We start from the raw sequence: 69,076 nt of genomic DNA, 5'->3' as shown, positions 1-69,076 counted from the left end.
ACGAGTGACAACTATAAAAAATAAAAAGATATTAAATAAATCATGAATGTCGTAATTTAGATTTAATCAGAAGTATACTATAACTGTTTCCATATCATATGTAAGATAAATCAATTTTTTGAAAAAGTAACTAAAACTAACTGAAGGAATTATATTTAAATGCTTAATTCTGGAACCTAAAATACTTCTAGCCAACGTGTAATTATAATTTATGCAAAAAAAAAGGAAAAAAGATATTGTGTTAAAGTAGCTGGCTTGTTATTCATAAAACGAATCCAGAATTTTTTTTCGAACTCAACAACGTTTTCTGCAAATATTTGCAATCGGTAGATATAGATAGATTTTAACCATCTATAATCCTAGAATAGATATTTTATTTTTTTTTCTCTAATATTATAAAATATAAATTAACATTGCTTATTTTAATTAGATATGTAATTTACCAGGAAAATAATATTAGTGGAAGAATTATGAAAAATACCATTTAACACCATAATTTATTCACTTATCTTTATATTTTATTTGTTAATTGTTATAAAGGGAAATAATGCAAATAAATTATAAACAACATTAGAACAAATTTATTCCGTATCAACATCGATTTTGATTTAAGAAATATACCATTATATGTCGGGGGATTTATGTACGTTCAATAATTATCTATAATTTTGTTATCACATGGAGGAGCTGTATTATTTTTGTCATTTAAAATATAAATTGAATCTAATAAATATACCAATATTCTTGATTTTACATTTTCTAACCTGTTTCCAGTTTTTAAATACACCTTTTCCAAACCTTATGTCTTTGATGCCAGGATTGGTTGGGTGAAAATGTCAAAAGTAATTGGTTTCAAATAAGATCTTTTCCACCATGTCAACGGATCTATAAAATAAATCACTATCTTTCCCAAATACTTATTTTCTTTTGGCATAATTAATTCATTTTTGGGCTCGAGCCCATCCTGCAATTCATTATTATTTTGAACCCAAGTCCGGCAAGTTTTTTTAAAATTAACTTATTAAACCCAATCCCCTTTCTTTTAAGATAAATTTAGAAAAGATCATTAATTGTTTTGTCCTTATCACAAATAAATTTAATTAGCATTTTATTTTGATAAAACATCATTTTATATATATTTTTTATAGACTCCTTAACTTGGCCTAACACAATTTAAAAAAATTGTAGGTCCGAGCCAGGAGGGCTATTTTGCAGTAGTGTTGTTAAACGGCTCTATTTGAGCCAATATTTTAGCCAGAAAAATATTGTCTAAGCCTCGAGATTTCGTTATTAGATGTCCAAACCTTTGTGCCCCCTATGAGAAAAATTTTAAGGCTTGCATAATAATTTTCCTAATAAAATATTGAGTTAGCCGTTTTAAAAATCGACTCAAAATGAGCCGTTTAACAACACTAGTTTGCGGGGCTCTTTGGGGGGTGGGGTAGGTACTAGTGTTGTTAAAATGCCCAATTTGGGCTGATTTTTAAAAACGACCGGATTAATATTCTAGCCCAAAATGATATTATGTAAGCCTAAAGATTTTGCTTTTAGATGACAGAAAGGTTTGGACCTCTAATTGTCAAATCTCGTGGCTTACATAATGTTATTTTGGCTAAAATCTTAATCGGGCCATGTTTAAAATCGACTCAAATTGGGCCGTTTAGCAACACTAGTAGGGGTAAAAGGGTCCTTGGGATGTTCATAGTTATTAGGAAAACGTTTCAAATAATATTTTCTACTTGTTATAAAAAATTTGCCGATATTAGAGTATCTGATATTGTCATAATGAAATAAATAGATTATTTATTTCTTTTTAATTAGGTATATGATTTCCTTAATGATTTGATATAAATATCAGATAAACATTATTATATTTACAGTATAATATTATTCGCCAATTTATAAATCTCAAAACCAAAATAAAGATAAATAGATTTCAGGTTTAGTTTATGAACTCAATCACTGAACATCAAATGCGCTTAGCTTCCAAACTTTGGTGAGTTTTTAAATAAAATGGAGGTCAGTTTTTGAGTGATCTTATCAGTATATAGATATACAAAGTTAAATTATGTTTTATGTCAGAAACTGTAATGATTTTCACAAAAATAACTGTGTACACATATATATTGTAGTTATAAAACAGATTTTAATTTTAATATTTTAAATCCATTTATTTATACACTTGCTCGAATTTTTTTTTATCTTATAGAGTTATAAATCCAACTTATATAACCTTAATTAAATTCTATTAATATAGAAACTTCGACATAGTCTTAAAATTTTATTTAGGATATATACCACAGATCGGTTTCGACACATAAAAATGTTTAAAGAGTTCCAATTCTTTGATCGGATTTGGTTGCGAAAATATTAGACTTTGATTAAGAAACATTTCGAATAATAAAACATAAAAAATTTATCTTGATTTGTTAGAACAAGTTTGAATTCGAGCTCCTGAAAATTTTAAAAGGGGTTCTAGTTTCTATAAAGAATAGGAGGGAGAAATTCTGGTTCCTAGATTTGTCTCGGGTTTTCCAGCTGGTTCTAAACTTCGATAGTCTTTAGTGCATGAAACAAAAGAACATTAAGAAATGTTGTTATTACCAACATGTTTTTGATTATATTGTATTTCACATAATAGCAGATTTTTTTCCATTGTGTAACTAAATCTATTTAGATGATAAAAAACCTTATTGAAAAGAAAGTTTTTTTTATAAAAAAAATATAACTTAGCTAATTATTTATATTTTGTACCACTTTTAATCGTTCAAAATATGTATGCTAGATATGAAATACTAATTAATTATTTATCAAGGATATACAGGAGTGTTGTTAAACGGTTCGATTTTTAAACACGGCTAACCCAATTTTTTAGCCAAAAAATATTATGCAAGCCTGGATATTTTGCTCATAGAAGACAGAAAGATATGAGCATCTATAAACGAAATCTCGAGGCTTGTGTAATTTTTTTTGGCTAAAATATCGGGGTAACTGGTTTTAAAAATCGCGCCGTTTGAATACTAATATACAGTCTCCCATAGGAGTGGCCTACTATATTTATGTAAATTCACTTTTTTGGATAAGCTTAAAAATTATAAACCTCATTATATTAAATAAACATATGTTCCATTTTATTTTGAGAATCGTAATTTCATATTTTATGCCGCAGTGTATAGTATAAAATTTTCAAACAGATACACGCTTAATGCGTGTAACCAATATATAAAGATAAAATCTCTCATTTAATCAGAATGGTGCCGTGTTTATCGATGGGTACAATCTAGGACATCTTTTCGAGCATACAACCACGTATCTCTCTTCTGTCCATGTTGGTTTCTTGATCTGATACTTGCATTTCCTGGGCTTAGGACAAGTGTTATAATCCATACGATACTTTATATTGTCGCATTTGAAGGGTTCAAAGTCGCTAAGCTTTGTTAGGGGAACACCACCTGACTTCATCCATTCCAGTGTATTTGATATAGGCACTACCCAAACATCTTTTTCCTTGTGATTGAGGGCAAAATCTAAAAACTTTATAAATCCTGTGACAGCATGTTTGGCTTGGAAGTAAGTAGAATGAAAAAATAAAGGCAGCGGGGCTTTATTCGAATAGTAATGCCTCTCGAAGTTGAATTTCATGTCATCAAAAACACCCCTGGCTGTTTTGGGCTGTGGACAAGCATCTACCATGGCGCAAGATCTAAAATTCTTTGAGGTATTTAACTCATTAATATATTTATTTTGATAGGACGAGAAATGGAAATTATCCAGCTCAGTATTTCTTTCCTCCATATTTATCAAGCTACCTTGGTTTCCTTTATTACTTTTATCTGAATTCTCATTTATGTAATGAAAATCGTAATCATTTAACAAGTAAGGTTCACTATTTTTATCCTTGCTTAAAGTTTTCTCAGATCCTTCATAATCTATAGTAGATTGGGATTCATCGTCGTTTGATAATATATCAAATATTGAATAGTCGACAGAAGATCTTTTTTTCTTTTTAAGAATCTTCTTACCGCTTTTAATCATTTTCAATACCCCATTATTTTTTTCCTCGCCTCCAAGTTCGTCTCTATTTAAGGCTTGAAAATAAAGTAAAGGAACTTCCCAGACACCTGGGAAAGATTTATTGGGGCATTTTTCTATGAGGCAATTTAGATCTTTGGGAAAGTCTAACGTGAAAGGGAACAAAGGAGGGTTGATATCTTGAACTACCCATGAAGAATCATATATAAAGTTTTCCTTCACTAGCATGCTAAACATTGTGTTACCACCTATATAAATAAATATTTATAATCATATTTTAAAAAAGATATAATAATTAACTTTTTGGGATTTAAATTCAAAAATAAAATACTATCGATATATTATACCCATTCGAAGATAAGGTGCTCTCATTCCTTTCATGTCATTTTTGGGGATATTTGCCAATCTGTGAATAAATTCCTTTTGCCCAGCTATTTCGCTCCTCCATTCATCATATGAGGCTGTATTCCAATAAGACTCCGGTAATTTATGGCTTTACCGAATAATTTAAATGTTTTTTTTTGTAGATGCAGAGATCAAAATCTTAAGCCAGGCTCGGATTAATAAAATTATTCCATTTTCAAATATACCCAGTCCGGTTTTTTATAACTATTTTTCCCTGTCTGGCTTTTATTTTTAAGCATATCATTTTTTTAAAATTTAGATTCTTTTACGGCCCCGGTTCGCTTTATAACTATCTATATTTAAGTATGAATAGGTATATTAAATTGTATTATTTTAATGCAAGGGCTGGGTTTACTGATCGGACCTGCAGGTCTTTGATATTAGACACGAAGAAAATTAAAACGTTAACACTACCTATTAGCAGCAATAGATATGTTTGTCCCAACTTTAAAGATTTTATCACTACCAAATTAGATTTATAGCTCAGTTGATTTCACACTAAGTAGTAATTTCACAATTCTACACCGGTTTAGAAAAATTATATAGGTTCAGTTCCTAAAGATTTGGTATAAAGGCCCGGTTATAGTTTAGAAAACCATAAAATATTCCTGTATATCGGTTCCTGTTGGTTCACTTCGGATCCCTGACTAATCTTTTTGAATCTTTATAATAGGAAAAGTACGTATATATTGTAAAAAATTACACAATAAATATTAAATTATTTATTATATTGTATTGTATATTATGTTAATCACATTTTCCGTTGGTTTTCTAAACTATAACCGGGCCTTTATACCAAATCTTTAGGAACTGAACCTATATAATTTATATTCTAAATTTTATAGAACAGTTATCACACTTTTGAAACGTGAAACCTAGCTCTTATAAATTTGGTATTAAGGTTTTATTGTATATTTATAAATGTTATTACGATTACCTAATAGAGTGGGAGGCTATTTCATGACCCATTCTGTAAAGTTGATTCAATCTAGAATAATCCGTATAGTCGTTAGACACAAAAAAAGTAGCTCTGATTGGACATCCATTTGGATTTTTCCGGGCATTATTAAATATTTTGTTGTAAATGCTTTTTGTATGAAATAAATAATGATTGACGTTTTTTATTTATCTATTCATTCATTTATTTATTTCTTTCTTTCTTAGAGAGAAGAGAAGAGAAGAGAAGAGAAGAGAAGAGAAGAGAAGAGAAGAGAAGAGAAGAGAAGAGAAGAGAAGAGAAGAGAAGAGAAGAGAAGAGAAGAGAAGAGAATAATTTCCATAAAAAATATTGTTTGGTTTGATAGTTTAAGAGTAAAATATTGTAAAAATTAACTTCTTAAAATCGTGAGCCCTAACTCCGTCATCAAAGGTTATCATTATAATTTGAGGCATATTCTCTATCTTAACATTCGGAGGTAAATCAGAAGAAGCACAGCGGCAATGTGGATATCGACATTCTTCTGATTCGCAAGAATCTCCTATATTTATTTAGCATAAGATATCATATTATATTATTCTAAAAATAAGAAAAAGTAAATTTATCATGATACTTTATTAGTCAAATTTAAAAAAAAAATTTAAATCATAAAAAAGTTTATTAATGTCAATATTACGGGTATTTCCATCGCAGTGGATTTCGTCTGAACCATCCTTGCAATTGGCTATACCATTACAGAGAGAATGAATTGGAATACATTCGGAAAATGAATCACAACTCCAGTATTTATCGTTACAATTATTATCCTTCCTTGTGTTATTTATATTAAAATTTCTGATATAAGACTCCTGTGTATTGAGCTCTCTCGATATAATTGTGGTGGTGGACTTTGTTAGAGAAGAAGATGAACTTGTTACATTTGGGAGTACAAATTCTTGCCCTATAGCAACTAATGAAAAATATATTAATAACTTTCTACAAATGTATGTTTATTATTTTTATCTAGAATAACTTAGCGGGTCAATGGTATAAATTAAAATATAGTGATTTTTTTTATAATTGATCATATTATATCAATAGATGAACCGAGTTTAATATCGCAATCAAATTCGTCCGACCAATCAGAACAATCGACTAATCCATTACATCTACCGCTTATTGGTATACATCCTTCAGTGGCACATTTATATTCATCCCCCTGGCAATCCTCGTTAGCTATGAGTTGACTAAATTTCCCTTGATCATATTCGTTTTATAAATAAGTATTATATGTAAAATCACTTTTCATGTAATTTAAGTAAATAGTTAGCCTCTGTATTAAGATTAAATATATAATTAAATCTCATAAGTTATAAGCTTCGACCAGGGAACATTCTGATATAAAAATAAGGTTCTGATAAAATTCATTCAAGAAAATGACTTTTTTTAATATTAAGGTTTCAGTTAAATTTTGAAATTTCAAGGTTAAAAAACCTTCATTAAAATCCGTGTAACTGCACATGCCGTTAAAAAATTTTTAAATCTCTACCAATCACTACTACGTGCCACATTTTGACTTTTATTATTTTCTTTTATATAAATTCATATTCATAAACTTTGATTTGTTCAATTAATATTTTGCTTTAAATCTTTATATGTAAACATTTTCTGGCTTAATCTTGAAGAATTATATTATAAAAAGTATTAGGGCATAGAATTTAAAATGACATTTTTGAAGAGGGGGTGGGGGGGGGAATAGGAAACTACTATTTTAGGTTGACAGCTTTGTTTTGCGAGGACAAAGATTGTACTCCCATTGCAAATATTTTTCCCTTTTATATCTTTTAGAACCCGAAAATATCATATTCTGGTTAAGCTAATTATGACAGTAATACGCAATTAATATCACTATCACTCTTTAGAATATAACAGCTGGATTTTAAATGGAAAGAAAATACATGTATATTTATAATAACTCTGTTTTATATTTGTTTTATTTATTTATATAATTTGTTTAAAATATATATACCAAACCTAAACACTAAACAATAATAAAATAGGGAATGATTAAAATATAAAATAATATATTATAAAGTAATGAGTAATGAAATGAGTAATGTAAAAGGTAACCCTGTTCATCAAAAAAAGAAAATTAAATTATTTAGGCTCAGTCCGGTTTTCAAGGTTTTGGTTTAACATTCATTTGAATATTCAAAAAAATTTAAATTGCTCCAATTAATTTTTTTAACCTTCTAAGGATTTACAGTCCAATTTTTCATCGGAACCATCGTAACAATCCAAGACTCCATTGCAAATGTCCTCAGGTGCTACACAAGATAGTTTGTCATGGCATAATACAGAGTCTTCGTAACAAATATCTTGATCAATATAAGTTTTTTTTAAACCAATTTATTATAAATCTTTATAATTTAATTCTTATTAGTATATATATGTAACATTACAGTTACATAACTAAAGGGTATGGTTTCGGGACAAAATACCCCTTAATTCAAATGCATATTTAATGTACGGGATTCTTAAAATGTATGTTTATTATCAAATTGGTAAAAAAATATTTTATAATGATGTTCATTTTATTTTCCTTGGAAATAGTTATTTGTAAACTTTCCTCCTTATGATAATCCAACTCTAACCCCTAACTAACTTCCAATTTAACCCTAACCTTAATCCTCATTTAATTCTCAACCGAAATTCCGCCTTAACTCTACTCTGACCCAATAATAAATCTAATAATCTTTATCCTACAAAAAAAATTTTACCTTAATTTGTCAGTTTAAAAAAGAATTAATTTTGGTAAAATATTGTTTATGATTTATAAACCATATTTTAGTTTTATTAATAGATAAAGTATCATTATTAACCTTAGAAGTGTAAAAGAAAATATTTTATATAGGGTAAATATAATAATTATGATAGTTAATATATACTTTGACCCTTCGGAACACAAGCATCGGGCGCATTATCTGAAGGTTGCATGCATGTTTGTGTTTCCTTGTTAAATATACGATTTTGGGGACAGTTCAGAAGTAAAATGGTATCGTTTAAACAATAACCGTATTTGTGACAATTTTGCAAAACGGTGTATCTTTTATCCTGGAGGCATTTAAAGTAAGTTGTTGCTTTTAATGTGCGGAGCGCTTTATGTGCTTAGTATATTTTTAAAAAATGATTATTTTAGTTCTTTACAGGGATAATGAACCGTTTTTTAAATTAATCCCATAAATATATTTATCGTAAGTTTTACGAAAATATTGTTGAATTAATGCTCAAATGATCTTAATTTGCATTCAGGTGTGTATATTCATCAAATATGTTTGCGATTTACTATCTTATGATAAATATCCCTTAGGTTAAATATAAAAGATTAACAATGATTATCAATAAGCTAAGACTAAGCTCTATAAATTCATCTTAAGCTATGAAATTCAAAACTCAGGAGAGGTCTCAGAAATTATTTAGCCTGTATAAGGTTTTAAATTCCGATCAGTATAAAATTTATATAAAAAAACATTTTTGAGCATAGGTATATTGAGAAATATGCAAACAAATATTATAATATAGGGTTAACTGAAATATATGCATACTCCTTAATTGGATAATAAAATAAGAAAATTGTGTGATAAAATATAAGAATGATATTACTTGGTACCAATAAAAACCAGGTGTTTAAGAGAATAGCGAAATAAATATGAATCATTTTTTTTATAATAGTATAATTATTTTTTTTATTGATGTATAAATGAAATAATTTAATTATACATAATATTTATATATAATTTCGTCAAATATTTTTTTGGCATACTGTAAACAATTGTAATAATTTTGGTTTGGGATCAATAAAGCCTTCCGGTCAATTTTAATCTAATATTTTGTGTTGTATTTATTACTATTAATATTCTAATTGACAAAACTCTTTTTGAAATATTTTAAACCTGCCGAAAGATACAATAATTCTTTACAATCTCGATTCAACATTCGAAATGAAATGTAAAAATTAAGAGAACATAAGCTTTATTCCCCTTAGGAGAATGAAAATAAAATAGAAATTTTCCAAATCTCTTCGTTCAAAAAACAATTATTCTTGCTACAAAATGGAATATATTATTTTTGTTAAGTTCATCGTTTAATAACAAGCTATGATTTTAATTATTTTTAATTTTTGACTATTATCGAATGGAACCAGACCCGTATCAGGTCAATTCAGCGAAACTTTTATCGCGAAACACTTTTTCGCGAATCTTTTATCGCGAATGTCGTTTATCGCGAAAAGTTTTTATAGCGAAGGTAAAATCGCGAAACCAATTCTGCGAATTTATCTCCGCGAAACATTTATAGCGAAGACAATTTCGCGAAGCCATTGTCGCGAATTAATTTCCGCGAAACCTTAACCACGAATTTATTAGAGCAAATACATTTTAGCGAAACATTTTACGCGAACACTTTACAGCGAATTTTTTATCACGAATTGTTTGCGCGAAGTCATTATCGCGAGCGCATTACCGCGAAACAATAAATATATTGCGAATGCATTTATTTAAAAGATTACAACATATTATTTATTATTTGATGTTTTTTAATAAAAAATGATATGCTACTTACTATTGTAATATTATTTTTTGTTACAATTTATTAGTGATTTTCACGCCCAAGATTTTAAGTAAAAAATATTTCTTGAAGTTCAAAAAAATTTTTGAACATATTATGATAAAAATTTTAAATCTTCTTTGTAAATATATCTTTTTTAAGGAATTCTTTTGTGAAATTTATTATACAATTTTTAGGTGAAATCTTTTATAGTTTTTTTTAAAATATTTATATTTAACTTATTTATGTTATTTTAGGATCTTTTTAAGGATAATATTTTGCTGTGACAATTGTCATATTCGTTATTTTTAAAATTTTTGAAATTTTTTGACTCAAAAGGGTAAAAATATCATTTAGATTGTAAACATGCTAAATTAAAATTTCATGAAGATCCACCATTGAAAAGTGGCAATTGTCATAATCGTTATTTTTAAAGTTTTTTAAATTTTTTTGACCAAAATGAGTTAAAATAAGTATTGCTAGTATGTTTAAATAAAACTTCAGTGAAGATGTACTCTAGATAAGTGACAATTATCATAATCATTATTTTTAAACTTTTTTTAACGTAAATGGGTAAAAATATAGATTGTAAACATGTTAAATTAGAATTTCACGAAGATGTACCATAAAAAAGAGACAATTGTCATAATCGTTATTTTATAACTTTTTTAAATTTTTTTACGTAAATGGGCTAAAATAAGAATTGCTAACATGTTAAAATAAAATTTCAGTGAAAATGTACCTTAGATAAGTGACAAATTGTCATAATCGTTATTTTTAAAGTTTTTTGAATTTTTTTGACGCAAATGGGTAAAAATATAGATTGTAAACATGTTAAATTAAAATTTCATAAAGATGTACCATATAAAAGTGACAATTGTCATAATCGTTATTTTATAACTTTTTGAATTTTTTTGACGTAAATGGGCTAAAATAAGTATTGCAAACATGTTTAAATAAAATTTCAGTGAAGATGTACCCTAGATAAGTGACAATTGTCATAATCGTTATTTTTAAACTTTTTTGATTTTTTTTGACGCAAATGGGTAAAAATATAGATTGTAAACATGTTAAATTAAAATTTCATGAGATGTACCATAGAAGGGTGACAATTGTCATAATCGTTATTTTTAAAATTATTTGAATTTTTTAGACGCAAATGGGCAAAAATATAAATTGCTTACATGTTAAAATAAAATTTCAGTGAAGATGTACCATAGATAAGTTACAATTGTCATAATCGTTGTTAATAAGGTTTTTTTGAATATTTTTGTTGCAAATGGATTAAAATAGTTTATAAACATTCTAAATTAAAATTTCATGAAGATATACCATTGAAAAGTGACAATTTCATAATCGTTATTTTTAAAGGTCTTTGATGTAAATGGGTTAAAATAAGGTTTTTTTGAATATTTTTGTTGCAAATGGATTAAAATAGTTTATAAACATTCTAAATTAAAATTTCATGAAGATATACCATTGAAAAGTGACAATTTCATAATCGTTATTTTTAAAGGTCTTTGATGTAAATGGGTTAAAATATAGATTGTAATCCATTTTAACCATAATAAAATCTTAACATTAAATTTATAGGATGATAATTGTATCATATTACTAAATAATATTCATATGGTTTTTAAGTTCTTTCTATAAATATCCTACCCTGAATTCAGACTCAGCACTATTTTTCCACGAGTATATAAAAATATTTGCCAACTGTGAATGCAAGGTTATACATTTTTTATAAGGTAGAATTAAAATTTATTAATTAAAGGAATAAGATTGTGAATCCATATAGTTTAGAATTTAGCAGGTTACAGCTATCTTTAATAATCACTTTGCATATTTTTATAAAATTTTAAGCAGGATAAAAGGAACAATGATTATGAATGAGAATGAAAATATCGATTTGTTTTTTTGTTTGGACTGAAATTTTATATTAACATGTTAACAATTTATATTTTTGTCCAATTGCGTTAAACAATTTTAAAAATAACGATTATGACTATTGTCACTTATCTAGGGTACATCTTCACTGAAATATTATTTTAACATGTTAGCAATTTATATATTAGCCCATTTGCTTCTAAAAAATTTAAAAACTTTTAAAAATAACGAATATGGCAATTGTCACTTTTATATGATACATCTTCATGAAATTTTAATTTGACATTTTTACAATCTATATTTCTACCCTTTTGTATCAAAATATTTCAAAAAACTTTTAAAAAACAACGATTATGACAATTGTCACTTATCTATGGTACATCTTCATTGATATTTTATTTAACATGTTAGCATTTTCTATTTTTGCCCATTTGCTTCAAAAAAATTTAAAAAACTTTAAAAATAACGACTATGACAATTGTCACTTATCTAGGGTACATCTTCACTGAATTTTTATTTAAACATGTTAGCAATTTATTTTTTTGCCCATTTGCGTCAAAAAAATTTAAAAAACTTTAAAAATGATTATGACAATTGTCACTTATCTTGGGTACATCTACACTGAAGTTTTATTTAAACATGTTATCAATACTTATTTTAACCAATTTACGTCAAAAAATTTTTAAAAACTTTAAAAATAACGATTATGATAATTGTCACTTTTATATGGTGCATCTTAATTAAAATTTTAATTTAACATGTTAAAAATATTTATTTTACCGTAAAAAAATCTAATATGTTTAAAAATACCGATTATGATAATTGTCATTTTTCCAAGGTACATCTTCAATAACGAATATAAAAATTGTCATATTAAATTATTATCCTTAAAACGATCATATAGATAAATAAGTTAAATAAAAATATTTTTAAAAAATATTATTTAGAAAACCCACCTCTTTTAATATACTTAAAAAATAGATAATTTTACAAAAATGACATAAAAAAAACTATAAAAGATTTCACCTAAAAGATTGTTTATTTATTATAAAATTCACAAAAGAATTCCTCAAAAAAGATTTAAAATTTTTATCAAAATATGTTTAAAAATCTTTTTGAACTTCAAAAAATATTTTTTGCTTAAAATTTTGGGCGTGTGAAAATCACTAATAAATTGTAACAAAAATAATTTTACAATAGTAGCATATCATTTTTTTTATTAAAAAAATATCAAATAAAAGAAATCCATCTTTCATTTCATTTCATAATATAATAATATAAATAAAAAATATATATCATATAATATGTTTATTTGTTGATAAATAAAATATGAACATTAAATATAAATAAAATAAATTATTTTAATAAAAAAAAATAGTTATCGCTATATTATCTTCGCGATTTATGTTTCGCGATATTGACTTCGCTATAAAATTTTCGCGATTATTGATTCGCGATAAAAATTTTGCTCTAATGTATTCGCTTTAAAGGTTTCGCGATAAGAGTTTCGCTATAAAAAATTCACGATATTTGTTTCGCTATATTGTTTTCGCGGAAAAATATTCGCTAATGTGGATTCGCGATAAAAGTTTCGCTATAAAATTCATTCGCGATAAACGACATTCACGATAAAAGTTTCGCTGAATTGACATGGAACCAATAGACCAACTCTTTTAAATTTTATTTTTTAAATAAAAAAAGTTCCAAAAATTTCTTATGGTAGTTTATTTATTTATTTTAAAATCTAATTCTTGTCTACTCATAGATATTTATTCGTGATCGCTAAACTTGTAAGTGTTTTCATCTTTAATCTAGACATGATTAGCACAACAACATTAAGATATATAATTGATTAAGATTAAGCACACATATACCAATATTCCTTAATTTGAGGAGGAATAATAATAACTTTTAACAAAGTTGGCTAAAAATGCTTCTCTTTCCATTTTTATTTTTAGGATAGTATACGTTAAATCTTAGCCAGAATTCAATCCAATTCTATTCCGTCCTAATTATTTCGAATAGAATATAATAATTTTCATGATAATTCTATTGTAAAGGATTTTCGGTTATGGCGAATCAAATTTGAAACCATTTTTTGATCGAAATCTCTAATTTATCAAATAATTTTAACATAGATAATATAATTTTCTTTATCATTCTAATATTTTACTCTTATTCAAATATATAATATATTATTGTATTTTACAATTTCAACTAGTATATTTATGAAACCATTGCTACTTTAAGAAATATTTATAATTTTCATAAACTATTCACAAATTTATATCTATTTTTATAATAACTTATTTTAAATTAATATAAATATATCTCTTGATTCCATCAGAAGGTTCTACATAGAATATTCATCCAGATATTGTGAATATGAATCATATGTGTTATATAAGGTTGTATACATAGAGGGGGAATAAAATTCTGTACAAGGTGTTATTGAGGAGTTCTTCCTTTGTCAGGAAATTTTAGCGAGTATACATCTTCTATAACTTATGCGCTCGCTAGTAGTCTGTAATAGTGCTTGATAATTGTAATGTATCAAAATAATTTATTGAGAACTATTAATTTAATATGATCAGATATATATATGTTTTTCTATTTTTAATTGTAATAAATTGTAGGTTTATAAAATATAAAAAATCAATTTATTTAAATACATTACAGTTCTCCCCACTATAAATTGAATTCATCATAATAACGTGATGGGAGTTTCGAAACTCTTTTTTCTAGAGTTGTATTTCCATTATGTTCTGCAATGTCCAAATCCTCAGTCATTGTTATGGGTGTTTCTTTAGCTTGTACATGAGCTTCCCTCAGTTGGTCAGCATGCTTGTTTTTTACAATACCCTCAGACTCAACATCATACAATATCGCACTTTTCCGTTGAACCACTGTTCCTTCATGCCACCCCGCAGTCCTTTCGTTTTTTACCCAAACCTTTTGCTACTCTTTAAATTCACGGGGCTCAACGTTCCTATCATTATGATTTTTGTTTCCATAACGCGTTTTTAGTCCTTTCTCTCGTAGATAATTTCCATTGATCTAACGTCGTCCTGAGCGGCCTTCTAAACATCATTTCGGCAGGGGATTTACCGGTAGTTGTGTTTGGAGTATTACGGTGTGTATAAAACATTCGCTAAATTTAACAGGTTCGGAGTCCCACTTCTCCTTCCAGCATGAAAACGCGTCTTTATCGTACGTATATAACGCTCAGCCAAACCATTAGATTTGGGGCTATAAGGGGCCGATCTAAAATGTTTTATATTATTTTTAAAAAGAAACGTTTTGAATTCAGATCCAGTAAACTGAGTACCGTTATCTGAAACAATGTAACGAGGTAAACCAAATCTAGGGAAATAATTAAGCAGATTATTTATTACACTCGTCGAATTAATATGTGTTAAAATTGCAACTTCAACCCATTTGGTGAAAGCGTCTACGCAAATTAACCAGTACTTTCCAGACACGGGGCCTGTCAAATCAATGTGTATTCTTTCCCAAGGTCGGGTAGGAATATTCCAATTGTATAATGGTACTTCTCTGGCTCCCGGTTTTCCTTCCTGACAACTCTTGCAGTTTTTGACGAATTCTTCAGCATCTCGATCAAAATTTGTCCAGAAGACATAGTATCTGCATAAGGATTTCATCCCCACTATCCCCGGATGTCCTTGATGGATAACATTCAAAACCTCCTTTTTTAGGTTATCAGGAATGATGATTCTATCATTATAAAATAATAGCCTTTCTTCGAAAGAAATATTATCTTTAATTAAGATGAATTTTTTTAAACTTTAATAATTATTCATATTATCAATATGCCAATGATTTTTTATTAATTTAATGATCTCTTTTAGATTTATATCATTGATCGTTTCACTTATAACTTTACCTCGAGTGAACGATAAATCTTCTATTAAATTGACCTTTACTTCTCTAATTTCATTTTCAATTTTTTTTTAACTTCATTAACTTTTTCTCTCTCTACCCCTAAACGGGACAGAGCGTCGGCGCATCTGTTTTGATTACCCGGCCTATGAATTATCTCATAGTCGTAATTTAAAAGCTTCGTGGCTCATCGTATATTTGTTATTTTATTTAGGTCTCTTTTATCACCTAAGATATATTTTAAAGGTTTATGATCTGTAACCAAAATAAAATGTCTTCCATAAATATATTGATGAAACTTCTCGATAGCGAACATGATCGCCGAAGCCTCCCGATCAATAGTGGCGTAATTCTTTTCAGCCGCCGAAAGTGTCCTCGATGCGTACAATCGGTTTCTCCTGGCCAGTAAGAAATCGGTGTGCAATAACAGCTCCTAGACTATCTTCGGAAGCGTCACAAGAAAACACGACAGGAATATCGGCTGAATAAGGAATTATTGTATCTTCTTTTGATAATATTTTTTTAACTACATTAAATATTTCATCTTCTTTAGCTGACCAAAACCAACTCACATTTTTACTCGTTAGTCGGTGTAAAAGTGCACAAATAGAATGCAAATTTTTAATAAACGATTCATGATAATTTACCATTCCCAAAAACGAACGTAATTCTTTAACATTAGACGGTGTTTTACAATTTTTTATAGCATTAATCTTATCTTCGGTCGGGTGAATTCCAAATTCATCAATAACATGACCTAAATAAGTAACTGACTTTTCTCAAATTTTAATTTTATCGGTCGTCGTTGTCAGTCCAGCCTTATCTAATCTTCTTAATACTTCTTCTAGATTAACTATATGATCAAAATTATTCTAGCCTGCAATAATTACATCGTCTAAAAATACACTAACCATAGGAATTCCCTTTAATAAGTTTTTCATAAAACGTTGAAATTTTATCGGAGCCATAGTCAACCCAAAAGGAATTCTTTGATATCGGTAATAACCGACATGAGTCGAAATTACTAAAAGGTCTCTACATTCTGGACTAACTCCGAATTGTAAAAATGTATCTCTTAAATCTATCGTTGAAAATATTTTACCACCCACGATCCTATTTGTCAGGTCGACGAAAGTTGGTAGTAAATCGTTATCTATCGCTAAATATTTGTTGATTGTTAAACGAAAATCTCCACATATTCGCACGGCACCGGATTTCTTTAAAATATTAACCGTTGGAGTAGCCCAAGTAATTGGAGTCTTTGTTGGGTCTACCTTCTCAGTAACGCCTTCATCTAAAAGTCTGTCCAACTCAGCTTCAACGGTTCGACGCAACGGAAATGGAATTCTTCTAGATGGGAACGCAATTGGCACTGTATTTGGTTGTATCTTGATGACGGCTTCCTGTAATTTTATTTGTTCTAATTTTTTTTTAAAACTTGCGGAAATTTTGAAACAATAGTATTTAAACTGGAATCTTTCATATTTATATTATTAATACGAACTTCTTCAGGAAGTTTTATATCAAATTCTTTAAGAAAGGGCATTCCAAAAATAAAAAAATTCTCACCCTTAACTACCCAAATAGGTAAAAATTTTGAAATATTTTTTACTTCGACTTCCACTAAACATTTACCCAATACTTCGATTTTGATATGGTCATATCCCACTAGTTTATAAGCAGGTGATAATGGTGGTTTGCCTATGCGACTCCAGGTAATCTCATCTATCACACTACACGCCGCGCCAGTATCGAATTCCATAGTAAGCTGCAGCCTATTTATCTTCGCATCGATTGTAGCTTTATTAGCCAGGCGAGGTGTCCGTGGTAAAATCATTGGTATAGCATCCGTTCTACACTCTTTCGCTATGTGGTTTGCTTTTCCGCACCTAAAGCATATTACTTTTTTTTGACTGAAATTAGGTTTAAAACTTGGTTTATAAAAATTATGGTAGAATTTGTTAGCATTATAATAATTATTATTATTATTGAATTTGTTTACGTTGTTATAATTGTTCCTAAAATAAGTATTTTTGGAACCTTGCATAGGCTTATGTTTAATTATTTTATTAACTTCTGTCAGGGTTTCCTTCTCCAATAAAGACAGCGCGATAGCTAGACGCACAGTATTTTCAAAAATAATATTTCCTTCGGCATATTTTGACCAAGGTTCTTTGTCCAGCTCAGGTAACCCTACTCCTAAGATGAAAATATCTCTTAAGAGTTCATCAACCGGCGATTTAAAATTACATAAAGCGCAAATGCTTTTTAATTTAATTGAAAAATCAATTATAGTTTCGTTATTTCTTTTTAAGGTATAAAAATTGTTTCTATGAAGAAAAATACTCGAGACATCCTTAAAAATTTTTTCTAAATTCTCGAGTAAAATTAAATAATTTATATTATCTAAATTATTTGGAAAATAAAATTTTTTAATTTTAATTAAATTTTCAGTGCCTGTATAAGCCAATAATAAATCTTTTTTTTATTTTGGTCGAAAATATTTTTTACCTTGAAAATGAGTTCTATATTATATAGGTAATCCTAAATATTAACTTTATCTTTTACGAATTCTGGAAAATGAAATTGAGTAGGTGTTGATGTTTCTTCGTTTTTCTTCAGAAATATCTCCTTTGAGTCTTCGTTAGGCATAGTATAATTTTAATCTTTTTATTTAAAATAATTCGTCGTCGTCAAAAATGACTTGAAAGTAAATCGTCGCCAAATGAAATGTATCAAAATAATTTATTGAGAACTATTAATTTAATATGATCAGATATATATATATATGTTTTTCTATTTTTATAAATTGTAATAAATTGTAGCTTTAATCAATTTATTTAAATTTATAAGAACTTGTAAATCGGTAGTATTTATTGAGAATGTATGTTTTATTATTAACTATTTATCAAAACATTAAGAAAAAAGAAACAGTTTTTTTTATTAAAACAAGTAAATTCGAAAAAGTCTAAAATTTAATAATTATTCTTTTTCTGAAATAATATATTATCAAAATTAAATAATATTTAATATGTCCAATTTACATAATATCACGATTTACATTATTGCCTTAAACAGTAATTATATAAATGGGCATTTATATTAACGCATAAGACAATAATAAATAAAAAAACTTTAAATTGAATTGTTACCAACATGTTTCAATAACTAAGTTAAACAATTTAATAGTATAAGAGGGTGATATATATTTTGCAATGTATATTTATGATTAACAAGAAGTAGATATTGATTTGAACCAGGGACGGGCATAACTCAAAAAATATAATTAATTCACAATTACAATTACTTTTGTAGTCATTTATAAGTATTGATGAAGACAACAATGGTTTATGCTCTTTATATCAAGATTTATAATTCAATTATTAGCATGTCAATGACTTATTTATTCAGTAAAAAAATTTTAATAATTAAATTGTGTTAACATAGAACGATGTTTTCTCTAAAAGAGCAAGATTAAGAACAAAAAGTTAATATTTAATCATGTCGTCATATGTTAAAGATTACTGGAGGTTTGATTGTGGTCTTTACGATTTGAACTCAGAGTGCACAAGCATCGTTTGTGGTTTTATTATCTTTATCAGTTATTAGGATTAAATACAGTTTAGATTTGTCTTCTACTTAATGTAAGATTATAGTTGAATAGAGATTATGGGAGTTATCGTCAGAATCCGAAATAAGAGTTAAAGATTCAGAATCACTCATTATTTTTTCGCCCAAAATATGATTGAAATATTGCAATTTTTTAAGAATTTTACTTTTAAATATAAAAAAGATATGAATGAATGATTTCAATAATAGCGTTTTTCATAAAAAGTAAATAATTAAGAAAAGTAATTATAAATAAAAATAAAAATATGAATTATAACTGCTAATTCCTAATTACATGTCTGAAAACATGTAATAATTATAATTACTAACTAAGTGGAAAAAATTCCCGCTATTAATTACAAAAAAGATAATTCAATTATGAAATTAATAACGTGTAATTAATTGCTGCCTAACCCTGATTTGAACGTTATCACAAGGTGCCTGTAGTAAAAAAATATTTGATTAATATCCCTTTTGTATTTTAAAGTATTTTTAAATATATATTATATTTTATACGAGTAAAATAAATTAAAATATCAATAAATAGGTTGCATTATAGCAATTTTATGAGAAAATGGTTAGACAAAAGATCATTTAGACTTTTTGGTAATCAAATATTTAATGACATAGCTGAGGGGTAAAATAGTCTTCGGGGTTAAGAACTCTACATATTTTTATTTATAAAATAAATAGTAACTTTAGAAATAGTTTATAATACTACTATTATATGAAGAGTAATGCTAGCATTTGAAAGTAAGTAATGAATGAATATCAAATATTTAATAAGAATTATAAGAAAGAATGTCTATTATAAATTAATATTTAATAATATTATAAGCAAGAATGTTAAAATGAGTCTTATATTATAATTTAAATTTTGGGAAATCGATGAATGTTAATATTAGAATGATATTAATGTTTTTATATAATTTGTTAGTTTTAACATCACGATTGTCCTTACCTTATAATATGAATGAACAATAAAAATAATTTTCATATTTATAGAAACCTTACATAAGGCTCCAAGGTAATGATGACCTCGTGGGCCGTTCTAACATTATAGTAACCTTGTAGGCCATTCTAAGATAATGATAACCTTTTGGGCCATACTGGAGATAATGGTAACCTTGTGAGCCATTTTAAGATAATTATAGACTCGTGAGCTTTTAATACAAATAAACAGGTATAAATATCCCGTTAGGATAGTCAATATTGATATTCCGGTGAGAGATCAATCACCAAATAGAATCGATATGGATTTTCCGGTGGGAGATCTATCAAAATTGATATTCTTGTGGAAGATCAATCATAAAATAGAATTGAATTTTAATAGATGACCGAAGGTGGCAAAGATAAGTAGATAATTTTCTCAGTGGCGTCGCTAGGAGAGGGGTGCAGGGGCTCGAGCGCCCTGAAAATTTGAATAGCCCCCTGAAGCAAAAAATTAATTTTTTAATGGCCCCTTAATATCCCTTTGAACTAAAAATAAATTTTTTTTGATAGCCCCCTGAATGATTTCTTTTATAATTCCATTAATTAATATATAGATTTAATTTTATTATTTAGAAATTAATAAGTCTATTTAAATTTTTAATAAATGAATACTATTTTAATTATTAGATTAGATTAATACATATAAATTATATTTTCACTATGTCAGCTTGCAATCAAATTCCGTATTAAAAATAAAATATTAAAATTAATTTAGTTTTAACAGTTGAGGTTTAATTAACTTTTATTATTTAAATTATTATATAACCCTAAATAAATAAATATAATCATATATTATTTGATAATTTACAAATTTAATATTGCAATTAGCCGAGTTCAAAATGACTAATCAACTGTATATTTATTTTTAAATTTAATTATCATACCTATTCCTAAAAATATTTTCAAGGTCCAAATATAAGTATAAGAGATTTCTTTATAAAAAGTAAATAAATAGATATATAGTTTATAATCTTCTATTATATAAAGTTGGTTATAAAATATTAGATAAAATGACACTTTTATAGACCTATTTTACAGTTATATAATATATTACAGTTAATATTATAATAAATTTTACTAAAAAATAGTTTTGATAATAAAATAATAATTTGCGCCCAAATATTTAACGCCATCTATTTAGTTATAATAATTTTAAAAATTAAACAGATTATTATTCATCTTGCAATAGATGTAATAAATTTGATATCTTTTCTACTCTTTTTTATGTGTTTTAGGAAAGCTATATTTTTCTTTTTCGAAAAACAGTTTTGAGTTAAATATTTAATACAAGTATATTTTTGAAAATATTACTAACTACTATTATTTTAAGATATAATATACCAAGATGGTGCGACAATATATAAAATCATATTTGTTTCATCTTATCATTCAGGTCCTTATTTTATAGTTAGAAAATGTTTCATTTCTAATATGGCATTGCCGTGTAAATAACTCCAGGCTTCAATATATTTGCATAATTATTTCTTCCAAATATTTTTTAGTGTTTTTATTTTATCAATTTATCGAACATAATAAATTCTGATATAAGTTTACATCGTGAGTGTCATGGCTCAGTATCTATTATTTGTGTTTCTATGTAATTTAAGATTATTACAACAACGGTTGAGAGCATATGATTACATATTTTAGATAAACAATAATGGTCAACCGTGTAGTCGTTTATATATCATTTAAAATGGAAGATAATCTTTTAGAAATTTAATATCTCACGATAGTTTTCTCGATTACTTATCTAGCTTCCATCATGCCATCTAAAAGGAAGCTCTAACCACTTAATAGTTTTATAATTTGGATTGGTCGTTTATACTCTCTTCTTCAAGAATTGTTGATTTGGTTTAGGCCTATAAATTTTTTCTTATTAGTCCATTCTATAAATGGGGAAAATAGTAGTAGTTATATTAGTTTGATAACCTTTTGTCAATGAAAGTTGCTAAGAATTATATTATTGCATAATGTGGTTTTTAAAAACTATTATCAATTGAGGAATATGTATGAATTAATTAATCTTTTTTATCACTTGTAATTCTTTAAACGCAAATTTTTTTTATATCAGCAATCAAAAATATTTTATACTCTAATAAATAGATTTTGTATTAAAAAAAATTATTTTTAGAAATGTCTTGTATTGTTTTAATTATTTATATGCTAGTTTATTTTGTATGCATAAATAATAAATGACAAAATATGAAATTCAGAATAATTGTTCAGAGTTAACAAATTTTAAAAAAGTAAAATATATTATTGGGGGGTATGGGGGCAAAGCCCCCCATAAAATATATTTTAGTTGAGCCCCCTGAAATTGTAAAGGCTAGCCACGCCCCTGGATTTTCTCAAGATGAAGTGGAAGTATAGCAATTGTAGATTAAATTTTCTACCGAAAACTCACAAATAAAAGATAACAAAACAAATCCGTATATGACAATGATAATGTTCTAGATGGATTAGTCGTGTTATCATTCTTAAATTGAATAATTCTTTATATATTTATATTTGTTTACTAATGTTGATTTCATGGATGTGAATAAATGATTATTGTGTTTATATTAAACTATAACATCTTATATCTTAGATTTTTTTGATATTTTTAATAAAAAACTAGTACCTATATCTAAGATCCTTTTTCTTTTTTTGAGCATATATCCACTTCCGATCTTTTTAGAGGCAAAATCGACAAAGTATGTACATTTTTAGCGTTCGACCATTGACATGGTATTGAAAACAATAATAAGTGTTTAAAGTAAAATAACACTGAAAACCCCATGCTAGACTGGTATCTCTGGACAAATTGAGGAACCAATCTTTCTATATTTTCAATTTGCTCGTTCAGAAATAAAAAATATACCCAGTAAACTAGATACTTTTATAAAATTATCATAATCAATTTAGAATTTATAAAATACAATTTTTATTATTTATAATAAGAATGGATATTTACAATAATTAATAGAATATTTAATGATGAGTTAATATCTGGCTATTTATTATTAGTTTTAGCCCATTCATTGCATAATCAGGGAAGGGAGACTAGTATTTTAAGGTGAGTTGAAATATTAATTTGCAAAAGAGTATTTACAATAGATAAAATTAAATCTTTATTTTTTAAAATAATCAATTTTTATAATAATTTATCAATAAACCTTTTCCGTTTCGGCGTATTTAACATTGTGCCAAAAATAAATAACCTTTCAACTGGAACTGATTAGATATTGCAGCATTATATATTTTAAAAAAATATTTAATGGAAGGATAATAAGTAAGCCTTTCTAATGTATTTTGACGATCCTTAAAATATTTAAAACCTCCAACTCAATGTTATTTGTATTATTGAACTCAGAGCTACATTTGTTCCACCAAAAAAAAAAGTTCGTCATTTTCTGTATTAGATATTTATTGGTGCTATAGTTTGAGCTTGATTACATAGTACTGATACTTCATTTAGAGCTTCTTTTAATAATATAAAAGTATTTTTTTTTGTCACCCGACAATTCATAAATTCTTAAAATATAGATGTGATAAGAATGTCAAAAAAGCCTCATTATTTATCATTATAAGAAAAAAAATTTACCAAATCTTTTACCAATATCATCTTGGACAACTTTAAAAGGTAGACAATTGCAACATAAACTAGTAACCTAAATCCTTTTAACACAAATAATAGGCACTATTTCTGTACTACATTGCTTTTGTAGTTTGTCTTAACAATATTCCTCAATATAAGTAATATCAGCTTCTTTAACTATGGGACAATCAATTGTTTCAAATAATAAATTAAATATGATTTATACTTTAACAATGAAGCTTTCCTAATAAGCTGCTCCATCTTATTATGCGTTGAAATTTTAGCTGATCACTACTCAATCCTTATCTTTTCAAAAAATTTGGCCTTCCACTTGCATTCCATAAATTTGTACATTTTCCCATTACTACATTCTAATTTTAATTTGTGTAATTATTGGTTTTATTTTATTAATGGCATTAAATGAAGTTGAAATACTGGGTTGAATTATTATTTTTTATTGTGATAGTTTGCTTTATATTGGGTATAAATGCTTAAATGGCATGGCATTCTTATTTAAAAATTAGATATAATTATTTTATAACTTAAATTTATAAATAACATACATAAATATGTTTAACAAAATTTGTAGAGACATATGTTGAACCCTTTATCATTTTTTTTTTGTGTTTATAGGTTTGACATTCACTCTATACATTTTCTTGCTGAATTATTTAAAAAATTTTACATCGAAAATTTTAAGATTGGGATTGATTTGATTCAGGGGAACTTATTTCCATAATTCTCCTTTCATTATCTTCTTCACTACCATGAGTGTTAATCATCCTACAAATTAAAAAATATATAATTGCTAATTATGGAGCTACATTTAATTTATATATAATATATATTCTTTACTTATTTCATTTTGATGTTGCTAATTTTTATCTATCTATCTATCTTAATGAAACTTGTAAATCTTCTAGCTAATTTTGGTTGCCAAAAAAAATAAGATTAAAATATGTGATATGAAAATTTTTTATTAAAGAAAATGCAAATGATACAAGATTACTTCAGAATAAAGAATCTTAGATACAAATACTAGAATCTTTAAAAAAATGTCAAAATTGTATCTTGTATCTGCGATACAATTATTCGCGGTATACCCAACTCTGAGTATAAATATATGAGATGTTAGACCTATAATAGAAAAATTTACTTATAATATCAATACTAATATATTCTTTAATATTGAATAAAATATATTAAGATCAAATATTGATGATTAAATCATCAATTATTTAAAATATATTTTAAGGAATAAATCAGGATCCTTATTTCGTAAAATTCTAATTCTAATTATTTATTGATTTTACAGAATTTCATACTTGTCAATTTTTTCATTTAGAAATTTTTACTCAATTGAAACGTTAGCATTTGAAATTCACCTACCATATTCGATTGATAAAACATAAAATATATAGACAAAAAAACAGTGTTTTCAAAACATAACTATGCATTCTTTAAATCCAGAATAGTAATAAATTTTATGATATAAAATATCGTTTGAACATTATATAAATATTTTTTTTCAGTGATTATCTATTCAAACTTTTGTTAATTGGTGATTCTGGAGTTGGGAAAAGTTGCCTTCTTATCAGATTTGCTGTAAGAACTACAAAATGCATGTTAAATTTATTAAAAATTTTATGTAAATAAATTAAAAATAAAATTATATTGTCATATGATCAAATATATTATAAAATATATTAGTATAATAATATTTTTTATCTATAGGATGATACATATACTGAGAGCTATATTAGCACTATAGGAGTTGATTTTGTAAGATAAATATATATGATAATAGTTTAATTATAATTTCATTAGAAAATTCGTTCTATTGAATTAGATGGGAAAATTATCAAACTTCAAATAGTATATAATTATATATTTGTATAAATTAATGTTCATTATTATTTTAGTGGGATACAGCTGGACAAGAGAGATTTAGAACTATAACTTCTAGTTATTATAGAGGTGCTCATGGAATAATTGTAGTGTATGATATCACTGATCAAGTTTGCCTTGTCATTAATAATTGTTTTTAATTTAGAAAAATTATTTTATAATTAATTTGGTATATTATTATGAAGTTTATTTTAGTTAAATACCAAGAGCAAATATACTAATTTGCCAAATTACAAGAGGCTTAATTTTTAGTTGTATACAAATCAGATTAGTCATTACATAAAAATTATAAAATTAGCTTAAAATCATATATTAACCTCAAACTATATCTCTTAAACCTGTTAACTAACCCATGTTTCTAAATTTTAATGAAACTTCTTACTTCAGTTACCTGTCATAATTTGAAAAAATATTCTTTCCAATTAAAAAATTTCCTTTTGATAAACACTATTTGAGTCGGATTTAGTGTTGTTAAACGGCTCGATTTGAGCCGATTTTTAAAAACGGCTTACTCAATATTTTTGCCAGAATAATATTGTTTAAGTCTCGAGATTTCACTAATAGATGTCCAAACCTTTGTGCCACCAATAAGCAAAATCTTGAGGCTTGCATAATATTTTTCTTAATAAAATATTGAGTTAGCCGTTTTTAAAAATCGGCTCAAAATGAGCCGTTTAACAACACTAGTCAGATTATCTTGATAAATAATAAAATTGCATTTTCATTTTTATATAGAAATAAATTAATTTTTTACTTATATCAATTGGAAAAAGTTTTTATTATTATTTTCATTCAATATATAACATGGATCTATAGCCTGGAATCTGGCCAGGCTTATAAATCCAACCAGGCCTTAGGGCCACTTTTAAAAATCCAGATTAAGCTGATTTAAATTTTTTAAATGCATCAATTAATTAGTTATAAAATCATATAAAGCATTTAATACTGATTTATTGTTCATATTTTTAATCTCTCTTTGAAGCAATTGCAAAATACAGGCAAAATAATTAAATGTTTAGAAATTTTGGGATGGACCAAATTAAGATCAAAAATAAAAATCTGGTCAAATTATTTTTTTAAGAATTTACTTTGGTCTTGAAAAATAATTTTTTTTTTTTCAAATCTGGGCTGGGCTTAAAATTTTGACCTATGCAGATATGATATATATAAATAATATATAATTTATATTTGTAGAAGTTGCTAGAGGGTGGAGCTGGAAATAATCATCCCTTAAATCCCTACCCCCTCTGAAACAATAAATATAAATAAACAAAATAAGCAAAGATGCATTAAGAATTTTTTTTACCAATAAGATATCAAATGTGTTAAATGAAAAACGAAAATATATAATTCATTAAATATTATCTTTTTACCATTTATATATAATTAATTTATTAATGGTCAGATTTTTTCTTGCTGATTAAAATTCTCGAATATATATAGTCTAAGAAATCATAAGAAAATATTAGCACAAAAAAGCATTCTAAATAGGAAATATGAACCATCACATATCTGCAATGTTTACCATTAGATGCCATAAAAATAAGGTAATATATTATTATTTGGGGAAAATAGGATATAGAATTTCAAGATTTATTGATATATTTTGCATTTATTAGTTACAATACTATAATTTTATATTTTATTATCTTTTTTAATACAATCAATATATTTTGGTATGACAAAATTTATTTTGTTATTAGTAATCATTGCTAAATAATAAGAATCTATTATTTTACTTAGTAAGGAAAATTTCCCCTCTTTTCATTTGCTAGAGTTTATTAAAAGTGTCATAGTTATTACCCTCTGAAATGTAAGTATTGATTTTTTATATCAGGATTAATTTGATTCCATATCCTCCATAAATTTACTACTGCTACATCAATAAAATAACTAAAAATAGGCCACCACCATTTTTTACCTTGTATATTTATTTCATATGTCGACATGAGGTTATCGCACAGAACAATGCTACCCATAGGAATTCTATGAAATTATTAGATTAAATTTTATAATTTTTATTTAAAAAATCTTTGAGAATCTTGACAATTTGCACAGAGAGCTAAGAGCTTTGCATGTTGATGCAGCTGTCACCACTCTATCATTCCATTGTATTATAAATATTTCATTTGTCTATTTAAATCAGTAATTGTTATAGCCCCTTTCCTTTTTTGTCATAACTTTAATTTTTCAAGTTTAGTTTCTCAATTTTTTTTGAAGTAAATGGGTAATTCCATGACAAATTGGCCAGTGATTCGGACGATCATTTTTAAAATGAATAAAACTTGGAATGAAGGTTTAGATTTACCTTACAAATCCAAATTTTATTGCCCTAGCTCAAAAATATCCCGAGTTATGGGCCTTAAAAGTTCGATGAGTCTTTTCCTGTTTTAACTAATATTAAAATATTCAAAATATTTTTGATCTAATTCTAAAGTAACAAATTATATATCATTTTGTAGCCCTTAAAACATCCATTAAGTAAATGCAAATATTATTTTAAAAATATCTTCAATAAAAATAAAAAAAAATATTTTGAAAAGTGCCCCATTTAAAATAAAGAAACTCATGAAATATGTTTATTACCAATATATTTATATATTTAAATAAAAATATTAATGGAGTAAATAAGAATTTAAATTTTATTTAGTTTTTTTAAATTTTAGGAGTAGAAAAATCAATTATAAAGGAAGTGTTAAACGATAAAACTCATCAAATATGTTTATTATTCAATAAAAATATGAATGGAAAAAATGTGAATTTAAATTTTTATAATGTTATGTATAAAAAATGAATTATAGAGGGCGCTATTATCTATAAAGATAATTATAAAATATTTTTTTTTATTGGGGTACAATAATTTGTATTTTTTTTAAAATTTCCAGTTTATATAATAATTTTATAGATTAATGATTATTTTCACATAAAATTCATTTTTTTATTTATATATTTTAATTAACTTTAGAAATAGAGCTCTTTATAATTGATCTCTTTATTTCTAAAATAATAAAAAATATTAAATAAGATTTAAATTCTTATTTTCTTCATTAATATTTTTACTTAAATATTTAAATATATTGGTAATTAACACATTTCATGAGTTTCATCATTTTTAATGCAACACTTTTCAAATAATGGTTTTTTGTTTTACCAGAAATACAACGACACTGAAGATATTTTTAAAATAATTTTTGCATTTTCTTAAGGAGAAATTTAAGGACTATAAAATGATATATAATTTGTTACTTTCAAAAATATTTTGAGTATTTTAAGATTCGTTAAAAGAGAAAAACTCTAATCGAACTTTAAGGCCCATATACAATCTAGTTGACCTTTATACCAAGTTTCATCTATTTTAAAAATGGTCGTCCAAAGTAATAATCTTTGTCATTCAACTAATACATTCTTTCTTGTGGTAAGGAATGATATCCAGTCAGTAAAATAATTCCTATAAACTTTTTTATCTCCATCTCGACTGTAATAAAACTTGCTCTATTGTTTTGTTTGGAATAAATATTTGATTGATTTACAAGCAGTGAATACATCTTGGTCAACAAATATTTATATTGGAGGTTTTCCAATCAAATCAAGTTGAAGAATTATAATGATTTCTTTTCATATATATTTTCTAGATTTTAAATTCGAAAATTTAATTTGTTTTTATTTATTTGTCGATATTGAGAATTTTAAGACAATATCAATGTGTCGTGGAATATGGATTTCGATTTCCGCTGCAATATCTAGTGGAAGATTAGGTGTGTCTTTTAGATCATTTTTATCGAAATCTTGTTCATAACTTACTACAGCAGCATTAGGAGGTATGATTACACCATCTGTTTCATCACCAAAGCCTTCATCGAAAGGCATGGATGGGGCTTCATCAATTGTTACAATAATATTCTAATGTGTTAAAAATATGATTAAATTTTTTTTAAAATACTTATTGACGATATTTTATTTAAAAACAATTCAATTTAAAAAGATTTATAATTTAGATAATTATATCTCAGCTAAAAAATAACAGAAACATTATACTATAATATAAAAACAAAATTATATTGAATAACTCTGGGTGTATATAAAAAAAATCTGAAAAACGATGACGAAAAGTGGTTAAAAAATGGAATAAAAATAAATAAATATTTTTTAAAAGGTGTGGGGTCATTCAAGGGGCTTAAAAAGTTAGATCGACAAATCTATAAGATCCTCTGATAATCGTAAATAAAACCAACTCATTTGAATTACAGGTGTCTACATTTATTTCTTTCCTTGGCTTTTAATTATTTGGAAACCTCTTTCCCAAAGATTTCTAAGATTTTTTTGTCCTTAAATTAAATATATGGAAATGAAGACCGTTCAAAATTCATTCCTAAGAAAATCCTGGCTATATCTATGTTTATATTGATCTTTGAAATGTCAATTTTTATTATTATTTGCAATTTTATATAAGTCAACCTATTTTAAAATGAAAACAAAATTTTATGGAAACATGCCATGTATTTGTTTGATCTTTTAAAAGGGTTGTAATTAGCTTATCAATATATTCCATATCCTTACAAGGGTTGGAATAAAATTAATTAAGTTTAAATGCGAATTAAATCGAGCCGTTTAAAAAAAAATCATTAATTTAGATCAATTTTTATCAATTGACTAAAAAAAATTTATCATAAAATCAAAAACAAAATATAAAAAATCTGATTATTTAACTCATAAAAATAAATCACCAGTTATGCTATTATAGGTATGTACTAATGTACTACCCTATTTTGTGAATTTCAATATTTTTATGTTTATCTCTATCTTATTGTTATAAAAGAAAATGTTTCATTAATATATCTATTTCTTATTATATATGTGGATTAGAGGTCTGAAAAGTCCGGTTCGCTTTGGTCCGTTAAGAATTTTTGCACAAGTTGTCTCCAGCCCTGCCAGTCCCGGCTGGTTATAGTTTTTTTAAAATTTAACCGGCCTGGCCCATTATATATTTTTAATATCTATATCTAATTATTTTTCCCAATCTTATTTAAGACTCTTATATCTCCTCTATGGTTATCTATTTATACAACAACCATTACTCTTAAAATACGAAGAAATAAGCATATTGTAATTTATTTTCAAATGGTATTAATCGAAATCAAAGTATTAGATTGAAATTCGAAAAAAAATGTATCAACATTTTGATTCTCGGTTGAGCCCATTAAAATTTCTACGAAAAATGAGAAATTTACGAGGCCCTGCTTGATATTATATATATATTGGAAAATTTTTTATGCACAAATTACCCGGCCCGTTAAATTTTTTTCTAAAATTCCTAGCCCAGCCCGATGGCCTTTTTATGGATTTTCCTCATTTGTTTTGTATAATCAACTTGATGGAATAACAAAAATTAATTTTTATAGTTTAAATTTGCAAAGGTTTTGACTAGGTAGGTTTAATTCATTTTAATATATATTTTTTGACCTCTAACTTATTTATTGTCTTTTTTTATTATATCCTATTTATATTATTTACATATTTGCATATGTTTATGATTATGGTGTAAATTTATTATAATGGCGTCAAGTTATTATTATTATCCACTATATAGAGATTGTTCAAAATTGTAATTATTTTATAATGGAGGCTTATAGTAGAAGTGGGCCGGGCTAGGTGCAAATATCTTTACGAGACAGACTAGCAGTTTTATTTTGAAATAATTAGGTACCACAAGTCTGCCCGGACAATTTGTAAAAGATTATTTTATGACCCAGGGAAATTTTTTAATTACCAGGGTGTAAAAAATCTCTTTTCAATAATTTTCACCCAGACAAACTTATAGCTCTTAGTATCGCAATTGTTCATCTTATCAATTAAGATTTTGATGATATGAGGTTGATCGGGTTATGCTCTATAATTATTCACGTTTCTCTTTACACTAATTTTTTTAGTCTTAAAAAAGTTTCTTTTTTATATTTTAACAATTAATCTCTTTTTATGAATTTTTTCAAAATCACTTCATAAAGAGCGCTTACATTTGTTCTGGCCATTTCAAAAAATGTATTCGATCTTGTTAATTGTTAAGGGAAAAATTAAGAAATTTATAAAATTAAATTTAAAAAAATATGATAGTTATTAAATAATAATACCTACAATTGTTATTAATAAGATAATTATATTTATGAATTATTATCAATAATTGAAATCTTTGGCCCCTTCATTTTACTTCATTATCTCAAAAATATCAAATGTCTATTTATTTACTTCTTGCCTTAAATTTATGGATTTTTAATTAAAAATCTTTATTTTTGCAAATTTAAGGATAAAATAGGGATAAATAAATCAACGACGATCCACTCTTATTATGCATATGTTTTTGCTATAAAAACGAGAAATCATAAAATTAATATTTAACAACGCAATAATTTTCAAAAATATTTACAAGTTTGGTCTGGAACTGATTTACAAAGACTAAACCATAAGCTACAATGTAAAAACCAAACTGAACCTTGGACAGTATAAAGTCATGACGATGACCTCAACATTTTTGTTGTGAATACCTTTATAAAACATATTTCATACTAAAGAAGATTGGGGGGTGTGGATACCTAAAATAAAATTATAATTCCTAAAATATATTGTTTTTGAGCACTCTTACCTAAAGTTATTACAAAATTTAGTTGAATTTATAGTTCTCAAAACATTTATTAAGATATTATAACAAAACAAAAGAGCATACCTTAAAAAACTTATTATTTAGAGCAGAGACCTGCAGAGGTACCATTTGCACGGCCCAGCCCTGATTTTTTTAAAATAATTGTTCGACCCGGTCTAGCCCGGGTTTTATATTTTCAGGCCTGGCCCGGTTTTTTTAAAAAAAAATTTGCCCGGATTTTTCAAAAATATATTGTTTATTTTTGATTTTTATAGCTAATAATAGCTATTTCAGATATTTGATTTTAAAATATCTGCGCCCCAGGTATTTTTTTTAAAAAAAATTCAGGTCCTGCCCGGGTATATTTAAAAAAATTAACGGGCCAGGCCTGCAGGTCTCTGATTTTGAGCATAAATAAAGTAATCAGTAACGACTCCCCAAACTACATGAAATGATAATAACAACTTAATTTGATTAGATTTAAAAAAATATGGCAGAATACACATGATATTTTTTTAAACACCAGTTTTGGAAAGTAGTTATTCACAAGGAGGGCCGATTGCAAAGATCGAACCTTAAAACCGATTCGAATAAACTGAATCGGTTCGGTTCAAATCTAGAAAACCGGACCTTCTGTCGTGAATACTGTTGAGTTATGATAATAATTTTTAAAATTATCATGATGTTTATTACCTTAAACCTTGCCACTCAAAGGTAATTATAATGTTATAAATTCGGCCAAACGCCCCTTTTAAATTCAATTTTACTTAATATTTATGATGAAAATTTTTAAAATAAATTTGATTCGTGTATAGGAATCCTTCAATAACGTGAAACAATGGTTACTAGAAATAAATCGATATGCCAGCGAAAACGTGTGCAAGCTCATTGTTGGGAACAAAGATGATTTGACTGGCAAAAGGGCCGTCAAGGACACTGATGCCAAAGTATGTTTAAAAGATTCAATACTAATATTCTGCACTTTCGTTAGACTCTTGGTCGTACATTTTCTTGAACTTAGTGAGCTCTAAATTTATAATTTTCATTCAGGCTAAGACTTAGGAACTTCGACAAAATTTTTTTATCTTGTTTTCTTAATGCCTTTTTTTAGATACTATTTTTCAAGAAAGACCGACCAATTTTTTTCCCCAGCTAAAAATAAATTCGCTTTTCTCAAAAATTATCCTTCCTTTTTCCTCAGTTCAATTTTATTTATAACCTTTTCCTACATCTGTAAAATAGGTCTAATGCGGGACTTGACAAACCTGTAGATGTATAATTTCGAACCATATGCTAATCTTTTTTTTTATTCTATCTTGCCGTTAGAGTACAATATATAATCCATGCACCACGTTACCCTGCAATCACAGTTAGCACGAGGAAGTATTTAAAATATTTGTGCTAACTGTGAATGCAGGGTTAGGCTTCCATTGTGGGTGATCTTTCACCTCCATATAACATTTCCATTATTATTTCGAATAAGGATTAAGAATGGTATATATTTTTCAAAAATATTATAAATTATAATATTTATAAAGTAGAAAATAATATTAAATTAATTGTATTTTTTAATATTTTAAAAATGGAATTTTATTTTTTAAATAAATGTTAATTGTTATAAATAAAAATTCCATTTGGGGCCAAGTATTTTTAAATTTAAGGACTGGCCCAGATATATTTAAAAAAAATTAAAATACATAGTAGGACCAGGCCTAGATGTCTCTGAATAAAATAAACAATTAATTGTATTTAGGCAATCATTTTGTTAACAATACTAAAATTTATTATATTGGAAGAAAAAAATGGTAATATTTTTTTAAGTTAGCAACTGTTTAAATAAGCTAAATTTAAGTTAATAATTTTAGGCCCAAGCACATTGAAAAAATTTATAACCCCAGATCCGCTAGGAAATATGATATTAAGCCTATACCCGGCCTATGAAGGTCTGGTTCCAACACGTACATAGTATCAAAACCATGAATTTCAAACAACTTCCTCACTTTTGAACTACACTTAATTTATATTCATTTTTATATAGATTTTTCACATGAATTGGAAAATACATAAGATTTAAGGGCAATAATGGATTAAATTTCATGGGGTAGTTTCTCAACATATGCTGAAATTTATTTCCTGTCAAATCAGATTTTCTAAATTTAGAAACCGCTCTTAATAAATAATATAAAAGTGGGATTTCGAATCACCATAGATTTCATATCCCTTTATCTGATTTATTCTAGACATAGTGCTTCTCTTGTTTTGGCAGTTTTTCCTCGGAATAACTGAGTTTTAACCATTTTCTTATATATTTTTAAATAATCATAAGTTAGAATTTCTTATAGTCAAAGTGAAAAATGATCTTGAACTTGGAAGGGTTATATGACATTTGGTATTTCCCTTAAAGGGAAGAACAGAGTTACTTCCACTAGCTTGTTGCCAATAACTGATTATTGTTTATAGATTCTACCATATTTTGCTTATCAAAGATACACTTTTGCATTATAAATTTATAATATTACATAAATGATACGATTATCACTAACATGCAGTAATCTTAGCCCTTTTATTATATCTTAAGCTTCATGGAACTCATTATTCGTAAGATATCGACCGTGTAATGTTATAATAAGTAGATATCTTGTGGACAGTTTCATTGAGTTTTTTAAATGTTTCATTTTTGATCGAGAATATATTGTATCAGCACTGTTGAATAATAGGTTATAAAGATAGCTTTTATTTTTTACTGGTGTCCTTATTTCCTTTAGAAATCTTTTGAAAATTTGTTTGCAATATTTTATAGAGCAAACTAACTAAGCTAATAGTAATTAATTCAAAGTATAATATGCTTATTTCTATAGTAATAATACAGAACTTAGGTGTTTTTTTAAAATTGATATAATGTGAATTAAATAGGTTTGCCCATTTAAAATTTCTCTTTCTATTTAGGGGCTTATATAAGTGCACACTCTAGTTGGGTAATGACTAATTTGTCTCAATCTACATGCTCGTGCCAGAGAAAATATGTTAACATTAAGGTGTTTTAATTTATATTAGTTTCTTTCAAATTTGAGCTGCTATATTTTTAAAGAACGAGGCCAAAGTTATATTTTTCTGCTAAAAACTTCGCCAGCTAAAAATTGGCGTAATATTGTAATTACCCAACTATAGTGGACACAGAATTTCATATTATTACCTATTTATATTATTTTCACAATCTGAAATTTATAAATATATGAATATAAATTAACGGAATTTCATGATATCCGATTTCCCTAATATATCCTCACTATTCTTGGGTAATGGCTAAATTCGGCTCAATCTTTAGCGCTTGCCGGAGAAAGTCTGTTAACATTATAACGTTTTAATTTATATTAGTTTCTAACCGGTTAAAACGGCTAAAAATATAGTCATTACTCTACTATAATCCTTGCTCATAATATTTTGAGTTTTTCTATAATGGCTAATTTTTTAGTGATATTTTTTATAAATTTAAATAATTATCGTCAACATTTAATATAAAAAATGAGTAATTTTTTTTATAAATTTATGGTTTCATTAAATATTAATTTATGGTCTCATTAAATATTAATTTATGGTCTCATTAAATACGATACATCTATATATTGGATGGCATAGCATCCTATTAATTAATGGCTCGTATCTATTTACACGATTTGAAATATCATTCAATTTACCTAAATTTTTTCAACCTCTCCATACATTACACTGTGTGACAAATTTCGACTTAATTTTTTGGGAGAAAATAAAATAAACATGTTTTAAGACAGTTTTTTATGCATATTCTAAATCCGCTGTCAGTTTTTTTCTAGCAAGTCAGGTTTTTTTATTTATTTTAGGTTAAAGTGGCCAAAAAGGTCATTTTTAGCACTTTTTGAAGGTTTATAACTTCGGTTCTAATGATCCCCACAACTAAAAAATATCTTAATTTTTGCAGCAAACCTTTCTTATTATTATTATACATTTTTTTTATAAAATCCTTACTCAATTTTTAAACAACCTATATTTTTTTAAATTTACCAATATTTATAAAATCTTTTTTAATATAGCTTACATTTAATATATTTATTTATTGTGGCTTTCGTTCTCTTCGCTACACTGCACACGGTACGATTCCCAAACAATTTATTTTAAATGAAATAGTTATATTTCTCATCTGGCAACGTAATTTTTCCAGTTGCAAACTATTAAAAAAAGGAACTGTTATATGAATATTATATTTTACCGGATAAACAACTGACGAAATTTCAGGATAACGAATTTTCTTCTTATTTTTTTTGTTAAACCTAAATGTACTAATCGAGCTAAAATAACAATCACACGAATGATTTCTTGCTACGTGCCAAAATGCATATTTCGAATAGCAAATATTACCGTTTTCCATTTACCCATGAATTAAAAGAATTATAACTTGTTTTACATATGTAATTAGGGGCAAATGGTTTATCCAAATCGCAGAGTGGAATATTGTAATAAATTTCATAAATCCTTTGAATGATTGGAGAAATTGGACATTTTGTGCGGGCAATATATAGCCCGCACAGATGTAACAAAATTTAGAGACACACTTTAAACAAGGGGACCTCGGCATTAATTTTTTTTAGAATATTATATAAGGAGAGAATTTAAATTATATTTAAAATCCAATTTAAAAAAAAATTAATGAAAGAAATTAAATGTTTATGAAAAATTAAGCGCGAAAAAAAATAATTCTTCTCCTTTCTTCCTACTCGTTATTTGGCATTATTATTTATTGCCCATACTACTGGTTCAGATACTCCATTGGAAAGTCATTTTGATATAAATTGATTAAAAAAACAAATATTCTTAAATACATCTAAAAAAGATAAATATTAATAAAAAATATGAAAAAATTACCAATTATTGCATTTACTCATAAAAATATTAATACATGTCTTAGTTTCTTGCAATTTACTCAACATAAAAATATTTAATATTTGAGACACTTTATAATTTGTATTCTGTTACAAAAATACTTATTTGATAAAATAAAATCTAAATATTTTGCTTCAAAAATGCTCAATTCAAAAAGTGTACAAATTAAAAAAGTGGGTACAGATATCTGATTTTGGTATAAATTGATCATAAATGCATAAAATATTACTAATTACAACTAAAAAAGATAAATATTACCTTAATTTTGCTTTAAATATGCCTTATGCAGATGTTCGAAAATATCTGTACCGACTTTTTTAATTTATATTTTGGTTGAATTTTCATGGCATAGAGTACTTTTGAAACATAATTAGAATTAATATATAATCTTGAGCATATTTGAAGCAAAATTATATAAAATTTATCTTCTATAGTTAATAATTTTGATAGTAATTTAAATTGAAAACTTAAGACCCCCAAAACGAAATTCTTTATTCTCAAAAACCAATCGATAAAAAATTATAAAAATTAGTAAATTTATAAAGAAATATAAGTTTAACACTATCACCAATTTTCAGGGATTTTTATTCGATACCTTTTAAAATATATCCGTATAAAGACCGAAATTTTACCATTTTTGAGATTTCGAAAAGTTGTCTTTATACAATAATATTTTTAAAATTTGACGTCTAAGGAAAATTTGGAAAACGGATTCGAACTCAGCGTCAAATTCTGCACCAAAACTTGTTTTTATTTTCTTCCCCCAATTTTCTTGTCACACAGTGTTATTTATTTTATAGATTTTCATGTTTAGCCAACCCAAGTCTTAGACCATATCTATTTTAGTAATAAAAATAAAACTTATCATTTTAGGCTAACCCTAAGCCACATCATGCAGCATAGAACTCGTTCACCCTAATGTTTTTGCGATAATATTTGGGTTTTGCATTATTTCCCACGCCTGTTTATGCTCCTGAATAGTGCTTATACCGAAAATAAACAAAAAATTATGATTTATATTCGTTCAATTACAATTATTATAATTCACACTCCTTATCTATATTCATCTTAAATTTGTTAACAGGCCTTGGCTGATTCCTTGGGCATCCCTTTCCTCGAAACGAGCGCCAAAAATGCGAATAACGTCGAACAAGCCTTTATCACAATGGCCTCAGATATCAAGCGCAAGATGGGAAACGCCAATCTCCTTTCGACATCTTCATCCACCGCAGCCGCCTCTCATGATAAACAGAATGTTAAAATATCCGGCGGAACAGCCGTTAAGCAAGGGGCCAGTGGTGGGGGATGCTGTTGATAAACTTCCTTTTTGTTTTATAAATTAGCTGCGGGTAAAGGGGTTGAGGGAAAAAGCTATGATGTATTATAGATAGAACCATTACATCACTTTGTACTTTGATTTACTTAGTTACCTTAAAATTAAGAATATTTATTAATCTAATTTAAATATAAATTTTTTTTTTTAAATTTTATGGTTGAGAAAGCTTTAAATTCTACTTTTAACCAACCCATGCACTATATAAGAACATTTTGGCATAAATATGATTCTTATGAAATATAATAATTAATATTTTTTCAATCTTATTTATATTCGTAAAGTCACCCATTTTTTTTCTTTTATATTTATTTAGGATTGTATTTATAATAATCGAGAACTAAAAGATCAATTTTATGATTTTATTGATAGAATGAATATTTTGAAGATGGTTTTTTTAAATATAATTCCTCAGATTTATTTTTAATTTTTACTTAAATTCTAAGATATTAGATTATTATAAAAAAAATATATTATTGCGCGTGTAACTTTCTAACTTGATATTTTGCTAATTGTCGTAATTATAAAAAAAAATTACAAACAACTCCCCATATATAATATGCTCATAATTAAAGACACACAAGGCAAAATTGTTTTCTATAAATTATAATAATTGTAACTTTAAATTATGCTTTATATTATATAATTGCATTATCGTCTTTATACTGATAAATATATAAATTTCTTAAATTTTAAAATAAGGGTTTTTATATACTAGAAATCTGTTTTTACAATAAGAAATTATTGATAATTATTATTACTAAAATTCTAATATTTCATATTTAAAAAAGTTTGATTTTTTTTGCTATAGAAAATATTCTCCGACCCTTTATAAATATTAATATCATTCCTATATTCAAAATACACATTTGATTTTACATAATAATATTAAAAATATCACTTTTTGATTTCGCATTCTTTACTTCAAACTTATCCTTCAAGAGCCAAAACATGAGAAATTTTGTAGAAGCCTTTAAAGATTATCATTTTTTTTTCTATTTAGAAAGCTTAACTTATTAACCAATCTTATTAATATAAAACCATTTATATATTTTTTTAGAAACAATGATAAGAAAAATGAAAGAATTATATCGATATTTTATGATAACTAAGTATTGAATAAAAAAAATAGAAAATATACTTTTTATTTTGCCTGTATACTTTAATCATAATGTTATGATCATTTAAAATCTGGGTTTTTTTATAGCATTTTAGATTATTTTGGCAATATTCGAACCGTTTATTTAAGTTATGCTTCAGCTACTAAAATTTTAAAAGGTTGCGGTTTAGAACAAATTATAAAGGTTTATCGGTTTTGAATTTTTATAAAATTTGTCAATAAAAATATAAAGACTATTATAAATATTTAAGATTTATTAGTAACATAGAATGTAATGGCTCGATTTAGCCCGATTTTAAAAACGGCTAACTTCAAGCCAAAAAATTATAGGAGACTGAAGATTTTAGTAGTTAAATTGCGAGGCTTAAGTGATTTTATTTACCAAAAGATATTATATTAAATTACAATTTATATTAAAACAAAACGATTTGCGGGAATTATATAGATTCGGTTCTATCAATTCGTAAATTATAATATTCATTCGTATATAGGTTCACCGGGCATTTATATCAGACATATGCACATTGAGCACTATTATACCGATTGATCCACTAGCGATGTCACTTATTTAAAACAACCGCAAAATATAATAAAATAAAAAACTAGTAAATCATACTAACAACTGACAGGGTCGTCATTGCGACCCCCCCCCCTCCCCCGAACCAAATTTTAAAGCTTCTCTAATGAAATATTGTGGGTTTAGCGCTTTTTAACATTTTTATCCACTTAGGAGGTGAATTTTAATTTAAAAAAATAAATTATCATTAAAATTACCGAATTAGATCATTTATTTATCTTTAATGCATGTTCTAATCTACTTTATTCATCAAAAAATGACGAAAAGTAATCAAAGCCCACCCCCAGTGACCCCGTTTTCTTTTTTTAGATATTCGTATATTTTGAGTGAATTAAGTTATAAAAATATTGATATCAAAAGTGAATCTTTGAGATCCAATTCTTCTAATATGCCATTAGTTTACAATAAAATCACGATTAGGCTAAATAAATATGTCATCTTTAATTTCTCTGAATACAATATTTATAAAATTTGTCATTTATATCAATAAATTATATATAATTAAAAATCATTAAAATGGACCAATTTAATTATAAATAAAAATGATAATATATAATCAAATCATTAAAAATTATGGCTTTTGAAAGCATTCTGGGCAAACGATATCTGTTCCTTTTAAATTGAAGCCGCTATTTTCAAGGGATTTTCCGCAAGCCGTGCATATAAAACATTGACTATGCCAATGTCTATCTTGGTAAGTTATGTATTGCATACCTCCAGCACCTTTATCAAATTTATTTCGATATATTAAATCCTCTCAGCAAAACTACTAAAACCTTAAAAATAAATAATCTCAAAAGTCTTTTGAAAAAATTCTTTTTGGTCCCTTCTATCTATAAACTTGGCTTGCTATCCATGCATCTAGAGTGTGCTATAATCTCAAAATAACATAAGAATCGCGAAGCTCTAATCATATAAATACATTTCATATAAAAATATAAATCAACAAAACAAATAGATCTTTATGCAAAGAGCGAAAAGGTAACTATCCCATCATTTTTAAAATTTTAATGAAAATATTTCGTGAAATTTTATGAGTTTGTGTTTCTAATTAATATCCATGTTACTAAAAAAACTGACATTCTCACCCTCTCCCTTGAAGGTCTGTTTTCTCCCATTCTGTCTGAGAATGTTTGAATTGAAATTGTTATAAAATACCCTATCCTTAGCCCATATTAGTGTTGTTAAACGGGAGTCGATTTTAAAAAACGGCTAGCTCAGTATTTCATCCAGAAAAATATTACGCAAGCCTGAAGATTTTGCTCACAGAAGGAACAAAGGTCTAGACATATATTAACGAAATCACGAGGCTTCAGGCTATATTTTTCTGGCTAAAATATTAAGTTAGGTTTTAAAAATCGACTCAAAATGACCAGCTTAACAACACTAGTCCATATGAGAAAATAAAAAATAGTTAAAGCTTGCCAAATTATAATATAACCGAATATAAAAAAATATAATAACATAAACATTATATTACTTGAAAACAATATAGATGGAAAAATATTTCTGAACGATTTTAATATTTCTACTGAGAAATTTTAAAATTATTTATGAGAATATTAAATTGATAAAAATAAAGGAGAATTAAGATTTTTTTGTTTAGATTGACTATTTCTAATTTTTCAGTCATTTAAAAACACAAAAAATTTTACTTTCGTAAACATTATAAAAAAAATTAACCAATCAGAAAGCTTATCGTAATGCAATAAAATCAAAACCTGTGATTGGTTCTCTACAACCTGCGCATCGATTTGCGAACATTTTGCCATAACATTCTACACAATAGGGTTTATTGTCTTTGGCTGCGACGCTTTTCCCCGAAAGTTCTGTGCCGCATCCATAACATATGAAACATTCCTTATGAAATATTTCTCCTTTCGATTTAACGCCCACGTCAGTAATTGGCTTTCATAATATATAAAATATTTATATATGAATCATTCGCATTATTAATGACTTCCTTAAAAATGAGAGTCAAACTGATAGATATTTTAGTTATATATATATATTATATTTGACCTTATGTGAATTTTTTTTATATTAAAACAATGACATATTGGTTAAATCAGTCGTAAAATTATGATGGGTGTATTAAGAATATAATATTTTAACAATGTTTGTCTCATTCATTCATCAATCGTATAATGCAGTATTCCTTTTATGAGTTTAAAAAAAATGGCTTTCCAAGTCCTAAACCAGTTTTAATATTTCCGCGTACAAAAAAAAATAGATTGTATGTAAAAAATTATTTGATAAAATATCAACATAAAACATTTTATTACTTTATTGCATTTGGCGCATTGTTGAGCTAAATTTTGTTGGTAACAGGGGACGCATATATTTTTATCATCCTTGGAATAAAAACGTTCATTACCCAAGCTTTTCTTGCAATATGAACAAATAAAACAATTTTCGTGATATTGTTTCCCTTTGTATTCTAGTTTGGGTTGACCTTTATTTTTTTATTTAAAATAAACATGGATTCATAAATTAAGAAATGTTGGTTTACCAGATTTTAAGGATTGATTACAACTCGGACACACACCACCTCCAGGCAGTTGGACTGTGTAACATTTTTGGCATACTGGCCTTTTGTCGGATGTCTCGTAATTGTTAACATCCAAAAACGCTTTGCATTTGGAACATCTGAAACATTTTTCGTGGTAATGTCCTTCGTCTCCAAACACTAATTCCTAATTGTTATATTATTTGTATTAAATATTTTTTTGCAGCAAAATCAATCTATTAACATTTTAGCTGTAAAAACTTATCTATGAATATATATAATCTTGACTTTTAACGAAGTAGTTTTTTTTGCCAGTGTTTAATTAAAATCAGTTCAGGTAACCAAAGTAAGTTGGGTCAGATTGTGTTTATACAAAATAACTAAAGATTTTTTTATTATTATCATCCCTAAGGGGTTAAAAGCTACGATTTTTAATTAATGTGTGCTGATAGAAAGGATTTTAAAAGTTAAAAATATTGTCATTTTTGGTTTGTTAAAATATATGCTTACAAATAATTTAGAAACTTTAAAATCCGTCTAATTTTTTTTAAAGTAACCTTAAGGTGATGCTAAAAATAAAAAAATAATTTAGGATAAATAAGCAGAGATCGCTGGACAATTTATATAGAATATTTTTGAGGGCTGTAAAATAAAATTAACGCTGAATTATATAATTTAATCATCTTGAACCACCATAAAAATTTTTGGGGGCCGGGCTAAAAGTATTAGAACCGGGCCTTAACCCTTTATAACGTACTCAATTGATATCTAGTGGTAAGCATTCCTTTGTCCCTTCGTCATGAACAATTTTCTTATAATTTAATTTTTGATTCCGCGAATATTTCTGCTATAAAATCAACACGCCAGGAATGACATTCAATTTCATAACCCCGGAAGGGGTTGAAGCGTGCGTCATGTATTTCCGCTAATATATAGTAGAGTCTGCAATGCATGGGTTTAAATCAACAATCCCGCCCATAGGTTGTTATAAAAATTTTTTTAACCCACCCATCCACCCATTTTTTTAAAAAAATTTACCCAACCGCTCGTCAGCTCATTTGCTAAAAATTTTATTTAACCAGCTCGCTCGATGTTTGAAAATTAAATTATGTTAATGACTGGTTTGGCTCTTTATTTATTTTGATGCATTTAGAATTATTATAAAAGGCAATTATGAAATTTTTTAAAAAATTAATTTTTGATAAATAGAGGTGTTCTGAGCATTTTGCCCAAAAATATTTAAAATTCACCAGCCCATTGTTATAAAAATAATTTTTAGCCCGCCCGCCATCCAGTTTAAAATATTTTAGAAAGCCCGTTCAGACCCACCCGTTGTAGATCTTTAATACATAGAGCCCATACATGAAGTCTACCCGTTTTATTATAGATTTTTTTTTGAGATTCGATAGTGCAATAAAAATAATATAAAGATTGCATATTTTTTGAAAAAATTTCTTATTGTGAACCTTTTTTCGCACCTTTTCCGTCTATGGATAATTCACTTCTTTCTTTCATTTCTAAAAATTTTTTTTTACAATTATGATGAGTTGCAAACTAGAAGCGGCCAAGCTGGACATTGGTGCAAATATTTGCAAATTTTTATTTAAAACTCAGAATTAATGTCTTAAAATTATTTTTTTTACTCCGGGCCGTTCAATATACATAAAATTATTTACGGGCCAGGAGAGGGACAACAATATTCGTGGGTCCGAAAAATCTTTTTAAAAATTTCCAAGGTCTGGAGTGTAAACTAAACTGTACTTGGTTAGAATATGAGAGATTGGCATTAAATTATTGATGATAGAAATTTTTGGCTCTAATGACTATCAAAACAATTTCACTAACCAAATTATAAATTTATTTATACACAGATTTAAGAAAAGAAACAATAAACATCTGTATATATACTTAGAGAAATATAATAATTCGTATCGTGGATAAGGATTAAAGATGATTGATATGATATTGATAGAAAAAAAGGTTAAAATTGACATCGTATTTATAAAAATAGTTAATTTGGCATAAAGTGTATTAATTTATATTATATATATAACTTTATTATATAATTTTAAATTTAGTTATATTACATTACCACATAAATAACTCGAATCGTAAAATTATTATATATGTGTTAAAAAGTTATATTTTACGCTTGAGAGAATTCCTAATTTCCTAATACCTCACACACAAAAAATAATTATTCATAAATGTTATTTATCTAAAAGTAAAAGAAAACGGAATGATGGAAAATGTTAAGACTTTGAAGCGAAGGAAAATTTATGATCAATTAGAGGGTATCGAATAAAAATGTAATGAGCATAAACAAATTGCCTAATAAATATAACAAATAATTTATGCAATATTATTTTATAAATAATTTATATTTTGAAAAATTTATATTTTAAAATTGCATAAACTGTTTTCCCTATCTCCTATATAATGTAATGGAACGATCATAGTATTTATTTGTGTTGGTAATTATTAAGAAAAGAATATGAAATGTTGTTAACAAGTTTAAAAAAATATGCATAATTTAATAATAAGAAAAAACGAAAAATAAAATAATGTTTTCTAAGCGAGGAGTTGATGTAAGAACCATTCCGGGTGAATGACTGTTCACTATTGAGCCCGCCAATTTTTAAAATAAAATCTTTCCACAATAAACAGTAAACAGGAATTCCGAAGGAAAATAAAGAAGGCTTTGAGAATATGCGAAGTAGTTCGATGAGGATTTTTAATAAAATATTATTTATCTAGCTTTTGGCATCATTCAATTTTTTTAAAGTCAGAAATTTCCTTAATATTTTGTATTTATTTGTCGCGAATTCGCACTAATTGTGAATTCAGGGTTATTTATTATACTCCAAATAGGTCATTTTGAAAATGGTAGCTTAAAACAATAGGTCATTTTGAAAATAATTTAAAAATATTTCTTTGAGCCCCCTGAGTTTGTAAAGGCTAGTGACGCCCCTGCTATCTTAGCCAGATCTAACAAAAACAGCTTAAATAGTAAGAGAAGAACAAGGTCAATATTTTGTTGGATAAAAATTATAAATAAATCATAGTTAAGAATATAGAGAATTTAGTTATGACGGGCTTAGACGGCAAAAGCAACTGAACAAAGGAAATTCATAATTCTCGTAATTCATGGAAAATAGTGTTGGCCAGTCACCTAATAGTATCATATTTTTTTAAGCCTTAAAAAAATACTCATAAAATTGGCTTTAGGGCCGTAACGGGGGGAGAGACAGAGGACCTAATGACATATGATTCTTATCTAAAATGACGATTTATTCATTTAGTGTATCGATATAAATCATCTGATGATACACCATTCCGGTAATAAATAATTTACATTTAAAATTTTATGAAAACTTTAAAAAAAATCATTTATTATGTTATATGGGAAACCAAACTGGTGTTTCACCCGCTGATCTGTATTCTACGGCGTTTCAAAATAATGATGAAAGAATGAATCTTTAGTCTAAGTAAGCATTATAATATATCAAATAAATGAATGATTTTATATTCAATACGTGCTGGGGAGGGGCCTAAAAGGCGATATATGCTCATCAATAAATAAAACGAGTGTTTTATGTTTGAGAGGTCGGTCACTTTCGGAGGTTTAATATAAAAAACAAATACATTTTTTTTTACCTTTTGACCGGCAGATATAACATTTTCGCATTCGACACATTTACTCGCGAATTTATCGTCGAAACAGGCGAGGCAATAATTTTTGCTTTTCTTCTCCACGTATTCTTTCCCCATCAGATCCTTGTTGCAAGCTTGACATTCCATGATTGATTTTTTATTTCACAGGGAAAACCAAAATTTTGGGAATTTTAAATCAGAATTCGATAAATTAAATTTGTAAATTTGGAGAGGATTTAATGTTCTTTGAGAAATCCTTAAAAATCTTGTATAATTTTTATAATGATTTCTTCTAAATTGTTTTATTCTTTTTTATTACAACAATGCATTTTCTATTACGTATTATTTATATAATTTAAAAAAAATTTAATTAGAATAAAAATAAATTGTTTTAGTTAGAATGCTATAAAAAAATATTTCTTTCTTAAATTTTCTGATTTTCAATAAATTAGTTATCATCCAGGGTTGATGGGTATAATGTGAAATTATATCAAATTTCAATTATAAATTATATATTTTTTAAATCCGATATGCAAATCATTTCATGTTTAAAGCAAATTTTATTCTTTTTCTTCCCCCAAATTTCCAAAATCAATAAACATTTCTTCTACTTTTAATTTATTTTTCTATTTTCAGACCTTAAGGCTTTTTTTAGCAATCGGAACAATAGTTTTTTTTTAAAAATGTAACAATGGTTTTTTCAAATTGATTCCCACAATTTTTGCGTGTTAATTTTTAAAAAATAAGGTTGAAAATTAAGATAACTTTTTAAAATATTTAAATATATTTTATTTAAAAAAAATAATAAAAATAACTGAATTTTTGAAAATATGCTATTAAAAATAAATAATAAATATAAAGTATTTAATTCTTCTTTTTCTGTGATAAGAAAAAAAAGAAAAGAAAGTGGAACCATATGGCATGATATATTTCATTATTGATTGAATATTTTTTAATATATTATAAAAAAATAAAATATTGACAATTAATGACTACTTTTGAGGAATCACCAGACTCTATTTTTAAGTTTCAGACCGACGACAGAATCTAAAGTTAAGAATTTGTATTAAGCTATTTTATTGTTATTATTTACATTTTCCCAGCCGCAAACGTAATATTTCAGCGAAATTTTCTTTCTTATTTTTTAAATTATTTATCTAATTCATTTACAAATACAAAACCAGAATTATTTTTGGAAGCGATCTTTTAAAATTTAGAAATAAATTGTTTTTTTTAATTAATTTTCTAAAATATTGTTTCTTATCAATTGTCAATAATATTTTGTCTTAAACGAAAAAATAAAAGTGACATTTGGAGCAACATTTTCACTACTTCCAAAAAAAATATTCACCCATATATTTAAAAATATTTATCACTCCCAAATAATAGGAAGGCACAACAAAGAGGGATAAAAATAGAGCTGCATCCTTGCAAAAACTATAAATTTACTGGTAAAAAAACACATAGAAACAAAGCATTTTATTTTAAATCATCAATTTTTTTATTTTTTAATATAATAAATAGCAGGGAGCCCCCACCCTCTCAGAGCCCAAATTATAAAACACCTTAAAAAAACTTTAGTAATTTAAGTAATCACTGATTTTATGGAGTTTGCGGAGCATATTATCAGCGCTCTTAGTGAAATTATCAAAATATCTTAAGAAGAAAGAGCCTTATTTAAATTTCTTTGCATCAGAATAAATGAACAAATAAGTTATTTATACTAGTTTTTTTATGCAATCTATTTCAAAAAAAAAGATATTGATTTAGTTGACACCATAAAACCTAGAAAGTATTTTAATAAAGAAATTAGTTAATTACGTATTTGAAGTTGAAAGTGTTCAAAGAAATTTATGAATGCATACCTCGGCATGTACCAAAACAAGCTCATCATTCAAATTATTGGGGGAGCAGTAGAATACTATTATAAAATAAATCTCTTATTCCCCCATTCGCTGTTTTAAACTTCGATTTCGCCGATTCAAAATTTTTCCAAAAAATGGTCAAACCTTTCGGCAAACTTTTGGCTAAATTTCGTATGTAATATATTCTTTTTACGGTAAAATAGATGTTTTAACAAAACAACCAATTTGAATAATTTTTTAAATCAAATAAATGAGTAGTTCTTGATTCATCAAGCAAGTTTATATATGAACGTTATCATTCCACTATTGATTATTCTTTATTTTATTAAATTTCTTTTTACATAAAACCTAATTAAAAAAATTATAATTTATAAATATATAATTAAAAATAAAATTCTATAATTGAACAAATACAAAAATTTTAAAGACTTCATATTCACTCCAGTAGTGACCTCTACTAAAGGGCATTTTTCGCCTTTAACATTTATGTTTTTAAAAAATCTGGGTAATAAAATACTACTTTTCACAAATGAACCCAGAGAATTTCTTTTTATTCGACAAAAAATTCAAATAGAAATTTTTAGATACCACTATTTAGTTTTTTCATAAATTTTCTTCTTTAAGAAGAATAAAAATGTATGCATTAATACCTTTTCAAATCACTTATGTGTGCTAATTATAATAGCCAATCATATAGTTTATAAAAGCGCGGGATAATTATATGTACTTTCTATTCGGATCTTAATGCTTAGAAATTAGCGGGACCAATATGGTTATAAAAAAATAACAATTTATCTGATAATTTGTTAATAAAACATTTGATTATAAACGGATATTTAAATTGTTTATCAGGTTAAATTAATGTGAGGAAATCGCCCTAATTTTTAAGTAGATAATTTGTGGTTTATTATATAATTAGTAAAATCTATAACTTTTCCTAATTATTTTCTACTAACTAAATTTCCATATTACCACTCATTACCTCCTCATCATCCCATTAAATCCCTTCCCACCATAATATCTCTCGAATCCTAATCTTCTTCATTTTTTAGCTATAAACTTCATTCAAATCTGCAGTCCTGGTCCTGGCGATTATTTCGTTTGCAGATTTTAAAAAATCCTCTTTTGTCTAAACAATAATACTCTTTTAACATCCTACTTGTGAGTCATAAAACAGAACTATCTACAACAAACTAGCAATTAAAATTATCCCTACTCCATTTGGTTTTATTCATGCGGTTCTACCCCTGTTAAAGTGGTCACCCTTTATTTATATAAATTTTTAATATCACACCTTAGATCACAAATTTTTTGAATTTTAACAATAAGAATAAAAAAATATTAAAATAAATGCACCAAATTAATTTTGATTAATATTTCCGAATCTTCAGCCAAGTTCGCCAGCTGATTTTCAATCACGATTTCCAATTAAAATCAAACATTGAAGGGACCTAGCAGAAGAGTTAATTTTTGCTTGGTCACTTAGGACAAATCACTCATCAAAAAAAACACCAAATTAAAAAAATTTATTTATAAAATAGATTTGGATAAAGTTTAACATTAATATTTTAAATAAAATAAATATAATCGTCATAGATCATTTTAAATCGGAGACATTACATATAACATATGAAATAAATTAGAATAAAATAAACAAACTAAAACTAAAATTTTTTTTTTTTATTAGAAATCAAAATTTTGTTTCATTGACATTGCTACAGCCTAGCCACCATTTGCGCCAATCGCGAGGAAAATTTTTATCCACCTGAAATGGTAAATATCAATAAAAAAAATAAGCTGGAAATATAATTTTCAATTATAAAATTATTCAAAATTTTGACATTTTATTTGAAAATCAAGTTTTTTATTATAATCTCTACTTTCTGCAATTTTTTTTTTAGAAAAAAATGACATCTATTTAAAGATTGTTTATATTTCAGGGATCTGTAGAAGCTCCTACTGCAAACTCAATATTTTATCCAGATGAATATTACGCAAGCCTAAAGATTTTACTCATAGATGGCCCGAAGGTCTAAACATTTAATAGCGAAATCTCAAGGCTTAGGCAATATTTTTCTGGCTAAAATATTGAGTTAGCCCTTTTTAAAAATCGGCTCAAAACGAGCGGTTTAACAACACTAGTCCCAGCCCAGATTTAAGAAAAAGATTTGTAATGTTGTTAAACGATCAGATTTTGGAAATTTTAAATCAAACTTGAGATTTTCGTTAATAGATGTCGAAACCTTCGGTCATCTATGAGCAAGGTTTCCAGGTTTCTTAATATTTTTTTAATATTGGGTTAGTAATTTTTAAAAAATAATGATTTTTGGTGTGCCCTAATTTTTTTTATATATTTTAAGACCAGCTCGGCTCGGATATCTATCAATTTATGGGCTGGATAATATTGGTTGTTTTCTATAAACGATTTCAAAAGGAGATTAAAATAGGGGGTGAATTAATTTTAAATCACATGATACGTCATATGATTTTTTCAACTAGTCAAATTCTATTAATTTGAATTTATTTGATTTAAAAAGATGGGTTCTGATTTTTATTCTTCTCTAGTTTTTGGCCCAGGAGTCGGGTACCACGACAGGCCAGCAAGTCTCTGGTTTATATGACTTATCACTGTGCCTTATTTATTGTTTTTGATTTTTTTTTAAAAAAAATGTCTTTTGTTTGATTATATTTTACTATAGTTTTTTAAAAAAATTTTGGTTTCATTTTGGTGTTCTTTTGGATTTTTAAGGAATGGCGTTTTTATTTTGATAATTCAACAATAAAAGATGAATTTTTGAAAATTGAAAAATAGATAACATTATTTTTATTACTGAAGAGAAGAGTAAAAAAACATTGGCCTATATTAAAAAAAACTCACATCAAATTGGTGATCGTTGAAACGGTAATATTTTTTGCCGCTAAAAAAGTAAGTTCTATCATTTTTCCACTTGAAAGCCGAATCGATTATCTCAGGCAAACCTTTCCATAGTGACAGTTTCTTGGGGTAACCCGGGTCTACTTTCCTATCGGCTATGCCTGAATATCTATAATAATTCGCGCCTTTGAAAAATATAATGATTAGTTTGCAATGTCGGCAAAATGCTATTTTTTTTATAATTCCCATACTGATGAGTAGGCAATGTCGGTTAAAATGTTATAATGAGATCATTGTTGATAATTATGTTATTTAAATTAAAATTTTATTTTGAGGGATATTACTAATGCACCTTTAGTTATGAAAGGACTTTATTTTTGCTTTTCTACTAGAAAATAATATAATTTAACTAGAAATAAATATATTATCATGCCCCATAGACTTAAACTAAAGTGAATTAATAAAACATTATTTTATTTTAACTTAGCCAAAAGTTCCTTTTTAAAAAAAATGAAACTAGTTTAGATCTAAATTCTAACCTTTTAAGTTATAAAAATACATATTATGATGCAAAAATACAGTTTACCAATTATAAAGTATAAAATAAAAATTTTAAATATACTTTAAATAAAAATTTATATTGTCCAATTCATTAATTATATATAAATCTATTCCAAATATAATTATTTTGATTAGATAATCAGGAAAGTTTAGAACGATGTGAATACATGTTCAACTGGTACTGGCTATCGAAGGGTAGTGTTGTATTTAATGAAATAATATGTAAAATTTTTGGCTAAAAGATTGGGTTAAGCATTTTTAAAAAATAGAGCCGTTTAACAACACTAATGGTAATTCATTCACTTAAAGAATTATTTTTACTATGTAAAAATTTAACTAATTCTTCATTAAATTGATCATCCTCAAGATCTTCTTCAAAAAAATCTTATTTCATTTTTTCTTTATAGCGGATGACTTAATTATAATTTTCGGTTACTTTTTCCCTATCACCCTACTTTACATCACCTGATTTTTTTTTTGAAAATTAAACCAGTTTAGTTCATATCCTTAGAGAGAAAAAATGCGAGACCTTTTTTTAGCTCTTAAAAAAGTGTGAATAACGAATTTTTGGGATTTAAGTTATCAATTTAAATATCAGGCGGATGATAAATGAATGAATAAACCCCTAACAAAGTATACGCCGCTGCTGTCATCCCATTGAAACGCCGCTTGTATATTTTCAGGTACGCCCTTAAATCCGTCACTTATGGGTCTTGGATAATCCAGGTCTAATTTTAATGAATCGTTACTGTATCTCCAGTATTGATCATTCTTTGAAATATTTTATAGGTATGTTCTTGTATTTTTAATTTATATATTATGTAATAATTGAATTAAATTTAAATTTATTCTCTCGCATATTTATTCAAATTTAAAATAAGAAAATGCTTTATTAAACTTGTCAAATAAAAAAAATTATATTATTATTACATTATTCTTATTATTATTAATATCTAATGATCGGTTCATGCCTATCCTTGATACCATAAAATTATAAAAAGATAACCCTGCATTCAGTGTTACCGTGAATTCGCGGTGATTATAAAATATGCTGTATTTTTGCAAACTTTGCCGAGAATTGGCGCTAACTGTGAATGCAGGGTAAATTCCGACCTATCAAAACTGTCACTCAAAAAAGATTAGATAAATTCAAATAAATGAGGCAATCACTAATCAATTGTTATATATATAGAAAATTGTTTGAAATTTTTAAAGTATAATAAGTATTTTACACTTTGTCGGAATATTTCTGATTAAATCAGATATCATTTTTTTTTAAATTTAAAAAAACGCGTCAAATATATAATTTAAAGTTGGAAAATAGCAAATGCATTCCAATTTGCGTAAAATATGGTCATAAACTTTTTGAGTTATTCCTAATTTGCATACTAAAATTACACGCTATATTGACTGAAATATTGGTCAGACAAAACGTGAATTGCCTGTAATATATATTTAAAATTAAAAACTCTAAAAAAGAATAATCTATTCTTTTGAGGCCAGAAGAACACGGCATCAATTTTAGAAGGAACTTCCTTCCAGGTTTGCTTGGTGACTCGTAAATCTGACATTCCATTAGCGGTAATTTCCCAATAATATGCACCTAAATAAAAAATAGTATAAATGTATAATCCTGGCTAAAATTCGTTAACTATTAAAATTATAAGGGTTACCAGATGAAATCGTACTAAATTTTATCTATCATGACAATTTTTTTTGTGGGTTAGCAAAAAATAGAGTTGTAAAAAAGTGTTTAACTACTCTGAATACTTATTAGGTCCTTTTTAATATGGTCATTACTAAATTGCATTAACATTACAGAAATTAGGATATTTACGGACTGCTTTTTTCTCAAGGCGGTTTTCTAAGCCAGTTAACAGCATTTTATTTATGTAATTTCTAAACAAAGGATAATAATTTATATAATTAATTATAAAAGAAACTTAGTAATTCACGGTTCTCAGGCGTCATTTAATCGTTAGTAAAAGGAGAAATAAATAATTGGGACTGTTTATAAAATTAATATTATATAATAATATAGGTTTTAAATTTCAATGGATAGTTTTCTTATCCCACCAAGTTAGTGTTGAGAGGTGTTTTTCGATACTCAAATTTATATTAACACGACCGGCGCAAATAATTGGTAATCTTTTATAAAATGTCTAAAATTAATACTTAGATGTAATATCTGATCTATATTATTAGGATTAATGAATAAAAATTGCATATAAATTAAATAAAATTTTAAATATATTTAAGGAACGCGCTCCGGAACGTTCCGAAACGTGGAACGAAACATAATTAAATGTGAATCTATAAATCAGCTTGTCGCGCCATTTTGGTTTCTTATATAAAGAAATTATGAGAAATTAAAATGACGTGTCACATGATTTGTATTAATTTGGTATCGGCCAATGGTATTGGCAAAAAAAAATAAAAAGTGTTAGCAATAATACTGCTCCTAATAGTCTTTAAAGCGCGCTCACCAATAAATGCGTATACACTTTCGTTAGTTAACATTATAACCCCGTCTAACTTTTCAGATTGGCACACCCTTTTCTTGAGATATACCTGTTTCTCTTTCCCTTCTATAGATTTTAACAAAATGGTCTCTTTTTTGGCAAATTCACCTATATTAAATTTTATAAAAAGCAAAATTATTTTTTTAAAAAAATATCATTAAATCCTTTGTCTGTATCCTGATGTCTTAATTTTAAACAGGGGTATGTTTAGTGGTTTAAATAGCTCTTACTAAACAGAATAAAAGGAAGAGGCAATCTAGATTTAGAACACACTTAAAGTAAAGCGGAAAAGGAGTCTAAACAAAAATACGTTTCAAATATAGTAAAGCGTTTTTGTTCAGCTAGTACTTTATTTCCCATTGAAAAAGGGGCACTATGGGGTTTGAAAAAAAGGATTAAGAGACACTCTGCGTTTAAAAAAGCTCATTAGGTGCCTTTTAAAAAAAAGAGTATTGTATATATTTTTTTCTCTATAACTTTTTCCGTACATATACTGTATAGCTGTAATATCGTCTTCATCTAATTCAACTTCCCTATCCCATTCCCTGTAAAATGGAGTCATTATTGATTCCCTCTTTTGCGAATGGAGTAACCCTAAGGCATGACCTATTTCATGAGTAGCAACTTGCATTATATTGATGCTTCCTTTTCAATTGTAATAATAAAATATCAATTAATTCTTTTTTTTTACATTATCGAAGAGATAATCTCGGCGATTATAATAAATATCTAAAGAGAAAGATATAAAATTAATGAATGCGATTGGTGTAAATCCTGAATATTAAGATAGTGTTGGTTAATATTTGATTGAAAAAAAATAATTACCTGGAACGAGAAATTTATCTGTCCAAACCTCAGCATCATTAAAATGAACTTCACCGCCCTCATCAGGGTAAAATGCATGGGCTACTACTAACGCTGGTCCACCCATAGGTGTACCGTCTCCATGGTCACCCTTTTCCCATCGGATGTCTATGTGAATATGTTTGGTTTCATCGATCATTTGTTTGAATGTCAGATTGGAATATTTAGCCCAAAGCTTGAAGGGGTGAGTATAAATATAAAAACGGTATTGATAAAAAATTGTATGCTGGGAAATATAATGAAAGTAATGTTTCTGGTTTTGAGATTAATTTAAAATTTCGTTACATGTTTAGGACAAAAATTTTAGAATTATTATTTTAGATTTTATGAATGATCTAAGTACAACATAAACCTTTAACCAATTTATGCTTTAAAAATAATAAAACAAATTTAAAACACGAATAAAGGAAGAAAGGGTTATAATGTAAAATGAATATGACGGTCATCGGGCAACGATAGTGCACAGCTGCTCTGGACAGCATATAACAATTAAAACATGAATTAATGAGGAAAAATGTTAAAATGAAAAATAAACACGAGGGCCATCGGATAATGACAGTGCATAGCCTCTGAACACCATACAACAACTTATTGGGTAGCGGCTAAAACTTTATTATAACTATTTTTTTTTGAATTTATATTAGCCCTACCCCTTATCATTCTAAACTTTCTACCTTCTCTCAAATCCATAGCTATTTGCTCGAGTAGGTCGGTTTTATATTAATGCAGCCTTTCAGGAATTGAACCAGGTCATTAAGCTCACATTTCCTCGATCTAAGTTTCTAAACATCTGGCCACGGCTACCATTAAAAACACGTAATTTTTTGTAAATATAGATTTCATAAAAAAACTGTCATCTATAAGGACGGTTTTTTTAAATAAAAATTTAAGTAAAAACAATGCAACCATAGCCATTGTCATAAACGATTCAGGAAATCTTTATTTAACAAAAGATGAAATACGAATAATATTTTTTTTATTATTCATTATAAGGTTTATATAATTTACTAGTAGATAGTCCGTCAAGAATGACAGGGAAGAATTTTTTTCTTAATTTGATGATGGATTACACATATCCAATTTTTATTTTACCCCTTTCCCTCCAGACAAGTCCTATCCATTAAGATCAAGTGTGAATACTATTATTTGAGTGAAAATATCCTGCCCCCCCCTCCCCACCCACAAGATCCAGACCGGCTCACTTAGTGTGATAATTATGATTACAATCAGAGGATATTTTATTACCTTTTTTTGATACCTATGTCAAATACTGGTTCTTAGCTCCCCCCCCCCTACATATTAAGTCCAACTAATTAAGATTTAGAGTAAAAACTCAGTCTAAGGATATTTAAATTAGCTTTTATTTGATATCCATATCGATATTTGTGTTATTTAAAATAATACTGACCCCCTAGGCCTAGACTAGCCTATTATGGGGGAAAGGCTAATCATCTTTATAGACATTTATATTGAACATATCTACTTTCATAAGGCCAAAAAGACAACTTTAAAAATAAATGAATAGAAATAAATAAAATTTGAGACTCGTGAGGGCATAACGCTAAGCTGCTGCGATGAGGACATATTGCTAAGCTGCTGAAACAAATGTTTAGTTATGCCATTTAGTCGTGAGTTCGATTCCAAATCTGGGTATTTTTACACTTTATCACAAATATGACGAAAAGTTAATACAAAATTTCACAAAATGTGACAAGCCTTTAATTATATAAGATATATTAGTTATATATAAAATAAATTATTGTCTTTTTTTAAAAGTAGATTTCTAGCTCAGAGTTAGAGATATACATTAATGATATTAATACCAATCTAAGCTGCCACTTCATTAATTAAAATACATTAAAAAGCGTAGATATATTAAAGTGCACCAATGAAAAGTATCATTTAGACAAAATTGTGAAAGACATTTAGACGAAATATATCTTTCAATGGCATCTTCAATAGCTAATAACATTGACTACGGCCGACTTTATACACTTTTAATAAATTCAGTTTAAGGTAGTAATAATGTCATCGGTATAGATACCGATTGAGACATAAATGCTTCGCAGTTCGAAACATTTTTTTTACCTGAATCTCTCGGACGAAGATGGAGCGTAATTCCAAGAATCGCCAGATATGGGTTAGGGGTAATATATTGTAGAATTTACATTTTTATAATTCAATAATGAATTTTTAAACAAATTATTAGCACATTTAATTAATTAGTGTATAAAAGGCGCTTAACGATTTTCCATCTGATTCCCTTATAAGAATCTTTTAGAGAGATAGATGTCCACATAAAAAATACGTTTTGGGCTAAAAATATAGTGCATATTATATATAAGATTCAATTATTTTACATCGAAAGCTTTTTTGATTTCGTTGTCAATTTTATCCTTTGCAAAACGTTGAGTATATTTGCTAATCCTGTATCTAATTTCACTGACTCCCCATTGACTGCCTAATATATTATCAAAATAGATAATTATAAATTTGCAAAAAATATTTTATACAATTTCTTATTTTTATATTTTTTAAAAATATAAAATTTAGTTTTTATTCCTTTTTTGACTATGGCTAGGCAAAGAGTCAGACGAAAGAGGTTTCCAGATAATGGATGGAGAATGCTGAGGATGATAGCTGGGGTAACCAAAAAGAATAAGATAGGAAATATATACTAGAAAATTTTAAGTCAGTAGACTTATAAAAACACAAATTATAGTAAATAGATTAAGATTGTACAGTTGTTAGAAAGCTCGAAAACTATATTAGAAACAGAGTTTAAAGTTAGAGGTAACGGGTAAACGGATGAAAGGCAGGCCACAACTTCAAATGGGTCCATAAAGTATTTTCAATTTATCTTTTATCTTTATACAATAAATTTAAATATATAAACAAAATGTTTAAGAACTTTAAAATTTTTTAATTTGATTAGAATACAAGGCAACAACAAATTTCGAAATCTACCAAATCATAATGGTCCAGTAATTTATGATAATATCTACAAGGAAGCTTAGAAGGTTTAATATATTTTAAATCGGTTCGGTTCGTGTTTTTTTAAAAAAGAATTTGGTATAGCTATTTATTCCTGGTACAAAAGTATAAGGTCAGGTTTGCTCTTAATTATTTATCACGATAAGTTACATCTAATCGATAAATGTAAAAAATATATATATTTATATTATACCTTGAAATGAATACCTTTTAACTCTTCTTGGCGCACTTGTTGATTTAAGTGTCGCATTCAATTGCTTACCGGTATCTGGTAATCCACATCTTTTCCAAGTCATAGCTTGAAAAGTCTTATTGTCTAAAAGCCCTGGCAAAAGTTTCATAATATGACTAACTAAAAAAAATGGCATGCTTTTTTCTAAATCATAACGGATCATGACTGTTGAGCTATACTCAAAGTTTACGGCCAAAATCAAAACTCGGTTAAATAAAAAAAACGTGAATCAGAGCCCTTATAATTTTTGTAGAAACCCGAATCGAAATCGGTTTTAACAAAAATCGTGACTTATTTATTTTGAAAAAAATATATTACCTGTTAAGGGTATATTGGCCATCTTTTGAAATTTGACCAGTTCTTTAGCATGAATAGCAGGAATTGAGTTGGCCGATAAACTACCTACCCTCGGTTTTATGTAGAGAAATTTTTCTAGATATTCCTTTTTTATTTTTTTTATTGTGAAAAAAAAACATACATAATATTTATGGGGAGGGGGAGGATTATTTTAAAGTAGGGGATGAACTTGGCTTACAAAAGCGTTTCGAACATCTTCCCTATTTTCGCAAACAGATTTTATTATGGACGTAAAGCAAATTACAGTAATGTAACGTATTACACTAGGTGTAATACTCATAAATAGTTATAACCATATATCCTTTTTTAAATAGATATCATAAAATCATTAGACATAAAGAATAAATTTATAAAAAAAGAAAGTAAGCAACAATCAAATCGAATGCACTTGGAAGTAATTGCTTAAATTTTAAAAAAGATTTTTTTATTATACTTTTAAAATATAAAGTGCCTAATGCCTTGAAATCCAAAAAGAAACATTTTAAAAATACGAAAGATACACTTATACTAAGTATCTGTGTCGGAAATAAAAGTTGTATCAGTGTCTCTATATAAAACTAGATATAGTTATAGTATTAAATAACAAAAAAAACAGTCATAATATAAGGTTTGGGGCATTACCATCCCTTAATCCCAGCGAAGGTTTATTTTAATAGTATGTCGAGATGCTAAGATTTCTCGCCTAAAAAATCTTCTATTCGTTTTATGCTACAGTTGGTACAGTAGGCATGATATTTCTTTAACTTTGTCAAGTCGGCATCCCAGATTCCTCCTAATGTAAAGTATCGCGAGTGACTTAGCAGTCCTGAGCTATTGGCAAGTTATGAATTATAAAACTAATGGTCCGGGATATGGGATTCAGGACATCTCATTACCCCTTTTTTTAAAAGTTTTAACCCAGAAGAACATTGCTCCATGACGAATGTTCATATAAATAATCTTACGGTTGATATAATCATCATTTATTACTCAAAATAAAAATTGGCTCCCACACCATGGCCATACAGATTTTTGAATATAGTTGATAAAAGTACTCCTTAGTGTACCTAGTAAGATTATCGTTTTGGTAGCTTGGATAAATTAGTTCAGTCACAATTAAGTTGTTATATCATAACCAGTTAAATTTTATATACATGTATCTTCAAAGATTCTGGTCAGTGTATGTTAGAATACGATTATTACTTTGAAATGCTCAATTTATTTATTTGCTAAAAAAATAAATAAATCACTAGAATTTTCCGGCAAAGTATATATAACGCGTTGATAGTACAGGGTGCCCTCGTCTAAATTTAATTCTTGACACATATTGTAAAACAGCTGATTGGTTTTATCATTCAAATGACCATATTGACAATGTAAATTTTTTAATTAAGGAAATCACAAGTTATATTAATTTTGATGTGTTCTCATATATAGATATATAATAAGTAATAACGCGTAGCTTTAAAGGACCTTTTAGGAAGAAGGCGAGAGGTTCTAAGAGTTTACAAAGGTTGGCACAAAAATTAAATTGGCAAACTTTAGGTTCCTTGTGCGCAACGCATTCATTAATTTGCATTTAGTACAGGAAAAGAAAAGTGGAGAGTAAATTTAAAAATTTCCACTCTCCCCTCTCTAAGTGGTATTCATTAAAAAAATATAATTTTGAACAAATAATAATTGATATCGATACAACCTCCTTCACCTTCTACACAAAAAAATTAAATTAAATAAATTAAAATAAAATAATAAAAATAGTATAACTATAATTTAAATTTCCCATAAAGTTTTTTAAAAAAAAACTACCGTGTAAAATCCCAATATCATTTGAAGGATAAGTATAATCTACTCTGCTAATTGATGGGCATGGAGGATTATTTCCCATTTAGAAAGTCTTGACTAGACCTAATGGAGTACTGCAAAATTATTTTTGGCCCAATACCAGTCCGCTGGTACATAAAGCTTTAGGGCGCCATTCCCGTAGCCCTATTTGATTTTAATATAAATGGGAATGAATAAGAAAATATACTATCAAACCATTCCCTATTTTCTTCTTCATTATAATTATGTAGATTAAATTTAATATATTCTACAAATCTATTTAATAATTAATAAATATTGTATGAAACATTTAGTAATCCAATTATTATGTAAAAAATAAATAAATAAAGGTTTTTAATAAATCAGGATTTAGAGGTGTTCTCCTTCTATCTAAAATGCGTCACACAGTTAAAAAATTTTGATCGTTGATTGCTGTGAAAGCCTATATAACAAATATTAATTGCTTCTTACGATTCGACTCCATCTCCTATTATTTTCTTTTAAAATTTTTTTTTAAATTAGGAAAAACCAATCAGAATAGAAAGAGGAAGAATAGAATAAATAAAAATCAATATTTGTTTGGGCTACGGAAGGGCCGAGCTAATGTTTCACGCGGTATTTTTGTATTCTCTGCCATGTATTTGTACTAACTTGAATGAGGGGTTACCCTGCATTCATGGTTAGCACAAATTCACGGTGAAGTATACAAGAAACTTGTGCATTTATGCATACTTTATCGCAATAGCGGTAACTGTGAATGCAGGGTTAGTCTGGGATTAAATATCTTTAAAAAAAATAAATTTTTATTTAATAAATTCATTTGATTTTGTTAACAAAAACAATCAATAAAAAAAACATTAATTATCACTTATTTAAAAATTTAATAATAACATTTGCAAACGTAAAAATATACGAAAAATAATTGCATAAATTCAAAATATTTTTCCACCCGGATAATGATTCTTTGTTATTTGCAGCCAAGCCACCACTTGCGCCAATCAAGCGGAAAATTTATATCTACCTACAAGATTAAATAAAATAAGCATCGATAAAAAAAAGAATTGTTGTGTGTGACACAAAGATCTATCGCTCGCTTAAAAAAATGATAAAATTCAGAATTGTGAACCCGGAACTCGTGTTCAAAGAAATATTGGACTGAATGAAACCCGAACCGAACCCTCTTAATTTTAACGGGTTCTAATCATCCGCGCCTTCTTATCTTTCTATTGTATTTTTTTTATACCTCACGATAAATTTAAAAACAAGGGTTCTAAATCTGCTAAAAAAAAACTAAGCTGGGATAGGTTTGGGTTCTTCAAGGCTAAAAAATTTGAAAGGGTTTGGCTTGAATTTGGTCCAAGATAAAATTGGTCCGGTCTCGGGTAAGAAAAATATTTAACCCCAGAGTTTCACAAAATTCAAACTCCGGATTTTATATAATATGGTCACATTTATTAACATATTTCACACGAATAGGAATCGCGATTAAAAGATGAGATTGCAATTATAATACATTCCGACTAAAGGTGTAGATAAAATGAGGAAATTCATAAGGAACTATATTCTAATAATTTCTCACTTTAAATTGGTTATCATTGAAACGGTAATATTTTTCGCCACTGAAAAAGTAAGTCTTGTTATTTTTCCATTTGAAAGCTGAGTCAATTCTCTCGGGGAGACCTTTCCACACAGCCAATTTTTTTGGGTAGTGCGGATCAACTCTCTTATTCATCAAGCACGAGTATCTGTAATATTCTGAACCTTTTCAAGAATATATAATGAGTTATATAATATCATTAATTTTTTGAAAAAATGATTTTTAAGGGGGGAAGGGGAATGGGAAAAGGAATTGTAAAGAATTTTTTTTATTACTTACCCGAAACAAAGTACACACCTCCGCTGTGATCCCATTGAAACACTGCTTGCACATTGTCGGGTACGCCTTTGAATCCGTCAGATATGAGTCTAGGATAACCCTGGTCTAATTCTAATGTATCGTTACTGTACCTCCAATATTGATTATTCTTTAAAAAAAAATACATATTTGCTCATATATTTTTTAATTTATATAATTCTATTTTTTTAAATTTTAAAAGATAGGTATGGTATTGCATTTTAAATCCCCTTAAAATATATTTAGATGATAATTGAATTAAGAAGGAAGGATCCAAAGCAAAACGTTCTATGTTGACCTAAAAGCAAAATAAAAACTAACTTTTTGAGAAGAAAATAAAACAAATAGCAAAATAATTAAACCAAAAAAATGGTGTAAATATATTTTTTTTGATAAACAAAGTTGATTTTTTTAGTTTTAATTGTAGTGTTGTCAAAAACCTCGATTCAAGATTTTAGCCAAGCAAATATTACCAATTAATACTAAACCTCGAGATTAAGCATATATAAGATGGTAGAAAAATTTGGTCCTCGTTTGATTAAATCTTGTGGCTTTAATGGGATAATTTTATTTGGTCCATTTTTTTATAAAAAAATTGATTAAATCAACGGTTTTTGACCATACTAAGTTTTATATTCTTTAACAGTTGTCGGTTTTTAAAATATAAAATTTCTTTAAAAAAGCAATTTTTTATAAAAATATAAATGAACAAATAATTTATTGCATATATGGGCATTTAATTGTTAGAAAGAGGCCAAATTTAATGCCAGTTCAGCCTTTACAGCCTCAATTTTTTAAATATGAAAAAGCTATTTTTGCTCTTTCAAATAAATTCGATGTTAATTTTTTTAAATTCATATTGTGCCTAATCATGTATAAACTTGTTTTTTCTTGATAGCACAATAGGAAAAGTCTGGGAAATGTTATAAAATTGTTAAGATTAAAATAATCAAAAAATTGGGTATAAAAAAGAAAAACAAAAGTTAATGTTTAAAAAGGCAAAAATAAAAGATTTTAAATTTTCGCCTCATGAACTTTTATTTTGCCTCTTCCCCAGAATTTATAAAAAAATAATCCAGAATTTAAACTCCAAAAAAACTTACTAATAATAAAACTTCCAAATTTAAATCGAAATCTTTATTTTTATTTTTATTTTTATTTTTATTTTTAATTTCAATTTTTCTTGTAAAAAATTATGTTAAACATGTATTAATAAAAAACTTTAAAAAAGAATAATATATTTTTTTGAGGCCAGAAGAAAACGGTGTCAATATTCGAAGGTACTTCCTTCCAAGTTTGGTTGATGAAACGTATATCGGATATTCCATCAGCTGTTATTTCCAAATAATAAGTACCTTTTTTTTGTAATAATGAAATGGATTATAATATTATATATGGTTAAAATTTTTCTCCTATTTTTGAGGATCCAATATAAACATTCCAAATATAGGCTCAAACTCTTTATTTATTTATTTCTTTCTTTTATAAATACTTTTAAAAATTATGGATAGCAGGGTTAATAAAATAAATAAAAAATCTATGCCAGGTCAAAAAATTTCAAAAAAAATTATAAATACTGGACTGGTTGGGAATTTTTTTTAAAAAAAAAACAAATTCGGGTCGAAACGGGTTAAAGATAACTTCCATAGATCTCCCCGAAAAATAAAATGTAGACGAAGTTTAACTAAAGAAATTAACGGGAACTGAATAATAACTATTATATTACCTACTACAATCTTTATTATTATTAATTATAATAGTATAATTTTAAAAAAATCTAAGTAGGTTTAGCATTTTTAGATTGATAATTATTTAATAAGTTTCTCAAATAATCTAAATCAATTTTTTTTATTAAGACAACGAATTGCCACCTTAATTTTATGAAGTTTTAATTATGTATATTTTTTTTTGAAAAAAAAAATGCTATTAAAATAATTATTAAATATTAATACCCAAAGTTTGGAGGAAGGAGGGTGAGGAATAATATTATAATGTTTTTATTTTTAAACTTAAAACGCTTAGGCAGTGTCCTGCTTCGTCTCATTTTTTGAAATTTACTTCTGTTTTGCCCAGCCAGGCTAAACAGATATTGAACTAGAACAGGTTTGTTTTTAATCAGACCTTTAAATAGATATTTTGGTTTGGACGCAAAGGTGTTTCAAAATAAGACGATCCTAAACTCGACCTTAATACTTTATAATACCTATAAATGCGTACAGACTTTCGTTAGCTAACATAGTAATTCCGTTTAGCTTTTTAGATTTGCACACCAATTTCTTGAGATACATCTGTTTATCAAAATATTTTCTTTTTGATTTGAGTAAGATAGCTTCTTTTAGGGCAAATGCACCTACAATAAATTATTAATTTATGTTGATCATAAATAATCTGTTAAAAATTTTATGAAACAAATCTTTCTTTCTTTCTATTTTTATTTTGCATAAAGTTCTAAGAAAAAAAAAATGTATTTTACAGAATTTTAAAAATGCTATTTGTCTTTTTCAAACTTTTTCCGTATAAAGTCTGTACGGCCGCGATATCGTCTTGATCTAATTCAACTTGTCTATCTAATTCCCTGTAAAAGGGCGTCATTATTGATTTCTTGTTTTGTGAATGGAGAAGCCCTAAAGCGTGCCCTATTTCATGAGTAGCCACTCCAATAATATTAGTGCTATCTTTATAATAATTATTCATTAATCTAAAGTATGTTTAAGATTCTAATTTGTTAATAGTATTATTAGGGATGTACTGATATTTTTTATCGGATCGGATTGGGCCGATATTTAACCCATTTCAAAATATCGGTTATCGGCCAATATTATAAAATTTTCCTATCCGATCGGATAAAAAATTTCGTTTTTAACAAAAATAAAATGTTATAAAATTTATAAAAAAAAGTTATATCCTAAAAAACCATTTATTTTTATGAATAAAATCATATATTTTTATGTTTATGTTTATTTTTAATAATAATAATTAATTAATTAACATTCTGCCATATTGTTATTTTTTTGCACATTCTGTTTATAAAAGTGTGCGATAATCTCTTCAGAATCTGTTTTTAGTGAAGCTGGTGATATTGGCAGCCCCCATCGCCACAGGCTGACCATTAAATTGGAAATTTTGGTATCTCTAAAAAGAAATCCTCGATATATTAATTTTAAATATTTATTTCAAATTTCATAATATATTTGTTTTTTTACTTATTATGTAAATAGATTAATGTTATTACTTATTATATAAATAAGTGATTTATCAATAAAAATATTTTATATACTTTTAAAATTGCAATTGAATTGAATATAAACTATAACTGATCATTATAATATAATTAAATTACATATGTTATTGTAGAGTTAAATTATAGATCTTAGATACGGGATCGGTAATCGGCTGATATCAATTTAATATCGGGAATATTGGATAAAAATGACCTCCAAAAAGTGGTTTCGGTACACCCCTAAAGTGTATATTAGAATTATTTCTACTTTAGTGCAAAATTGAGAACCCGAATTCGGTTTCATAAATTTTAAACTCTATTTAGCGGAAATTTTGATAACAGGAATTTAATAAAAACCGATTATTTAAGAGAGGTCGAATCCCGCCCCGGTTCCATATTAGGTTCGATGGGTTGCCCATAAATCGGTGTCTGTTTGGTCTTTAATCTCGAATGCCCAACCAAACAATTTTATATTTTGGAACCCAAATTCGGTTTCACGACCCTGCTTTAGCGAAGGCCAAGTCCACATTCAGGAAACTTCAGTTGGGAGTGGGCAAAAGTGATGTTTTAAAAACGGTCAGCCCATGATTTTAGACAAAAAATATTATGCAAACCTGAAGCGAAATCTCGAGGCATTAATATTATTTTGGCCAAAATCTAGATTTAAAATTGTCTAAATCGATCCTTTTAACAACACTACAAATGATGTAGAAAAAGATAAGGGGGATGGGGAATTTTTTTTCAGGGGAGTGGGCGTCACCATTGGCTATGAGGCTGGCTCTGGGCATGGCCCTCCATTTATAATTTAATGTTAGAGGATGTTATTAATAAACAAATGTTACTATAGTTGAAATCGTCTAAATGCGAAGCGTTGTAAAAAAAAAACTCGATTTTTTCATGTTTATTCTTCTATGCGATAATTTTAATTTTTTTTCAATTTTAACTTTGAATTATATATATTTTTAACCCTATAATTTTTTGTCCTTTAAACTCATTATTCTCATTTCTTTCTATGAACATAATTGAGCCTTTGATTTTATTCATCTAAAAAGTTCTCTGAGCTGAGTCAATTATAAATAAAAATGAATGTGGTCCGACTTATAAAAATTCCTTTTCTCATTTTAACAATTTAGTTATACTTTAATAATTGAATTGCCACATCATCCAAATCCCATAGCAACTTAAGTCATCACAATGATAATATATGTATTCAAAATAACCTTAAAAAATCACCCTTTTCTTTATTTGCTAATGACTTATCAAAAAAAATTTTATAATTGTTTTTTGAGTAGTAAAAGACCAATAATTTTATGCCAAAAAAAAGTCATCATATAATGTGAAGCTAGTATAAAATTCAATATCATTATTGCTTCCCTCCTAAATATAAGAGCATTTGTAGCAAATAATATTTTTATACTAAAATTGTTTGAATGTTAATTATAGTTTTGATCAAATAAATTTCTCGATTGGCAATTAACCGATATCATTTTTATAGAGAGACTTGCAAGTACGATTTACATCTGCAGGTCCCAGATATTGTATGAATTTAAATGGGAAAACCTATGCATTTATTCGATAATTCTCATTTAATTAGTTTGCATTTATATGATATTCAACATTTTTTAAACAATATTTTCAAACTGGCCTATTTTCGCATTTAGGAATATTATACTTAACCGATTCGCATTTAAACATGTTCTAAAAAAAATAATAAATTACCTTTTAGAAATAATATGTATTATATTGAGGGCCTTTTAACATTGAGGGGGGTGGGAGTGGGAGTAAGAATCAATTATGTCATTAAAATCTGGGGGATTCCGTCAATACCTATTTTACAATTTAATCAGTCACCGGAGTGGGAGGGCTCAGCGTTATTAATGCAAGGGGACGGGGTCTAGAGAGCGTCGATCATTAGTGAACTGTATCGGTTTAATTTCTATATCCAGGCCCAAAATTTAAAAAAAAATTTGTCCGCCAGATTCCGAAAAACTTTTTTATTTGTCCCGAAAAGCTCGACCTGAAATTCAGACCAGGTCTAATTTTAAAAATCTATATTTATCATACTATAAATTAGAGCCTACGTATATAGGTTATAATAAAACATGAACGGTAAAGATCTACCAGCGATAAAGAATTTATCTGTCCAGACTTCAGCATCATCAAAATGAACAGCCCCACCTTCGTCAGGGAAGAATGCATGAGCTACTACTAATCCTGGCCCATCCAATGGTATGCCATCTCCATGGTCACCACTTACCCATCGGATATTTATATGAACATGTTTAGTATCGTAGATCTTCATTTGCTTGAAAGTCAGATTGCAATATTTAGCCCAAACCTTGATAAAGGCATATAAATTTTAAACAGAGGCCGGCAGTAAATACCGGTCTGTATCAAATAGCGTCTATTAAAAAAACTACCCGGGACAGATCCGGACAGAGACATGCGAATTGGGTTCTAATTTGTGGGGTAAAATGCCCCCTCCCATAAAAACTTTGGCTATTAGGCCTTATAATACGAAATCAAAACTCAAAAGAAAAATTGTATTAGATCGCCTACTATATGACACACGTTTTGATTAAAATTTATATAAGTTATTTCATTATATTTATATTACATTGAAAGATTTTCTAATTTCTCGGTCAATCTTTGCCTTAGCAAAATGCTTGGCATATTTGCTGATCTTGTATCTAATTTCGCTGACACCCCATTTGCTACCTAATATAATTTTATATCAAAAAGCATTAACGCATCCACAATAAGATAAAACTGTTATGCCAATCATGTTTTATACCTTCCAATGAATACCTTTTAACTCTTCGTAGTGCGCTCCGTTTAGGGATGACATTTATCTGCCTACCGTTGTCTGGCAATCCACATCTTTTCCACTTCATTGCTTGTAAAGTTTTATTGTCTAAAACTCCTTGAAAATATAAATGAATATCCAAATTTTAAATGAGTTCATAATATTACCGGTTACTGGTATATGGGCCATCATTTGAAATTTCATCAATTCCTTAGCGTGGATGGCAGGGATTGCATTGGCCGATAACTGACCCCCTTTTGATTCAATATAACTATATTTTTGGAGATAATCCTTTTATAATAAAACATGACATTATATTTTCTGATCATTTTAAAATGGAGTGATGCTTACAAAAGCGCCTTGAATATCGTCCCTATTTTCGCCACACGATTTTATTATAGACAAGCTAAAAATTTCGATTATATAAAGTATTACACAAGGTGTAATAAGCATGAGTGGTTATCAATCCCCATTATAGGGTATAAGAAATTATAATTTAAAATACTCATTATA

At 27.0% G+C, this 69,076-nt stretch overlaps 4 protein-coding genes across 4 annotated transcripts; 1 reads left to right on the top strand and 3 right to left on the bottom strand.

Annotated features, from left to right (window-relative positions):
- Positions 1-3,168: 3,168 nt before the first annotated feature.
- On the bottom strand, positions 3,169-9,102 carry LOC135923834 (uncharacterized). The gene is made up of 9 exons (XM_065458800.1): positions 9,017-9,102; positions 8,302-8,520; positions 7,603-7,731; positions 6,461-6,610; positions 6,051-6,323; positions 5,771-5,915; positions 5,375-5,524; positions 4,380-4,525; positions 3,169-4,280 (listed from the first exon to the last, which is right to left on the bottom strand). The coding sequence occupies exons 1-9, from the start codon at positions 9,069-9,071 to the stop codon at positions 3,247-3,249; spliced, it is 2,301 nt and encodes a 766-aa protein (XP_065314872.1). The 5' UTR covers positions 9,072-9,102; the 3' UTR covers positions 3,169-3,246.
- Positions 9,103-25,260: 16,158 nt separating this feature from the next.
- Positions 25,261-39,803, top strand: LOC135925217 (ras-related protein Rab-1A-like). Its single transcript, XM_065460441.1, has 7 exons — positions 25,261-25,401; positions 25,460-25,532; positions 25,662-25,709; positions 25,755-25,802; positions 25,850-25,945; positions 33,282-33,413; positions 38,465-39,803. Exons 1-7 carry the CDS (start codon positions 25,379-25,381, stop codon positions 38,693-38,695), a joined length of 651 nt encoding a protein of 216 aa, XP_065316513.1. The 5' UTR covers positions 25,261-25,378; the 3' UTR covers positions 38,696-39,803.
- Positions 39,804-40,855: 1,052 nt separating this feature from the next.
- Positions 40,856-46,986, bottom strand: LOC135923882 (four and a half LIM domains protein 2-like). The gene is made up of 5 exons (XM_065458871.1): positions 46,577-46,986; positions 42,923-43,106; positions 42,696-42,865; positions 42,132-42,318; positions 40,856-41,133 (listed from the first exon to the last, which is right to left on the bottom strand). The coding sequence occupies exons 1-5, from the start codon at positions 46,718-46,720 to the stop codon at positions 40,982-40,984; spliced, it is 837 nt and encodes a 278-aa protein (XP_065314943.1). The 5' UTR covers positions 46,721-46,986; the 3' UTR covers positions 40,856-40,981.
- A 3,142-nt stretch (positions 46,987-50,128) lies between these two features.
- On the bottom strand, positions 50,129-68,876 carry LOC135924423 (matrix metalloproteinase-14-like). Its single transcript, XM_065459480.1, has 20 exons — positions 68,870-68,876; positions 68,731-68,817; positions 68,552-68,680; positions 68,375-68,475; positions 67,879-68,095; positions 65,045-65,212; positions 64,741-64,887; positions 63,801-63,892; positions 62,520-62,667; positions 62,223-62,404; positions 58,805-58,928; positions 58,448-58,579; positions 57,621-57,721; positions 55,222-55,435; positions 54,874-55,041; positions 54,361-54,504; positions 53,344-53,477; positions 52,498-52,645; positions 51,317-51,498; positions 50,129-50,203 (listed from the first exon to the last, which is right to left on the bottom strand). Exons 1-20 carry the CDS (start codon positions 68,874-68,876, stop codon positions 50,129-50,131), a joined length of 2,700 nt encoding a protein of 899 aa, XP_065315552.1.
- Between the last annotated feature and the right edge of the window lie 200 nt (positions 68,877-69,076).

Source organism: Gordionus sp. m RMFG-2023, chromosome 2 (assembly GCF_954871325.1).
Source record: "Gordionus sp. m RMFG-2023 chromosome 2, tfGorSpeb1-WG-v2, whole genome shotgun sequence".
Lineage (NCBI taxonomy): Eukaryota > Metazoa > Nematomorpha > Gordioida > Chordodea > Parachordodidae > Gordionus > Gordionus sp. m RMFG-2023.
This window is presented reverse-complemented; position numbering and strand designations above follow the sequence as displayed.

What these genes read in the sequence shown, in the direction of transcription:
- LOC135923834 (XM_065458800.1), bottom strand. Translation starts at nt 9,071, where the DNA reads ATGATTCATATTTATTTCGCTATTCTCTTAAACACCTGGTTTTTATTG. An exon ending in GGACTGTAAATCCTTAGAAG is followed by an intron (nt 6,611 to 7,602) that starts GTTAAAAAAATT and finishes AATATGATCAAG; the next exon opens with GGAAATTTAGTCAACTCATA. An exon ending in ATAGCCTCCCACTCTATTAG is followed by an intron (nt 4,526 to 5,374) that starts GTAATCGTAATA and finishes TATTCGGTAAAG; the next exon opens with CCATAAATTACCGGAGTCTT.
- LOC135925217 (XM_065460441.1), top strand. Translation starts at nt 25,379, where the DNA reads ATGCATTCTTTAAATCCAGAATA. An exon ending in GCACTATAGGAGTTGATTTT is followed by an intron (nt 25,710 to 25,754) that starts GTAAGATAAATA and finishes TAATTTCATTAG; the next exon opens with AAAATTCGTTCTATTGAATT. An exon ending in TCAAGGACACTGATGCCAAA is followed by an intron (nt 33,414 to 38,464) that starts GTATGTTTAAAA and finishes ATTTGTTAACAG; the next exon opens with GCCTTGGCTGATTCCTTGGG.
- LOC135923882 (XM_065458871.1), bottom strand. Translation starts at nt 46,720, where the DNA reads ATGGAATGTCAAGCTTGCAACAAGGATCTGATGGGGAAAGAATACGTG. An exon ending in AATGCGCCAAATGCAATAAA is followed by an intron (nt 42,319 to 42,695) that starts GTAATAAAATGT and finishes ATATTATGAAAG; the next exon opens with CCAATTACTGACGTGGGCGT. An exon ending in TTGTAGAGAACCAATCACAG is followed by an intron (nt 41,134 to 42,131) that starts GTTTTGATTTTA and finishes AATTTGATAAAG; the next exon opens with GTGCTGGAGGTATGCAATAC.
- LOC135924423 (XM_065459480.1), bottom strand. An exon ending in AGATAAATTCTTTATCGCTG is followed by an intron (nt 65,213 to 67,878) that starts GTAGATCTTTAC and finishes ATTATTATAAAG; the next exon opens with ATAGCACTAATATTATTGGA. An exon ending in TACCTTCGAATATTGACACC is followed by an intron (nt 62,668 to 63,800) that starts GTTTTCTTCTGG and finishes TTTTTTTTAAAG; the next exon opens with AATAATCAATATTGGAGGTA.